General features: G+C 41.2%; 2 protein-coding genes across 3 annotated transcripts; one reads left to right on the top strand and one right to left on the bottom strand.

The window, feature by feature from the left end:
- Positions 1-28,470: 28,470 nt before the first annotated feature.
- Positions 28,471-59,458, top strand: rasa1a (RAS p21 protein activator (GTPase activating protein) 1a). Its single transcript, XM_085425300.1, has 26 exons — positions 28,471-29,731; positions 43,556-43,708; positions 46,079-46,214; positions 47,148-47,218; positions 48,776-48,893; positions 49,187-49,218; positions 49,460-49,512; positions 49,629-49,779; positions 49,938-50,016; positions 50,456-50,579; positions 50,682-50,838; positions 50,982-51,069; positions 51,832-51,912; positions 52,277-52,434; positions 53,857-53,933; positions 54,046-54,218; positions 54,311-54,470; positions 54,657-54,799; positions 54,937-55,052; positions 55,147-55,233; positions 55,332-55,399; positions 55,493-55,581; positions 55,666-55,743; positions 56,037-56,171; positions 56,265-56,344; positions 58,074-59,458. The coding sequence occupies exons 1-26, from the start codon at positions 29,196-29,198 to the stop codon at positions 58,120-58,122; spliced, it is 3,192 nt and encodes a 1,063-aa protein (XP_085281426.1). The 5' UTR covers positions 28,471-29,195; the 3' UTR covers positions 58,123-59,458.
- ccnh (cyclin H) lies at positions 57,351-62,951 on the bottom strand. 2 transcript variants are annotated; one of them, XM_085425304.1, is made up of 10 exons: positions 62,774-62,951; positions 62,551-62,702; positions 62,327-62,449; positions 62,161-62,234; positions 60,870-61,083; positions 60,598-60,761; positions 60,189-60,259; positions 59,835-59,940; positions 57,640-57,703; positions 57,351-57,539 (listed from the first exon to the last, which is right to left on the bottom strand). In XM_085425304.1, exons 2-10 carry the CDS (start codon positions 62,665-62,667, stop codon positions 57,513-57,515), a joined length of 960 nt encoding a protein of 319 aa, XP_085281430.1. In that variant the 5' UTR covers positions 62,668-62,702; positions 62,774-62,951; the 3' UTR covers positions 57,351-57,512. The 2 variants fall into 2 exon arrangements, with proteins under 2 accessions (XP_085281430.1, XP_085281429.1); XM_085425303.1 differs by having other exon boundaries at positions 62,327-62,452; positions 62,774-62,947.
- Positions 62,952-72,089: the final 9,138 nt, after the last annotated feature.

The raw sequence follows: 72,089 nt of genomic DNA, 5'->3' as shown, positions 1-72,089 counted from the left end.
CTGGGACGGGATTATCACGAGAGAAATGCAATAAACTTCGTGAAATGGCACTACACATTGCTTTCAGCCTCCAAAACCCTCGTCTCCTGGATAAGGGATTTCAAAACAAAATGTGCATTCTTGCATTGGTTTGCATGTAATTGGGGGACTGCGGAAGGGAATGACCCATCGAGGACGAAGGGAAGGAGGGGTCGGTCAGGGAGTTTGGGAGGGTTGGAATGGGCTGCTCTATCATCTCCACCCAGACGCCGCTGGGATTTAGAGTGAGAGACAGCGCTGAGCTGTGGAGAGACAAATCACTTCTCTTGACCTTTGAGAGAACAGCTACATACAGTAATAATCAACTGAACTGGGGGGCAGGGGGGGAGGGGTGCACTGGCTATAATATTGAGCTTGCCACAGAGAAGTGCTCCTCCAACATACTGCTGGAGGAGATAAGACCGGAAGGGATGGAGGCCTAAGCGCTCCTCGATTCCTTACATGGGCTTATGATCTCCTCATCTTAAAACTCTGGTGATGATGTGAGAACTTGTTTATCTCTCAGTTTTAAAACAAACCACGATGCAACAGTGCACCGCCAGCGTTCAAGTCAGTTTAAAGATTTCTCGCAGCCGGATCAAAGTCTTTCCATCAGCGCTCCAGACTGCATTCTTCCTCCAGGGTAGCACTTCACTGAGGTCTTGAACACTGAGATTTCCACTTTATGTGCCTTCATTAAATACTAACTAGTGCCATTTTTCGCCTCCCTGTGATTCACAAGCTCTTCTCTGCACTTTGTGCCATACAAGACTTGTGCCTTCGGTGATATGCAAGCAATGTTGCAGCTTTATGGCCCCCTAACTTGCTCACCTGCCACGGTATAGAGGTTAGTATGATGGACTAGTTACTTGTGGTGCCTGTCACTGTAGTGTGCATTGCACTCTGATCTACATCGTTCTTGGCTTTAAGTACTACTTCATGCCCTGAGCAATTATGGGCTGCTTCACTATAGTCAGCCAGAGAGAAAGCTGAAGATGTATTGGTGGGAATAGCACCGTTTCTCCTAGTGAATTATTCATCTGTTACATTACTGTAGAAGTGATTTAGATCTTTCTTTGGATTGCCTGATTCACTTTCTCCTGTAATTTCTAACAGCCTACTCTCTGTGCTTTTAACATGAGAGAGAGCTAGGCCAAACTTTAAGCACAACATCCATCCACCAATCCAGCAATCTGCCAAACCATCCACCGTCATCCATCTTTTTAATTCAATTCAGTTCAGTTCAATTGTATTTATATAGCACCAAACCACAACAGCAGTCATCTTGTAAGGTAGAGATCCTACAATAATACAGAGAAACCCCCAACGATCAAACAACCTCCTTTGAGCAAGCACTTGGAGATAGTGGGAAGGAAAAACTCCTTTTTAACAGGAAGAAAGCTCCAGCAGAACCAGGTTTGGGGAGGGGTGGTCATCTGCCATGACCAGCTGAGTCAATGGGACAAAGACAGGACATCCATCCATCCACCCATCTATAATGCTTATTCACATCCCCTTTCATGTTTCCCCACCCCTCTGAGTTACCTACTGACTCTAGTGCTATTAGGATCCTTATAGTTCAGCCATGTCTAACTGCAGTCCAGTGTACACAACAGGAGCAGGCCCAGGGGATTCTCCCACACCTCATCACTTAGACAAATTAATAACTGCCATAAAGACTCAAGTGACTTATGAGGCTGTGAAAAAGCATCATCTTCCACGAACAGTGCGCTGTATCCCGTAATAAATTTTAGGGGGAAGCACGCATACGTGCCACTTTATTATTACAAATAATAAATGAACATTAGGCAACTGGTAATACAACCAATTTGTCTTTCTGAGGCTTGCTAATGACGCAAAGCACTGTGAGTGAACTTACGAGAGAGAACTCTGGATATTCTGGCACTTTCCATTAAAAATTGAAATGCAATCAGTGTTGTAATCTTCAGCTGCAACTCTCGCTGAAGTCAATGGCGCTGAAACAACAGCGAGCCAGTTCAATCTAATATCAATCAATCATAAAAGATTGTATTCGCCGGATGAAACTGCTGAGACCGAGAGCTGTACACACAGCCACTGCACTCTGCAAGCCAGACGAACGTGACTAACTGTCCACCTTTGCGTTATATTTTCACAGCAAATGTGAGCAGACAGGTCTGAACTCTGCTTGACTTTCCATAAATACGTTTACTTGATTTTTAAACAGGGGACACCCTTGTCTGTATGCTCCATCCTCTGCCTCCCCTCGTTAAATACCCGGTCATCAGGTCACAGGATCATGGCACTGGGCTGATCTCAGCTGTCTGTGGTGTAGAATAACAGAGAATCCCATCCTGAGTGCCAGTCAGACAGCACAGCATATACCAAGCTCTAATTAAGTTAATGAATAAGATGAATCATTGTTCCAGTTTCCCAGAAAGCCACTTCAGCGAGAGCCACAGTAAAGTTGTGCTTCATGTTGACACGCAGAACAGAAGGGGGAGGATTTTAGGTTGGGTGTACCCCGTAGTGTTTGTGTGCATGTCTAAAAAACAAAGGGAAAGCACATGTGGGTAGGATGGTGTGAGTGAAAAATAAGCGTACACACAAACTGCATCTTCCTCCCTTCCTATGATTCAGTGGCTCAGTAAAGCCCAGATGTCGTAAACAGGATTTATGTGGTTTAATTAAGTTTTTGTACAATTACCTTTATTTACAGCTGCAAGACGCAGGCACCGGGGAATTCATGGGATTGTGAGCCAAACAAAGAGGTCGTAACTTCTGTCCTTTACTTCTTATTGTTGCCAAGATAGACGAATGACACGTCTGGGCACGCCGGCGACAAGTTTTCTTTGGTGGAGCTTAATATTTAAATGTATTCCAGATCAGAGATTCCTGTGTTGAAATAATGACTATTGTTGATTCGCCTGTCTGCTTTATAGCTTCAGATGATTGACAGCCAGGGTGGTATGTTTGATATGTGAACAATATCCTACTATTCTCAAACATTTCTTGTCTAAATGTATGTAAATATAGCCTGCCAGAAATGTATTCTAAAAAATGTACATTCCCTCTGGTTATCATCTGCTCCCAATGCGCATATTTCATTCCCACCAAAGTGTTCCCCAATTTCAGAGGCAAGATGATGCTGATGTGTCTCATAATGGTGATGTATTTTCTAGCTTCTATCTATATATATGGCAATTTAAGGACACCTGTTTCATACTTGATGTTACATTGCCATCTATTGGCCAGAAGATAAAAGAAAGAATAGAAAAATAAGTGTCTCGGCTTGTTGCAGATATGGGAAATAAATCAAAACACGTGTTTGTTTTGACAACAACAGAAGCCCTCTCGGAAAAACTGTTCCCATCTCTGTGTCAAACCGTCAGAGCACGTGGCAGTGTCTGTGTGCTGGCTCGCTGCCATGTGGCACACAGAAATGTCTGTGACTGCTGGCATTGTTGTCCTTTCAGGAGTCTCGTCAACACAGGCATTGTGCAGTGACAGTCACGCAACTTTATCACTTGCAGATGTTTCGCTTAAAAATGCATCACGTCAAGAAGAATGCAGCAAGAAAAGAAGAGCTTTTAGTGCATTGTCTGTGATACCAATTACCTTTTCAATGTTGTTTTCACCAGATGAATGGTACAATGTGTGCTCTTTTTCTCAGCCCTGTCAAAACAAGGAGCCTGCAATCTCACCACAAGAGGGGGCTTCATCCACACCTTTTATCTCACTGGGATTAGCCTGGCAGCATGAAGAGCCACTGCCTTTCTGCCCACTTTCTTGAAATCGTTAAATGTCAAATTTGCTTAATATGTGGCTTAAAAAACTGATTATTGATGGTTTTGAAAAGTGTCTCTTTGTGCTCAAAATTGTTTATCTTCTTATATCTCTGTAGAACACCTCAACATTGATCTTTTAACATGTACTGATGGTGAACAGCAAAATCAATACCACAGGCTGAACCCAAGTTTTCTAAGAACTGCTGTTTGCTTTTCTTTCTTTCTTTTTTTTGGTGCGCGTCTGTGTGTGTGTGTGTGGGTGTGTGTGTGGGTGTGGGTGGGGGGGTGTTTTGTTTGGTTTGTACACGATGGCCTTTCGTCAACCCTGTTGAATGGGATGGGACATGAAACTAAGCTCAGACATGCAACATGCCTCAGAGGCATCCAGCCTGAATTCAAAGCTTTACTTCTCATTATGATCTTCATAAAGAGGCTTTTCGATGTCATTGGCTGGAGCATGTCTATAGAGAAGAAGCAAGAGAAAGAAAAATAAGAAAGCAAGAGAGAACATCTATCTATCTATCTATCTATCTATCTATCTATCTATCTATCTATCTATCTGTCTATCTGTCTATCTGTCTATCTATCTATCTGTCTATCTATCTATCTATCTATCTGTCTATCTGTCTATCTGTCTATCTATCTATCTATCTATCTATCTATCTATCTATCTGTCTGTCTGTCTGTCTGTCTGTCTGTCTGTCTGTCTGTCTGTCTATCTATCTATCTATCTATCTATCTATCTATCTATCTATCTATCTATCTGTCTGTCTGTCTGTCTGTCTGTCTATCTATCTATCTATCTATCTATCTATCTATCTATCTATCTATCTATCTATCTATCTATCTATCTATCTATCTATCTATCTATCTCAAACTGGCCTGGATTATGAATTCAAATGCTTCATTGTTATTGAAAGAGTGAATCAATGAATAGCAAAAGCACCTTCATTCATCTCAGGCACATTTGTACCATGCTTTGGAAGACAGTAAAGGAAGGGAGCAGTAAAAATAGTTCCTGTCTAGCCAGTAATGATAAAACCATACCTCATCATGCAAACACTAGCCTTCATGTATTCTGAATAAAGCCAAGAGCAACATCAGGAACTATTGACCTGTTCAGTCACGCACAGCACACACAACAAAAGTCCTCAGGAAGTGTTTCTTTGAATTGTCTCGAACACTTTCTTTATCTTCCAAATCCCAAGGCATGTCAGAAAGACAGGTATACTTTCAGTACTCAGCCTTGAATCAAAGGTGCTAGGACAAATTCTATTTTGTGATTACAGTTGCTAAGAAAGTAGCACTTGTGCAGCTGGAGGGCAGAGAGTGTCAGTGTGGGTTTCTGTGTGCCTTTGTGAGGAGTGGTATAAAACATTAGCTAATAAAAGCAGGGGATAGAGTAACCTTTACAGTTTTTCTCAGTCGCTTTGGTGCATTTCTCACAACAGAATTGAACTCTCCACCACTACTAAGGCACTTCTCAAAACAATTAGTGCAAACTGCAAAACATGGTGGATAACTTGCAAAAGTGAGTCACTCCATCAAAAAGAAAAGTCAGGTGTCCAAAATAAGTTGTCAATGCATCAACAACAAATCCCTTGAGCAAAACAGATAATACATTCATCAAAAGCAAGTACTTATATCAATCAAAGTGTCAGGGCTGTCACAATTACAAGTCATTACACCAGCACCTTTGGTCACAAAATCAAATGGTTTGAACATGTTCTCATTGTGACGGATTTCTTTGTAGGTGCTTCCCAATGACATGTCAAGTCTGGACAGCATGCATGGCATGTTGAAAACCATAAATTGTAAAGGAAAATCAAGACACTCCATATGCACTCTTGATAATATTTAATTGAAACTGTTCACAGCATTGTGCAAACTGGGGAAATACAGTAAATCAAACATTTTACAGCAAACATAAACTCACTTAGACAGTAAACCTCACTCCAGTGGTTATGAAACAAAAAAACAAAACTGAAAAACAGACACTGCTGCATATCAATCATTGATATCTAGACGCTCCCGTCTGTCTGCCCACATATTTGCATCAACATCACAGCGAATGTCAGCTCTATCGATGCATCGGGGAAAGTATCTTCTGGAGTGTCAACTCCACTCTCTGCAGGACTCTGCTGTGATGTCATCACAAGCTGCATCCATAGCTGCTAGCAGGGTCATTTGGGTATGTGGATGCCTGTCATATACCTTCCACCTCCAGAAAGAGAAAAACTCCTCAATTGGATTTAGGAATGGAGTGTAAGGAGGAAGAAACTCCATAAGTATCCTGTCGTGTGCTGCAAACCACTGCCCGACTACAGCAGAGTGATGGAAGCTAACATTATCCCAAACCACTACATACATTGTCCGATTGTCACCAGGATCATCCCTTTCATTTTGTGGGATTAGGTCCCTATAAAGAGCGTCCAGAAAAGCCAACCGGTGTTGTGTATTGTATGCACCAATACGAGGAATATGGGTGTGAACGCCATTTTCTGAGATTGCTGCACACATTGAAATATTTCCTCCTCGTTGGCCTGGGACATCAATGGTGGCTATTTCTCCAATGTGATTTCGTTCACGCCTTTTGCAAGATTGAATCCCGCTTCGTCAAGATATACAAACGTGTGCAGGGGTTTCATGGAAACTCCTTAAAAATAGGGTTTTCAAAATGGGTGTACAAAGTGTTTGACAAGATGTTCAACAATTTTGAGTGCACTGACACAAGCAATGAAATGAAGACTATTAGTTGTGAGGACAATGACTATTCAGCCGGTACAAGTATGAATAATTGTGACATTCATGATAAAAGAAAGGAGATAGTGATGAATAGGAAGTCAAACGTGACCATTCTTTAGATATTTGTACTCACTCAACTGCTTCATGTCCAAAGGCATTTGCCTTTGGACGCAGTGAACGTGAAACCGCCACAGGGTTGTGCCAAAACGACTACATGTTGTGGTGGTTGAACTAACTGTTGTGCAATGTTTAATTCTGTTGTGAGAAATGCACCAAAGCGACTGAGAAAAACTGTAATTAACTGCAGAACAAGTTTTGCCCCTAAGCAAAAAGAGGAAGCAGAAAAAAGATAGAGAAGATTTTAGAAGATTGCCTCTGGTGAAAATACAAGCTCTTTGGTGCAGGCTTGTTCAAGCTGACATCAGTTTATACATTAGTATCAACATCATTACAGTGAGGAGCAGAAGGGCCATAGGCTCTGGGCTCAGTTAATAACAATAACAGCTACATATATATTTGCAAGTGGTAAAAGCAAGGAAAACGCTTCCTTTGAATAAACAAATAAAAATTAAGAAAAAATCCTTCCATTCATATATTTTTATAACCGCCTAACCTGTTCAGGGTTGCAGTGAGGGCTTGAGCCTATCTTAGCTGTCATAGGGCATGAGGTGGGCTATACCATGGACTGTGCATTCCAGCGCTACAGAAAGCCAGTCACCCTCACATTTACACCGAAATGAACACACATGTGTTTCTGCTGGAATGAATGGGTTAAGCACAAAAGATAAACGTGCTTTCTCTTTTAATGGCTTGTTCTAGATTTCCACACTTGCAGTGCCCTTATTTTTTTTTAGCGTGGTGTCTAATCCCCCCATTTCTGCGCCACTTAATCCAAAACAAAGCCTCAGAAGCCCATGGGAGCTGCTATGTTGGGACCCAAGTTCATCACATTGTAAGCAACACACTTTTTATGACATCCATTCAGGGAGAGGATTATGCACACAAAGATAGCAGACACTCACCTCTTGCCTCCAGGCACTCGGCTGATTTATAACACAATCTATTCCATAATCTAAATTTGTTTTGCATTCAGGCTGGAAAATATTTTTCTTTTCAGAGAGATTATTTGCTTTTTTCCAAGCAACTGAATCATATAAAGAGCTTTCCAATGGGAATAATCCCACATGTAGCCATGTTTCTATATAGATATATAGAAACATGGCTACATCTGGCCTATGTATGTATATATATATAACACCCAGCACGCCCCTGCGGGCGGTTTATCCTTCAAGCTCGGGTCCTCTACCAGAGGCCTGGGAGCTTGAGGGTCCTGCGCAGTATCTTAGCTGTTCCCAGGACTGCGCTCTTCTGGACAGAGATCTCCGATGTTGTTCCTGGGATCTGCTGGAGCCACTCGCCTAGCTTGGGAGTCACCGCACCTAGTGCTCCGATTACCACGGGGACCACCGTTACCTTCACCCTCCACATCCTCTCGAGCTCTTCTCTGAGCCCTTGGTATTTCTCCAGCTTCTCGTGTTCCTTCTTCCTGATATTGCTGTCATTCGGAACCGCTACATCGATCACTACGGCCGTCTTCTTCCGTTTGTCTACCACCACTATGTCCGGTTGGTTAGCCACCACCATTTTGTCCGTCTGTATCTGGAAGTCCCACAGGATCTTAGCTCGGTCATTCTCCACCACCCTTGGGGGCATCTCCCATTTTGACCTCGGGACTTCCAGGTTATACTCGGCACAGATGTTCCTGTACACTATGCCGGCCACTTGGTTATGGCGTTCCATGTATGCCTTGCCTGCTAGCATCTTGCACCCTGCTGTTATGTGCTGGATTGTCTCTGGGGCATCTTTACACAGCCTGCACCTGGGGTCTTGCCTGGTGTGATAGACCCCAGCCTCTATGGATCTTGTGCTCAGAGCTTGTTCTTGTGCTGCCATGATTAGTGCCTCTGTGCTGTCTTTCAGTCCAGCTTTGTCCAGCCACTGGTAGGATTTCTGGATATCAGCCACCTCCTCTATCTGCCGGTGGTACATACCGTGCAGGGGCCTGTCCTTCCATGATGGTTCCTCGTCTCCCTCCTCTTTCTTGGGTTTCTGCTGCCTGAGGTATTCACTGAGCACTCGGTCAGTTGGGGCCATCTTCCTAATGTATTCTTGGATGTTCGTTGTCTCATCCTGGACTGTGGTGCTGACACTCACCAGTCCCCGGCCCCCTTCCTTCCGCTTAGCGTACAGCCTCAGGGTGCTGGATTTGGGGTGAAACCCTCCATGCATGGTAAGGAGCTTTCTTGTCTTTATGTCAGTGGCTTCTATCTCCTCCTTTGGCCAGCCTATTACCCCAGCAGGGTACCTGATCACGGGCAGGGCGTACGTGTTGATGGCCCGGATCTTGTTCTTACCATTCAGCTGACTCCTCAGGACTTGCCTGACCCTCTGCAGGTACTTGGTGGTTGCAGCTTTTCTAGCGGCCTCTTCATGGTTCCCATTCGCCTGTGGGATCCCCAAGTACTTGTAACTGTCCTCTATGTCTGCAATGTTGCCTTCTGGTAGTTCAATCCCCTCAGTTCTGACTACCTTCCCTCTCTTTGATACCATCCGACTACACTTCTCCAGTCCGAACGACATTCCAATGTCATTGCTGTATAGCCTGGTAGTGTGGATCAGTGAATCGATGTCTCGTTCACTCTTGGCATACAGCTTGATGTCATCCATGTACAGGAGGTGGCTGACAACTGCTCCGTTCTGTAGTCGGTATCCGTAGCCAGTCTTGTTAATGATCTCACTGAGGGGGTTCAGGCCTATGCAGAACAGCAGTGGGGACAGAGCATCTCCTTGGTAGATCCCGCACTTGATGGTGACTTGTGCTATGGGCTTGGAGTTGGCCTCTAGTGTTGTACGCCACATCCCCATTGAGTTCCTGATGAAGGCTCTTAGGGTCCCATTGATCTTGTACAATTCTAGGCATTCCAGTATCCAGCTGTGGGGCATTGAGTCATAGGCCTTCTTGTAATCAATCCAGGCAGTGCACAGGTTGGTCAGTCTGGTCTTGCAGTCTCGGCTGATTGTTCTGTCTACCAGTAGCTGGTGTTTTGCGCCTCTGGTATTCTTGCCAATTCCTTTCTGTGTCCCGCTCATGTATTGACCCATGTGCCTGTTCATCTTAGCCGATATGATGCCCGACAGGAGCTTCCATGTAGTACTGAGGCAGGTTATTGGTCGGTAGTTGGAGGGGACCGGTCCCTTCTTGGGGTCCTTGGGGATCAGGACCGTCCGGCCTTCAGTTAGCCATTCCGGGTGTCTCTCGTTAACTAGCAGCTGGTTCATTTGTGCTGCCAGACGCTCGTGGAGTGCAGTCAGCTTCTTCAGCCAGTAGGCGTGAACCATGTCGGGCCCTGGTGCTGTCCAACTCTTCATACTGGAGACCCTTTCTTGGATATCTGCCACTGTGATGGTTACTGGACCCTGTTCAGGGAGGTCGCTGTGGTCAGCCCTCAGATCCTCTAGCCACTGAGCATTGCCGTTATGGGTTGCATCCTTCTCCCATATGCTCTTCCAGTATTGCTCCGTCTCCAGCCTTGGTGGTGCTGTTCTCTTATTGTTCCCTTGCCACTGAGAGTACACCTTTGCTGGTTCTGTGGAGAACAGCTGGTTTATTCTCCTGCCTTCTATCTCTCTGGTGTACCTCCTCAAGCGGCTGGCCAAGGCTGTGAGTCTTTGCTTGGCAGTTTCCAAGGCCTCAGGTATGGACAGCTTGCTGTATTTCTTAGGCACCTTATTTGTCGCACCTTTCTGCAACTCCGTTAGTTGGCTAACCTCCCTCCGTGCTACTTTGATCTTGCCCTCTAGCCTCCTTCTCCATGGAGGGTACTGCCCCTTGTCGCTGTTCAACTTGTAGCCAAGCATCTCACTGATCACTGTTGCCGTATTGTAGATCAGCTTGTTAGTGTCGGTAATCGTGGTTGTAGGTATTGTCCGTAGTGCTGCATTAACATCATCTAGCAGACCTTCTGAGGGAACTTCACGTAATCTTGGTAACCGGCTACGGGGGATCCAGGTTTCAAGCTTGGCCATGATCCTATTTTTCAGGTCAGTTCCTCTCGCACTCAACTCTCCTATCGCACTTGGGGCTATGTACCCAATCTCGGGTGGGGGTGATGATATCTCCCCCCTGACCTGGCGTCCTGACTCCTCCTTGCCGTAGCATTTGTGTTGTACCTCGTCAATCTCTAGCTGTGAGAGCAGTCCCTTTTTTCGAATGTTGGAACACTGAGCTACTAGTTGTTTCGCCGTCATTGTGGATGTTGGGTATCGAAGAATCCATAGGTCCCTCATCCTATTCATGTAGCCCCTTCCGCCGGGGTTACTTGCATAGTAGCATTCCAACAACGCCCTGTTTTCGTCTCTTGCCCACCGATGCCTTCTTGTTCCAGTAGCCCACTTTTCGTCAGGGTACCCTGGTTCCTCAACACCTGACGCGGACCTTGTTGATCCGGGCGACGTCCGAGCCGGCATGCCTTCATATTTATCTGTCTCGCTCATGTCTGCGGTAGGCTTGCTTAGCATAGGGGGTCTAGCCTTAGGACCCTTACTGGATACAGACGCCCCAGGCAGGAATCGAACTTGCGATCCTCTGTTCCAAAGGCATGTAGTCTAACCACTACGCTATCCAGCTGCTGATATATATATATATATATATATATATATATATATATATATATATATATATATATATATATATATATATATATATATATATATATATATATATATATATATATATATATATATATATATATATATATATATATATATATATATATATATATATATATATATATATATATATATATATATATATATATATATATATATATATATATATGGCCACCACAGCTGAAGTGATCAAACAAAATGCTGATGCCAGTGTGGAGGGTTTTTTAAACAACCACTAACAGCTGTGCAAACTATCCCTTTGGCACATCCTTTGATCTGACAGTGCTAACTTCTATTGTGTTGGTGCTGCTGATATTAGTACATATAAGGCACCAATGTAAGATATTACCTATATTTCAAGTGTGAAATTATTTTTGGGCATACCAACCATTATCCTCGTTGCTATGCATTTTTAAAGGGAAATCAATGATATACTAGCCTATTTTTAGTCACTTACTTTTGACTTGTCTACTGTTATCCTGATAATTTGAACAGAAGGCACGGCACTGTTATGTTGATTGGAAAAATAAGTCATGCAAAGTAAATAATGAAATTCTCACCCAGTGGAGTTCGAACAGGGAAGGCAAGGTTCGTGATATCTAAAAATGAAAAGGTATAGTAAAGTGATTTCTCTTGTTTCATCTCAGAAAGCACTTCTTCATTAAGCTTTACGTGCATATTTGTATCAGTTCTTTACATCACTGCCATCCTGTGGCAACAGTTGCCTATTGTCTCTGGAAGCAAAATTAACACAGCACTTCAGCCACTGTTGGCTGGAGCTTGTCGAGCTGAGAGGCCATCAGCTTGCAGCTGTTTGTTTGTGCATGTGCATTGTGGAGAAGTATGGGCTTTGATGGAAGAATGATGGGAGATTAGCGTCCTGCACGAGCTATCACTGGATTTGCTTTCACTGCTCTGAGATCAGTTACCATCTGTGCTTTGTGTAGAAACAGATGTTGCATTAGCAAGTATACCAGTATACCAGATGAATTTTCTCTTAGTAACCACCTCATCAAACATGATGTAAGAGGTTTTTGATGACTCATTTACTTGTTATTAATGAAAGCTATGATGATGGAGAGCGGAACTTCTGCCATGTCCAGTTTAATAAAACACGCAAGTTGAACAGGTGCAGGTTCCACTGAAACTTTCAGATCTCTAGGAACTTACTTACTCGACCAAATGTAGAATTTAACCAGCTTTTTTTGCTAAAACTCCTACTTAATATTTCATTAATATTTAATCCTTCTCTAGGTACATGCAGTTCTTTTATAGAAGATCATTTCTGCTGCAGAAATGTTTCTGCCATTCAGAATTTGGCAGAAACAACATGAAAGCATGGATCCATCCTGCATTGTACCAACAGTTCCAGCTGCTGCTGGTATAATGGTGTGAGGGAGATGTTTTGGTAGACTTTGGAACCCTTAATACCAAATAAGCATCATTTAAATGCCACAACCTACCTGTTGGTCAGTATTCCCAACCCTTTATGACCAGTGTGTACCCATCTTCTGATGACTTCTGATTTCCACAGATCCCTAAGAGAGCACCTTTGGGATCTAGTAGAACAGATTCACATCATGGCTGTGCAACCCAAAAAATCTGCAGCAACTGTATGATGAACTATATGATGCTATCATGTCAACATGTACCATAATTTTGGATGAATGTTCCCAGTATGTTGTTGAATTCATGCCATGAAGAATCAAGACATTTCTGAAAGACATTTTACAGGTGAAAGTCACATGTAATTCAAGCCCATGGGCTCACAGCCCTGCATTGAATAAATAGAAGAGAATGAATAAATGGATGGATATTAGTATGGCAGGTGGAGGTTCAGTTAGTGATGCACTTTTACTTAAGTAAAAAGTGACACAGAGGAGTCTGGCTGTCCTTACTTGCACATTGTCATGATTTGGCTATTCATCTGTAAAGACCAGGAGCTCATATTGAACATATAATGTGAAAGGGTCTTGCAGGCTGATTGGTGAGCCACCAGACAGTTGATTATATACTTAACCTTGCATCCGTTCCATTCTGTATATGGCAACGGGGCTCAACTTAAAGCCAAGGGGAGACGGATCAAGCAGAATTACAAAGAATACACCACAGAGTTGAACAGTAGGGGGTTACACATATGATTGGAAAGTGGAGTCTAGTGATTTTCTGAACATGCCACAGATCAATAAGCACATGGTGTGTTTCCAGGTTCTTAGCCCCAAGAGACTGCCCATGTTGATTTGATCAAACTGCGGTTCATTTAGCTCTCTAACTGCCTCACTCTCTCTTTCTCTTCCTGACATACATGCACCAACAAAAACATGACACCTCACTTTGATATGTACTCTCTTCAGTTCGGTGGGGAGTCAGTACTCTAGAGAAGCTTCCATTATATTCCATTGCACTGAGTCTCAATGAAGTGTGTGAGTGAGATAGCAAAAATAGCTCTTAGGTGGCTAAAAGTGGTATTAGATTACATGTTTAATTGCAATGCTAACCCAACTTCTATCTATGCCCGATGTCACTCTGTCCTTAATTCATTACATTAAATCCCTGCCTTGTTTCCCCAAAATATAAAATCTTTAACAAATCAAACGTGGATCATCAAGAATGAGAAATCTATACCAAATCATTTGGGTTAGGGTGAACACTGACTGTATCCAGTGCTGTTGGCCAAAAAGTCTGAATTAAGTTGGATGAAGTGGAAGAGTGTTTCTATGGTGGGAGAATCATGACTGGAATTTCCATGAATATGAAGGTAAAGGGTACAGAGGTAATGAGGAGATGCTAGGCAGGTGTGGTGTTAAGGAGAGAAATTCCAAAGGGCTAATGGAAGTGTATTTTATGAAAAGAATAGAAACAGCTGTGGTGAGCATGTACTTCGAGAAGAAGGAGGAACATAAGGTGACAAATAAGGGTGGAGGAAGGTGCACACAGGTGGACTCTATGCAAAAAGAGCCATTTGAAATGAATAGGAGACTGCATGGTTGTGTCAGGGGACAATCTAACGGGGTAGCATCAATTAGCAGTGTGCAGCATGATTTTAGAAATCAAGACGAGGAAGTGAGTGAAAGCAGAGGCAAGGATTAAGTGGTGGAAGAATGGTGCATCGAGTTCAGGGAAGCGTTGAGACAAGCTCTAGGTGGTAGGGAACAGTTACCAGGTGACTGGGAAAGTACAGCTGAAGATAAAGAAAGTAAATAATGCAGAGGATTAGTAAGGAGGAAGTGAGGGCAGCTAGTAAGAAGCTGAAGAGTGGAAAGACCGCTGGTTCAGGCGACATGTCTGTGGAAGACAGTGGGCTTTTTAACCGATACACTGATATCCAAATGCAAAGGCTGTAGTTAGATAAAGGAAATAGTTGTTGGAGTTGGGTTAAAAAGAAAGGTGACAATCAGCAAGCAGCAGTCTGGCTTAAGGGGGAGAAAGAGCACTTTACTTTGAGAGTGTTGAAAGAGAAGCATAGAAAAGATCAGAATGAGTTGCTGTGGTTTTGTGGGTCTAGAGAAAGCATATGATAGGGTGTCAAGAGAGGAACTGTGGTATTGTATGGGGAAGTCAGGAGCGGCAGACAAGTATGTGAGGGTGGTGGAGGACATGTATGAGCACAGCAATCCAAAGCAATGGACAGTGCACAGAGAGATGAAGAGCAGAGTAGAGTGGCTTGAGACAATTATCACAGCTCATTTTTGAATTAAGAACACAAATGAAAAAGAAGATCTGCGAATTGGTAGCGAGACCTGCTATGATACATGGTCTGGAGACAGTGGCAATGACAAAAACATATAAGGCCAAACTAGAGGTGGGGGTGGAAGAGCTTAAGATGCTAAGATTTCATTGACATCAAGAGATCAGAAGGTATAGGATTAGAAAGGCATATACCAGAGGGACATCTCAGGTTGAGCAATTTGGAGACAAACTTAGAGATGGTTTTGGCATGTGCAGAGGATGGTGGGTGGATATATTGTAAAAGGGATGTTGAATTTGAAGTTGCCAAGCAGGAGAAAAAGAGGAAGACCTCAGAGGAGGTTCATGGATGCAGTGAAGGAGGACTTACAGAGGGTTGGTGTGAAACGTTAGCAATATAGTGAGATGGAGGCAAATGGTCCGCTGTGACAACCCTTAACAAGATTGATGCAAAACAAGATCCTTAAGCTTGACGTTTGAGTGGGACAAAGTGATCTTTGTTCCATTTGATGAATTTCTCTGCTACATTTAACAAGCACATCACCTGTTATCTGCCTTTAAAGACAACCCTGTGATAGTGAAGTGAGGCCTTTGCATCTTTACCGCTGCCCTGATTTCTCATTTGCATCACAACAATATTGATCAGTTCGATCTGCTATGGGGTTTAAGGAAGGATTTCACAGGAGCTCCCTAATGGGGTATTGCTCCAATACCACCTCAGCTGTGAATAATGCTAATAAAACCTTGGAGAGATGATCAATGCTGAGGATTCTAACAGCGTGAGAATGTTGGATAGTTTCTGGCACCGTGTAGTCAATTGAAATAAAACAAGAGTTTCATGAGAGAGTACAAAACAATGTTAATGGTATACATTCCAGTAATTATATTCACTCTATGCATACCATATGTCTAGAAATAATTTACATTGGTATGTGTTCAAAAGGGCACCAAAATAAAAATAAAAAAATTTAAAAGTATGCACACAGTTGTCCTGTCCCCTCCATGGAAGCGCAAGGCACACTGCTGTGGCAGTCAGCATTGAACATGTCTTTGGGGATGCTCCATTATTTACACCATGCCTTCCTGTGGCCCCGATGAGACATGACAGGAGCCACAGGAAGCTTATGAATTATACAGAAGGGCCTAAAAGCACGAGGGGAGCTTACAGGGTGATGGGAAGGCCTGAGGACACAGCAGAGTATACTGGGGCTGCAGACTGCAATGCACATGTCACTGCAGCCTGAGGGGCTGGAGGGATCTGAAGCAGGCAGAGAGGAAGGGACATACTTTGACACAGGAAGATGCGAGAGTAGAGAGGGAGAAAAATACGCTGAAGAAGAAGAAGAAGAGGAAGCGTAAAGATACAAGAGAAAAATAAAGATGACATTTGAAAACAGCAGACATGACTGATAGAAACGCTACAAAGGCTTTAACGGGACACAGAGGAGATAAATAGCTAAAAGAGCAGCAGCAGCAGTCTTAATTTAGCCAGAGAGACATTAATCCCTTTTGGGTGCATATAAAATAGAGGAATGACAATGATGTCACGCGTGCATGTGTGCATTGGACAGTGGGGCGTGTGATGTCTCAGCTGTTGCTCAAATAGGCTGCGCAGTGAGTAGCTTCTGGTGTCAGCCTGCATGTCCTAATGGAGAGGATAACCTCATTTAGTCTGTGACTCATCACCTTATGCAGCAAAACAACACACAGTGATAAAAGATTCCGGTAATACCCTTCCTGTTTTAGTAAAGTGATAAGATTTGACCTATAGTACCAATAGGCATTTTAAAGAGTCATTTCTGGCACATATTTAGTATTAGTACAGCTTCTTTCTCTACATGTCATATGTGTGTATTATTACTGAGGACAACCATCTGCAGCAGGATTAACCCCTGATGCAGATTAGTCCGTAAGCGTATGGTCTAGATTACAATGGCTATTTGCTAGATAGAACCACTCTTTTATTGCTCTCTCTCTTATACACACACACACACTAATGTGTTTTATGAGTCTGATATTTGTAAGTAACTTTTTACAGGAAGTGCCTCTAATGACAACCCCTTTCATTGGTCCTCAGGGAGCTGCTGTCCATCTCTCACAGCATCCCCAGACGGGAAAGGGAACCGCCCAGACCGCTGGTGCCAGGGTGATATCATCTGATAATCAACCTCAAACATGGGCTCTGAGCCACACAGTGCATTTTCATATAGTGAAAGGTCTTCATCCTTCACTCTTGCTTTTATATCGAGGTTTTTTTTCCTGCAAATATTGATCCCGGAGATTGAGTGAAATTGGTGTGTCATATAAAAAGGGAAGTTGTTAGCGCTATATATATCTGAATGGGTGCCAAGTAAATTAGGCTTATTAACTAGAATCCCTGTTTCTTTAACCATAAACCAGAATTTTATTTATTTATTTATTTTATTTATTTATTTTTAATTGAGACAGCCCATTAGTTGTAGCCTGTATTATGAATATCAGCTGTCATTCTACATGTGCTTGAGCGCTCTCAAGCACATGTAGAATGACATGAGGAGCACTGGCATCACAGCAAACATCAACACGAGAGACAAGCTGGACTTGTACTTAATCATTTCAATTATCACAATAATTATTTAAAGTGTTGTAATGAGCACTTTAAAATTGGCTTTTTGTGAATCATTGTTACTATCTATGTAGCTGTGAAAAGGTAAAACAGATGGAAAAAAACCCACAAAAGTAAACATCAGAACTTTTAGAAGCCATTCATGGTACATGGTACTATAAATGAAAGTGAAAAAAAAAACTGTCTCATTTGTCAAAGTTTGCTTCATAAATCAAAAAGTGGCTGAGTTGTACAGAGCCGCCTACTTTCCACAGCCATTCATGGCTAAAAGTGTGACTGAGGGGGCCATGTGCTCTGTCCCCCACCCCCAGTTCTCACTTCAACTCAGCCCATATGTGCATTCGGGTGGCAGCTGCAAACTCCTTCCTCCCTTCTCACTTGCCCTCTGATAAAAAAGAAAAAAAGAAAGTGGAAAAACAGCTCTGCGCACAAGTCGAAGAGCTTCTCTGGTCAGCATGTGTCTGACAGCTACTGTGAGCATCAGGAAGACACACAAAGCTAAAGAAAAGGCCTTTTCCTATCCAAAAACAACAAACCTATTATTTACAAGGCCTGTGCCATCACTGTAAGAAGCTCTTTGTCTTCTTTTGGGATTCTTTGCTCTTATTTTCTTATCAAGTAGGGGCATTAATTACATGCATGTGTGCACACACCACGCATCACAGTGGCCTTCCCATCTGCTTTGTCCTCCTGCTCCGGGGACAGGACGCGTAATGCAGCAGGCATATATGGCCGCTTGTTTAGGCAACAGGAGAGGAAGTTTCCTCCAGCGCCACTTAAAATATTACAAGACATGTGGGCCATTCAGGGAAACAAACATATACTGCACACAGAGACATAAATATGCAGAAGGCCTCACGATCCTGCCTCTTTCACACTGTCTATTTTAGACGCGATAACACTCTGAGAAATGTCACCTCACTCTTGCTCACACACACATCGTATCTGTTCAGTGTGGCAAAGTGCTGTCACCTTCTTCAGCTAATGTGTCTGGGTCAAAAGTGGTAATAAAGTCACATTGATACCTACTATAGTTAAAAGACCACATACAGTGTAACTGAAAACACTAGAAATGTCTTAAAATCCAGGCCAATTTTAAATCTTTACAGATCCAGCAATGAAAACTTCAATCTGGTCGTACAGTGATTTTAAAAACCATGAAACTTAATGCTCGCGGATCAATTATTCAACAAATATTCTCAAACATAACTTAGAATATCTGCAGATTCTTTTGTACGTTTGCCCAAGGAATTCCAAGCACACTTATTACACACAATGATATTTTAATATGAGCTAAAATGTGCAGTGAATGTCATGGTCCCTGTGCCTCACCAGCTGATTCTGTATTAGGCAACATGTTTTCTCTCTCTCTCTCTCTCTCTCTCTCTCTCTCTCTCTCTCTTTCTCTCTCTCAAAGACAAAAACAAAGACAAAAATGGTTACACAGGAATGGATGCACACAAAAACGCACACACACACACACACACAAATCACTGCATGCAAATTCACACATGGGTGAAGTCCTGGAAATTAGATTTTGGACTATCTATCTCACCTCTACATGTGTAAAAAAAAAATAAAAAATCAGTCTTTCACACCCCATTACATACATGCACAGAGACAGGGTTGAATTCAGACATGGCCGAGAGTGGCTGAACTGCCATTCAGCAGGTATGAGGCTGGTCCTCTTGTATCACGTCTACTAAGGGAAGACAATTAGCTATATCCTGTCTGCAATCTTATTATGCTCCATGTGGGAGGATCTGCAGGACACGTCATCTGCCACTGGGACACATGAGATGATCCCAGTCCTCCAGATTACATCACCATACAAGGTCAAATGATGACTAGCAAATAAAGGACTGAGCCATGAGGATGCTTAAAATACATAATTATATTTTAATATGTATAATTCTGTGAAATTAAAAGCAGGGGCAGTGTTGATTTAATAAAAAGCAAAACAAAAAACAGGCTGTTCTGACACTTGAACAGACCACTCACACTGAAGTGCTTTGATTAATGAGCATGTTTAAATGTCTGGCTATCCTAGTGGGGAATGTTTGTTTTGCGTGCTTACAACTGAGTATACAGTGGGGCAAAAAAGTATTTAGTCAGCCACCGATTGTGCAAGTTCCCCCACTTAAAATGATGACAGAGGTCAGTAATTTGCACCAGAGGTACACTTCAACTGTGAGAGACAGAATGTGAAAAAAAAATCCATGAATCCACATGGTAGGATTTGTAAAGAATTTATACGTAAATCAGGGTGGAAAATAAGTATTTGGTCACCTCAAACAAGGAAAATCTCTGGCTCTCACAGACCTGTAACGTCTTCTGTAAGAAGCTTTTCTGTCCCCCACTCGTTACCTGTATGAATGGCACCTGTTTGAACTCATCATCTGTATAAAAGACACCTGTCCACAGCCTCAAACAGTCAGACTCCAAACTCCGCCATGGCCAAGACCAAAGAGCTTTCGAAGGACACCAGGAAAAGTATTGTAGACCTGCACCAGACTGGGAAGAGTGAATCTACAATAGGCAAGCAGCTTGGTGTGAAAAAATCAACGGTGGGAGCAATCATCAGAAAATGGAAGACATACAAGACCACTGATAATCTCCCTCAATCTGGGGCTCCACGCAAGATCTCATCCCGTGGGGTCAAAATGATCATGAGAACGGTGAGCAAAGATCCCAGAACCACACAGGGGGACCTGGTGAATGACCTGCAGAGAGCTGGGACCAAAGTAACAAAGGTCACCATCAGTAACACACTACAACGGCAGGGAATCAAATCCCGCAGTGCCAGACGTGTTCCGCTGCTGAAGCCAGTGCATGTCCAGGCCCGTCTGAAGTTTGCCAGAGAGCACATGGATGATACAGCAGAGGATTGGGAGAATGTCATGTGGTCAGATGAAACCAAAGTAGAACTTTTTGGTATAAACTCAACTCGTCGTGTTTGGAGGAAGAAGAATACTGAGTTGCATCCCAAGAACACCATACCTACTGTGAAGCATGGGGGTGGAAACATCATGCTATGGGGCTGTTTTTCTGCCAAGGGGACAGGACGACTGATCCGTGTTAAGGACAGAATGAATGGGGCCATGTATCGTGAGATTTTGAGCCAAAACCTCCTTCCATCAGTGAGAACTTTGAAGATGAAACGAGGCTGGGTCTTCCAACATGACAATGATCCAAAACACACCGCCCGGGCAACAAAGGAGTGGCTCCGTAAGAAGCATTTGAAAGTCCTGGAGTGGCCTAGCCAGTCTCCAGACCTCAACCCCATAGAAAATCTGTGGCGGGAGTTGAAAGTCCGTGTTGCTCGGCGACAGCCCCAAAAGATCACTGCTCTGGAGAAGATCTGCATGGAGGAATGGGCCAAAATACCAGCTACTGTGTGTGCAAACCTGGTAAAGACCTATAGTAAACGTTTGACCTCTGTTATTGCCAACAAAGGTTATGTTACAAAGTATTGAGTTGTATTTTTGTTATTGACCAAATACTTCTTTTCCACCCTGATTTACGAATAAATTCTTTACAAATCCTACCATGTGGATTCATGGATTTTTTTTTTTTCACATTCTGTCTCTCACAGTTGAAGTGTACCTCTGGTGCAAATTACTGACCTCTGTCATCATTTTAAGTGGGAGAACTTGCACAATCGGTGGCTGACTAAATACTTTTTTGCCCCACTGTACATGTCTTTCAACTCGAGTGCCTCTGATGATCATACGTCAAGTCAATGTCAGCTTCTGGATTTCACAGCTCGCTGACCTTCTGTATCACAGGACTTAAGGGATCTCTACGCCTTAGAGGAGAACACAGGCATCAGCTCCCTGAGTGACCAACAGGGGTGCAGGGTGTGCTTCCTCCCTTGTTACACAATCCAGATAATACTGTGAATAGTTATGTGAAATACTAAGTAGGCTACATCCCATGGAAATTGCTTTAAAAAAAATAAATAAATAAATAAATAAATAAAGCGCATTCAATATTTTTTTAAACAGTGTTTACAGATGAGAGAAAAACAAACAAAAGTTCAGTTGTTTTATCTACAAAACGTGAGTATATGTTCTCTGTGTGAGGAAAAAGTAAGCATCGCCCCTTCTGATAACAGCTTACTGTCTATCATGATTGACCACTAAAATCTACATCACTTGTAGACCGCTTTTGAAATGGTAGAATGATTGCTTTTCAGCAACTGGGAGATCTTTATGAAGATTTTACCAGACTCATAGTCATCTACATTTTTTCCACGAAGGCCTTGAAGACCTCTTTTGATACTGACTTGAAGCCACCAAGCAAACAGATGGGAAGCAAAGTTAAGATAACAGGAGATCCTGGATGTCACAGTTAGGAGAAGATAGGTTCCAGTAACTATCTAATACAGGTCTAATCACTGGTTTCCAATCTGAAACTCACGGTCCTGATTTTGGATCGGAAGGTGTGATACTTTTTTTCATATCTTTTTCATGTGACCCTTTTATTTTAAATAAATAAAATTACAAAAAATACTATTTTAATTGTCATCTAGCTTCAACTGCGTATCTGATCAACCTGAGAAATACTAGTACAAAAGCAAAGTGATCAGAGCTGTTGGCTCAAAAACTGAGAAAATAGGTTAGAAAGGCCAGGAAGCAGAGAGAGGAAAGATGAGACCTCCAGATATTCTTTTCACAGTGCCAGCTGCTCCGAAATGGATTTATGTGGAGGTAGAACAGTAATGGCAGCTGCCCTGTGGGCATGACTGTAGATGGTGGGTGGAGAACAACAGTGGCCTGCTGCTTAAGCTGCGCACGTATGCACTCTTATCTTAAAGTTAGCCAGTGGCTGATTTACTAGAACTTATGAAAAAAACCTTTAAAAAGTCAATTTAATTCATAATCAGCTTCACTACTTCTGCTGTAGGTGAGACAGGACTGTTTTATGTCTGATGAATTCAGAAAATTCACCTTCCCTTCTGCATGTTTAAAGGGTGTGTGCTGAGAGTATGTATAGAGTAAATATAAGTTTGTATCAGTAGTTTATCTGTATTCAAAATATGATGCATTCAGAAAAAACAAAACAAAAAAAGCCAAAACATATGTTTTTGTAGGTCGTGAGTAAGGCGTCACTTGGCCACCTGATTAAACTTCATGATTATCATTGTTTTCCATTGTCCTTAAGTGTATGCTTGTCTGCACCAACTTGTGCATAAGTCTAGTAAAGATCAATATACAATATATATATATATATATATGTATATATATATATATATATATATATATATATATATATATATATATATATATATATATATATATATATATATACACATATATGTATATATATAGCTACATGACTTGAAGAAATAGTTGCCTGCTGCTGTGGCGGCTACGCTTCTGACATTTACCTACTAAGTGGGAAATGGACCCTTGGTACAAGTGAGCCGGTTTAAAGGCAGGTAAATAAGTGACAAGTTTACCGCCTGCCAGATTAAAATATGAAATGTTGTGATCTAGTTATTGTGTAATTATGCAATATAAAGGCCCTGCTTGCTGAGAACAGGCTTTTTCAGAAATGAGTAGTGCTAGTGCTGAAGCATGCATAATAAACCTCGCTGCTTTCAGTGTGAAAATGTCTGTGTAAATGGTTAACAACATAGAAAAAAGAAAGTGAAATGACTTACTTTGAAAACATGACACAAAACTCATCCACAGGCTCAACAGTAAGTTTTTCTTCCAAGAGCTTTTTGTGTTAGAGTGTGGTGCTCCACCAGCCACTCTTCACTGTTAGTATTTTCCTTTATAGTTTAGCTAGTTATTTTTTTCATGCAAATATTTACAAAAAGTGGCACATAATCTTGCTTTGATATTTTTAGTGCACACATTTTGTGTGTATCTCTCTCTCTCTCTCTCTCTCTCTCTCTCTCTCTATATATATATATATATATATATATATATATATATATATATATATATATAAAAAACACCCAGCACGCCCCTGCGGGCGGTTTATCCTTCAAGCTCGGGTCCTCTACCAGAGGCCTGGGAGCTTGAGGGTCCTGCGCAGTATCTTAGCTGTTCCCAGGACTGCGCTCTTCTGGACAGAGATCTCCGATGTTATTCCCGGGATCTGCTGGAGCCACTCGCCTAGCTTGGGAGTCACCGCACCTAGTGCTCCGATTACCACGGGGACCACCGTTACCTTCACCCTCCACATCCTCTCGAGCTCTTCTCTGAGCCCTTGGTATTTCTCCAGCTTCTCGTGTTCCTTCTTCCTGATATTGCTGTCATTCGGAACCGCTACATCGATCACTACGGCCGTCTTCTTCTGTTTGTCTACCACCACTATGTCCGGTTGGTTAGCCACCACCATTTTGTCCGTCTGTATCTGGAAGTCCCACAGGATCTTAGCTCGGTCATTCTCCACCACCCTTGGGGGCATCTCCCATTTTGACCTCGGGACTTCTAGGTTATACTCGGCACAGATGTTCCTGTACACTATGCCGGCCACTTGGTTATGGCGTTCCATGTATGCCTTGCCTGCTAGCATCTTGCACCCTGCTGTTATGTGCTGGATTGTCTCTGGGGCATCTTTACACAGCCTGCACCTGGGGTCTTGCCTGGTGTGATAGACCCCAGCCTCTATGGATCTTGTACTCAGAGCTTGTTCTTGTGCTGCCATGATTAGTGCCTCTGTGCTGTCTTTCAGTCCAGCTTTGTCCAGCCACTGGTAGGATTTCTGGATATCAGCCACCTCCTCTATCTGCCGGTGGTACATACCGTGCAGGGGCCTGTCCTTCCATGATGGTTCCTCGTCTCCCTCCTCTTTCTTGGGTTTCTGCTGCCTGAGGTATTCACTGAGCACTCGGTCAGTTGGGGCCATCTTCCCAATGTATTCTTGGATGTTCCTTGTCTCATCCTGGACTGTGGTGCTGACACTCACCAGTCCCCGGCCCCCTTCCTTCCGCTTAGCGTACAGCCTCAGGGTGCTGGACTTGGGGTGCAACCCTCCATGCATGGTCAGGAGCTTTCTTGTCTTTATGTCAGTGGCTTCTATCTCCTCCTTTGGCCAGCCTATTACCCCAGCAGGGTACCTGATCACGGGCAGGGCGTATGTGTTGATGGCCCGGATCTTGTTCTTACCATTCAGCTGACTCCTCAGGACTTGCCTGACCCTCTGCAGGTACTTGGTGGTTGCAGCCTTTCTAGCGGCCTCTTCATGGTTCCCATTTGCCTGCGGGATCCCCAGGTACTTGTAACTGTCCTCTATGTCTGCAATGTTGCCTTCTGGTAGTTCAATCCCCTCAGTTCTGACTACCTTCCCTCTCTTTGTTACCATCCGACTACACTTCTCCAGTCCGAACGACATTCCAATGTTATTGCTGTATAGCCTGGTAGTGTGGATCAGTGAATCGATGTCTCGTTCACTCTTGGCATACAGCTTGATGTCATCCATGTACAGGAGGTGGCTGACAACTGCTCCGTTCCGTAGTCGGTATCCGTTGTTAATGATCTCACTGAGGGGGTTCAGGCCTATGCAGAACAGCAGTGGGGACAGAGCATCTCCTTGGTAGATCCCGCACTTGATGGTAACTTGTGCTATGGGCTTGGAGTTGGCCTCTAGTGTTGTACGCCACATCCCCATTGAGTTCCTGATGAAGGCTCTTAGGGTCCCATTGATCTTGTACAATTCTAGGCATTCCAGTATCCAGCTGTGGGGCATTGAGTCATAGGCCTTCTTGTAATCAATCCAGGCAGTGCACAGGTTGGTCAGTCTGGTCTTGCAGTCTCGGCTGATTGTTCTGTCTACCAGTAGCTGGTGTTTTGCACCTCTGGTATTCTTGCCAATTCCTTTCTGTGTCCCGCTCATGTATTGACCCATGTGCCTGTTCATCTTAGCCGATATGATGCCTGACAGGAGCTTCCATGTAGTACTGAGGCAGGTTATTGGTCGGTAGTTGGAGGGGACCGGTCCCTTCTTGGGGTCCTTGGGGATCAGGACCGTCCGGCCTTCAGTTAGCCATTCCGGGTGTCTCTCGTTAACTAGCAGCTGGTTCATTTGTGCTGCCAGACGCTCGTGGAGTGCAGTCAGCTTCTTCAGCCAGTAGGCGTGAACCATGTCGGGCCCTGGTGCTGTCCAACTCTTCATACTGGAGACCCTTTCTTGGATATCTGCCACTGTGATGGTTACTGGACCCTGTTCAGGGAGGTCGCTGTGGTCTGCCCTCAGATCCACTAGCCACTGAGCATTGCCGTTATGGGTTGCATCCTTCTCCCATATGCTCTTCCAGTATTGCTCCGTCTCCAGCCTTGGTGGTGCTGTTCTCTTATTGTTCCCTTGCCACTGAGAGTACACCTTTGCTGGTTCTGTGGAGAACAGCTGGTTTATTCTCCTGCCTTCTATCTCTCTGGTGTACCTCCTCAAGCGGCTGGCCAAGGCTGTGAGTCTTTGCTTGGCAGTTTCCAAGGCCTCAGGTATGGACAGCTTGCTGTATTTCTTAGGCACCTTATTTGTCGCACCTTTCTGCAACTCTGTTAGTTGGCTAACCTCCCTCCGTGCTACTTTGATCTTGCCCTCTAGCCTCCTTCTCCATGGAGGGTACTGCCCCTTGTGGCTGTTCAACTTGTAACCAAGCATCTCACTGATCACTGCTGCCGTATTGTAGATCAGCTTGTTAGTGTCGGTAATTGTGGTTGTAGGTATTGCCCGTAGTGCTGCATTAACATCATCTAGCAGACCTTCTGAGGGTACTTCACGTAATCTTGGTAACCGGCTACGGGGGATCCAGGTTTCAAGCTTGGCCATGATCCTATTTTTCAGGTCAGTTCCTCTCGCACTCAACGATCCTTCTCCTATCGCACTTGGGGCTATGTACCCAATCTCGGGTGGGGGTGATGATATCTCCCCCCTGACCTGGCGTCCTGACTCCTCCTTGCCGTAGCATTTGTGTTGTACCTCGTCAATCTCTAGCTGTGAGAGCAGTCCCTTCTTTCGAATGTTGGAACACTGAGCTACTAGTTGTTTTGCCGTCATTGTGGATGTTGGGTATCGAAGAATCCATAGGTCCCTCATCCTATTCATGTAGCCCCTTCCGCCGGGGTTACTTGCGTAGTAGCATTCCAACAACGCCCTGTTTTCGTCCCTTGCCCACCGATGCCTTCTTGTTCCAGTAGCCCACTTTTCGTCAGGGTGCCCTGGTTCCTCAACACCTGACGCGGACCTTGTTGATCCGGGCGACGTCCGAGCCGGCATGCCTTCATATTTATCTGTCTCGCTCATGTCTGCGGTAGGCTTGCTTAGCATAGGGGGTCTAGCCTTAGGACCCTTACTGGATACAGACGCCCCAGGCAGGAATCGAACTTGCGATCCTCTGTTCCAAAGGCGTGTAGTTTAACCACTACGCTATCCAGCTGCTAATATATATATATATATATATATATATATATATATATATATATATATATATATATATATATATATATATATATATATATATATATATATATATATATATATATATATATATATATATATATATGTAGACTACATAGACAGATAGTATTTATTGAGTTTTATTGACACTGTTAATCGTTGTCCATTCAGTTAAAGGAATAAAACAAAACATTTGTCCTCCTGGTGTTGTTCTGTAATAGTGCTGCAGTTTAGCACAACATGCAGATTATTCTCTTCATCTAGAGGAAAGAGGGTGATACAGGAAACGAATTCAGCTTTGCAACAATTAGGCTAAAATTGTATTTATGCATCTAGAAATAAAAAGAAAGAAAGACTTGGGTCCGTGCGTTGCACAAATCTGAACCTGGCTGCTATTTTAACGCGGTTAGCAATGACGTCTGCAGCACTAAAAAGGACCATGCCAGAATTAAAAATTCAAGCCTATTTCACTAGGAGCCAGCAATGTGATGGAACATCTGTGCGTGCTTTTTTTGAGCGTTTTCCCTTCACATTGGTATTTTAGTAGTATTATCATGCTATTTATGACTTTGCAATTAAAGCATTTTCCTGTTTTGTATAAACGTAACTGAAAGGTTGCAAATTAGTTTAAGCGGTTTTCTTGCTGCCCCGTAGTGCTATTGCCAATATGTTAAGGTAAACGCCTCGAACATCTTAAACAGCTGAATAGCATTGTAGCATATCTACCCAGTATGTTTCTATGTAACAGGATGCAGTGGTGAAATTAGTTAGAATTAGCAGCCACAGCCTTTAACCCCCGCCCCCTTTTTTTTTTTTTTTACTAAAAGCCTTTGCTTTAATATAAACTAGAGGACGTGGAACTATACATGCTGTCATTTACCTAGACTTTCATTACCTGTCTGAAGGAAAAACAGGAACACACACACGTACACACAAATCACAATGTGAAGTTGGGGCTTGAAAGGGAAACGCTCAGGTGTAACTGATAACATCACGGGAGATTTTGAATCTCTGTGTTCTTGTATGGAAGCAAGAATAAGAGGTACAATTAAAAAAAATATTTTTGCAGTTGTAGATTAAATGGGGAACTGTAAATAAATCCTGCCATTAAATGTTTTTTTTCTAATTACTCTTTTCTGTTTATTGTACAGAGACGCTTATCTGATAACTAGTGAAACTTGTTCGGTGCTGCTGACGTGTTAAAAACAGCAGATCAAAGGTGTAAACATTTCCTGCCACAGTATAGTAGTTCAGCAAGAGATTATTTGCAGAAAAATATCTAGAGGACTGATTTTACTCTGCTACTTGTCTTCTTTTCTGAGATCCTCTGGTAAGAAAAAAACAAACAAACCATAATGAGATTCTATATTTCATTTACGTAACAAGGACAATATCGCATTTTATTCAACTTAATAAGATTTAACGTGATTGAAGATGCCATGGATTAAATTTGGGGGGAAAAAAAGTTCCGCTCTGTGTTCACTTAGCTGTGTCTGATCTTTAACTGGAGAGGAGTGGGAGAGGGAGGGGAGACAAGAGCAGCGCAGCAGCGGGCAAGCCACTAGCCCCGAAACCCAGAAATAAAGCTTGTACGCAGATAATAAATGTTGGTAAACGACATGGCAGTACGCGGAGAACAACATGCGGCTCCGGGGATATAGGAGATAAGGCTGAAGTCGTCTGGGAACGCTACTGGAGACGGTTTAAAACTGAAGAAAACAACACTGGGAAAAAAGAAGGGGATTACACACAACAGTGACAATAAAACAACACTCATCGACAAGTGGTCTGCTTTGGTGCCGAGGGTGAAGTCCGAACATCCCCCCAGACTCAAAAATACCAACAGGAAATATAGGTGAAGTGATATTCTGTTGGAAGTATTGTAACGGTTAATCTCATGTAGTGTTTCTGCGTGAACTCTAAACTCAGGAAACAATGAAGACATAGCGAGCAAGAACTCATCAAGTGTCTCGAAGCTGCTAGCTGTCCCGCTAGCGTTAGCTCGGTGATTTTTGCAGGGAGCGAATGCGAGGCGAAGCTAACGCCCGCTAGTGCAGCCAAGTAAGCTAAGTTAGCTGTTGGCTAACATTAGCCGGCTAGCTGAACGCGTTTTTGAGAAACTTTTGGTGTTGTTTCCCAGGAGCCCAAACACCGGGGGATTATTGTAAAAACAGAGGGGAAGGGCAGGTTCCCTTCTGGACTTTTCCCCCTCTACGTATTTTTCTACTATGATGGCAGCGGAGGTCAGCAGTGAGGATACGGGCTCGGTCGCGACAGGGACAGGGGTGGCAGGCGGAGGAGGCCCGGAGACGACGGCCCCTTTCCCATACTATCCCAAGCCGAGCAGAGTCCGAACCACTGATTTGGTGCAAGGGCCGGCACCAGCCACCCGACAGCATTCAAACACATCTCCGGACTCCCTTTCAGAGATGAATATAATCTATTCCTCCATGCTTAGTGGGGATATGACCGGAGCAGGGAGTGGCGTAGCAGGAGGTGGACATTCAGTTTTTCAAGGAACAAGCTCAGGGACAGTGGGCGGCATGTGCTGCTCTCCAACTATGGAGGGTCCAGCTAGTCGGATCTCACCCACATCAACAGGCCCGGATGGGCCCACTGTCTTCCCACCACTTCCACCACCACCTCCTCCGCCTCCTAGCTGTGGGGGGCTCGGTGGCACTATGGATGAAAGCGACATGCAAGATGGGATGGAAATCGACGAAGAAGAGGTGACGTTCCCACTCTCCGCACCTCCCACTAACCAGTAAGTAAACCACAAGTTAAGTGACGTCTATAACTTCTAGAAAATAGAAGCACTAAAGCAATGTATTTATTTTATTGCGTTTTCATAGCCTTCCTGTTTTGCACTTGAGGTATATTTGGTAGATGTGGCTTTGAAATAATTTCAGTTCCCCAAGACACATTACCTAAAATACATCTGTTGTGCGTTTGCACACCTGTTATCCTAGAAAGCACTGAAATAACTGAGATCAAATTGAATTGTCAGGAGATTCAATATGAAATAGAAACCCTAGCAACACAGTAGTAATGCCTGTTCATTATTTTTTACAGAGAGCTGATTCACTTATAGTAAATGCCCTTATAAACATTCTCACAATGGACTACTACATATCAATAATTGACTTGGACAGCTGTTGTCAGCATAGCCTCATTTCACAGGATCAACCAAGCAGAACAAGTATTATGTATATACACAGTAAACACAATAATCAACACTGAGTAATACAGTGTAACAGTAACAAAAATGCCGTCAAGGATGTGGGACAACTGGTAGTGCAGGCGCTTTTGTTCACGTTTATGCTGTTGTTGGTCCTTCAGCTTTGCCCATTCTGCAGAGAAGTCATGGTATACAAAGAACTTCTTTGTGATGGAGTGAAACTGAGCGATTAAGAACATTCAAAATTGCACTCTGCAGCAGTTGTCCAGGCTTATTTGAGCTTTGTTGTTGTTTTTAGATTTCTTTCAAGTGAACTCGACTGTAGGTTTTTCGTTTCCTGTTCCACGTAATCTTTCAGCTTAACATTCAATTTTTTTTGTAGTTTTTATGTTTTTGGAAGAAGATAGGAAATCATTAAGTTCGGATAAAGTCAGTATATACATATCAGGACACTTTCTTTGAATAGTTCTTTCAGAATTGAAGATGCTTCTCGAATAAGAGGTAAAATGTCTTTAAGAAACTTAAAGAACTCCAATTTTTTTTTATTATTCCAAGCTCCTTAGCCTCCCTTTCTTTTTCTGTTGTATCAAAAACCTAAATCAGCAATTGTATGGAGACCAACTTGATTCCAGGTGTCGTTGGTGACAGTTGTGACAATTCGAACTGATGCTCAGGTGATGCACAAATACTTCCAAAGCAACTTTGTTTCTTTGATTAAACAAAGCATTTTTCTTGTTTTAGATTTAAGTTTTAGGCTGGCAAGAACCCTTGGCACTATTGGCCCAGATACATTAAAATCAATGCCTGTGCTTTTGACAGAAATCCATACACCTTTCTGTTATCTACTATTTATAGTAAAGTGCATAGTTCTCTGTAATGCTACATGGGAAGTAGAAAATCTTGTTTCTTGTTTGCTGCACAACTGTATGCTCTGAGAGAATGGCCATCGTGTCTAAATATTTTGCCTGTGATTGAAGTGAACTAAAACTTAAAACAAAGCATTTGCAAACCTTTTTTCTTTTCTTGTCTGCAGCACAGTAAATTCTGCCTAAGCACTGTACTTTAGAAAGCATCTGACTAATTGTGGGTACTGTCATGACTTTATCAGGCATGCACAGAAACCCATGTTCAAACCTGCGTGCGCACTGCTGGTGTTGTAATAACCTAAATATAGGCCTTCCATTTGTTATAGTCTCATTAGAAAACTGCTGAGCTTTGTCATTTCTGGCCCTCATACTGTGAGATATGGAAGTGACTAGGCTTGGAGTGTGGATTCAGCTCTTATTTTAGAAGCCATTCTATATCTCGCTGTCAGATTACAGAGGAAGGGGAAGGGCAGCGTTTTACACTGTTGCCTGTTTTGGTAATGAATAACCTTAAGTGGAATGAACATCACTTATATCTAGGCTCCTACCTATCCTGCTGCTTTGGAAATTGTAGTTTTGCCCTGGAAATGCAGACTTCTTCACAGGTTTACACTCACCCCAGTTTTTCAGCTTGAAAGATTTTCACTGAGGCATTGGAGCAATTACTGCGTGTTATGGGGGGGGGGGGGGGGGGGGCTGGCTTTCTTTGGTTTTACTTGCTTCATCATGCGTAACTTGAATTCAAATATTTATCTGCTACATTCGCTAAACCTCTCACCAGTACCTAACTTTGGACTAGAGTAGAATACCCAGAATCTTTTTGACTCTCACCAACACAGTCTCCTGTGTCTTTCTTAATCGAGTTGTGCAAGACATGTTCACAACACAAGCTTTTCCGCTGTATTGGCTTTGTGGTTTGGTGAATTGTTTGTAGTGGTTGTGATTGCACCGGAAAGCTGGACCACATTTTTGGGTATTATTAGTATATAAGAATTGTGTGGCAGTTTATTAGAATGAGGTTTACTATTTTTGATTTGGATGGATTTTCTTTGTTCTTTAAGGTAATTGTATTCCGTAAACATCTGAATAAAATACTACAGTCATACACTTAATATACCACTTGTGTGTTTTTTACATGAGAACACTTGCGATTGGCAGTAAAAGAAAATTCAGAGAAATGACCTCCTGAGAGCACTTATCTTATCACTTTTTCTGTCACTGGATGCAGCTCAGAAACAGGCAAGTTATGAGGTGCTGACTTTGTCTTGTAAAGTTGGCCCAGTAAAGGCTGGGATCTCTCTCTCCTTCTGATTGTGCCACTGATCCACTGTTGATAGAAGGGGCTGATGTGATGTCAGAGGTGCTGCGCAGTGCATCATGCCAAATCTATTAGGTGTGTAACTGCTCTGAAACAGATAGTATCTGAGATAGAAGCATCCAAGGTCTCAAATTACAATTAGATGGGTCGCACCCTGTTTTGTCCTTGGGTCCAGTCATGATTGAGTAATCGTGCCTGCAGTCAAAAATAACATTTTTTTAAAAAAAAATTGTTATTATTCACCCTCCACTCTCAACCCCAACAAATATTGTACCTCAAAACAAATCAAAAAAAAGGAGGCAGACTACTTAAACTGTGGCTTAAAAGTAAAGCTGAGGGACATTGACAGCTTACTGCCTTAATCACAGTGATTCTGTATGTGTTGTTCATTTGATTATGTAGCTAGTAAACTGTTGCAAACTGTAACAGTATAAAAACAGTCATTGCTCAACATGAACCTTGGTTTTTAACATCAATCAGGGTTCTGTTTATTCTTGCTAAGCAGAAGATAAAATTCTGAATAATATCAACAAGAAAAAGCAATAAGTATGAAATAACTTACTAAAACAGTTACTTAAAATCACCTAATTTTTTCAATTACTTAAATAACCCAATCAAGTCTGCAGTGTAATTTTAGATTTAAAAATATTGCTAAATTTCTCCTTTTTATTTCCCACAGTGTTGGCCCAGCTTGTCTATGACAGCTGATTATTTTCCCTGCCTGTAATAAATTAATTTCCTCTGTAACAGTAAAACACATTAGCAGAGCTTTCACATTCCCCTGCCAGTGCTGACGAGGGCTAAAGCCAGCTAACCTGGATACATTAGGGCTACAAATAAGACTTGCGGGCTATAGTCAAAAATATTATCTAAACGGGGTATTGTCTAGTTTCCTGTGTGTATTTGTGTGCATGTATGTAGGTAAAAAGTGGAAGAGGGCTGCATTTTTTTAAGATAGCCATATTATATACATTCTTATATTAATAATGAATAATTTGCAATGGCCACAACAGTCTTAAAAGGTGCACCTTCGGTTGGAATCAGGTTCAGTCAGTCCTTCAGCTTCATTAACATAGTGCTGCCTTTTTTATTTTCATTTTAGGGATTATTTTGCTTTTGATTTTTAGGATTTTTGCACACAGTTTCTGTCCAGACCCTGGGTCAGATTTAGCTATCAGGCCCTATTTTGATCATGTGTGGTTAAAAGCACTGTATGAATGTTTGAAAGGATGTTTGATAAGAAGCTGATGATTAACAAAGATGCAGGAGTGAAGATGTCAGGTGGCCTCAGTAGTGTGTGTTCCTGCTACCTTTAGAAACCACTGGCCGTGAGCCTGAGCTTAAACAAACAGCACATTGGGAAATGAGTCGTTGATTTTGCGTTTCCACGAAGATTAGAGGGGATTTTAAGTCATAAAGGGTTTCCCACAGGAGGTTGTGGTAGGCGGAAGGAAGGGGAAAAAAAATTGGAAACAAAACTTGGATTTGAAAATCTGTGGTTGTGTGAATGAGTTTACCAGATTTACCAGTTGGCTGTGGAAACATGTCTGTAGGTTTACTGCTAATTTTGCAGCAACACTGCCTAATTGGCCTTTGTGATGAAGGCTGTTACAGACAATGGAATTCTGATAAACCACAAGGACTGATTGCATAGTTTAATTAGATTATTCCCTGATGGAAGCTGTTCCTAGTGGTCAATATATTACAGCACTTTTATTACAAAGCAGCATTTGATTAATAACACTGTGACAACCATTACACTCTTGAGCATGCCATTTCCTGTCCCTTATTTTTAAAATTATTGCAGCTCTCCTAGTGTGTGTGTGTATGTGTGTGCGTGCGCGCGTGTGCATGTAAATAATATATAGAAGTATTAGGCTGTGATTGCTCGTTGCTCAACAAATATCCCCTCAGTCTCCTGAACCATTACAACCAAGGATGATCATGCTTAGGGCTGGTTTGACTGATTTGCTGATTGATCCCGCTCCAACTTTTATTAGTATAATATCTGTCTTGTGCATTCATAACACAGTCTATAGTTTCCATATATTTCCAGCTTGCTATACATTGTCGTGCTATACTCTTCCAGCGCCCACATTGCCCTGCCTTTTCTCACCCAGCATCCTGTTTTCAAGACTTCTGAACCATTCATTGTGGCCCTAACAGGATCCTCTGAAGCATTTGAGTTGTGTTTGACAATGTGCAGGATTTCTGATTTGAATGACTTTTCTTTTTAACTAGGTTTGCTGATTGATGGATTGGGGAGTGAATGGAAAGTATTACAGTGCCAGGTTAGGCTTTGGTATTATAGTACTACTGTCATGACTTCCTGTGATATGAAAAAATTCTTTTTGCGGCAGTGATGCCGTTGCAGTGAATGCTGAAGGAATAGCCACATAACTGAAAACTGCTGTTGCATGTTTCCATTTTATTGTGAGCTACAGTATCTTGTTGTTTTTTTAACAGGTGGACGTGGTTTTAGTTCTTGTCATAAATGGTGTTCCTAAATGTATGCTTGAACTTGTAGTAATCAAATGCTCAGAGGAAGATTGTTGGCATATGTGGGAGTGAAGCTTGTTATTATTACTGATGTAATCCTGTTATTTCAAGGAAGCTGATTCACAGAAGGACAGCTGAGGTATTGGCTTGAGTGACCGGGGATTAAAGTGTTGGCTGGTTATCATTTAGACTGAGCAAAGCTGAGAATCCGAAGATTGACTTTCCCATATCTTCATCTGTACAATTTCAGGTGTGCTGTCACCCTCATTATTGAGTGAGGTTGCTAGCAGATGTTGTTTGTCATGTGACAAGCATGGTATTTTACTATAGTGTCATTATATTTTTTCCCCCCTTGCTAACTCCTGGAAGTTAATCATGTTTAATAGAAGCTTATACATAATGAAATTAGAACTTGCTCCAAGTCACAACTGGTGTCTGTCATCAGCTCTACAACTTCCTTTCTATTTGTTGTGGAAACATGAAAAAACAAATGTAAGTAAATGATTAAAGGATCACATTTTGCATGGGAGTTGTTTGAATGGCTACGCACTTGTGATGCACTTGTTTATTCTGTAGGGTAATAAGACCGTTGACCGTGAACTCCTGAAAAGAAAATTCTATAATTTAAGATACTCCTTGAATTTCATGGCTGTACAAACATTGTTGTCCATCAGCAACACCATGCTAGCATGTTAGGTTTTAATTTGCTTAATTTTTTTTTTAATGCAGGTCACAAAGCTTTGTTTATGCTCGCTGTTGTTAAATTTGTGGTTAAGCTTTGGTGCAATGTTTTATGGTTGCCATGTGCATATGGAAAATGGATGAGCTGGAGGTATGGGTCTGTGTGCACGTTCAGCTCTGCAGGTATAATGGCGCTTATTTTCAGTTAGCGCAGGATGCACTGGTTCTGCTTCCCATTTGGCACAGAACTCAAAAGTATTACTGCAGCAGTTTGGAAAAAAAAGAGACCCTTTGCAGATAATTTTGGCAAAATTTGGTTTATGCTTGAACACCTATATTTCAAAGATGCAAGTCAAGCGTGCCTCAAGCTTGAGTGTGAAATTTTATGGTGGTGTGGATTTTTTAATTTTTTTTATTATTTTTTTTGGGGGGGGGTTCATTTGTTTGTTTTTTTTGCACAATGAACAAAGTAACAAGCACAATCACGGCTTCAGCCCATAAAATGTGTTAGCCCTAATAAAAGTGAGATAGTCATGCATTAGGGGATTCAACAGTGTTGCCTTTTAGTAAATGGCCTCAATGTTGCTAGACTGGCAGCTGTTTTAAAGCTGTTTTTTCACAATTAATCATCACTAAAGGTATTTGATCAGTCCAGTTTAACCTGAAGAGGATTTTTAAAGGCTTAAGACTTTCATGGAAATAATTAATTTACCATGTTAAGTGAAAAGTTGGAAAATTGCCTGCCACATAAAATAAGCCGTGGTAGTGGTGGGGAAATTAAGCCAAGGCAGTGTTACTTTATGCCATTTCTAAAGCTAGCTGCCCTCATTGCACTGTGGTGCAATGTTTAATTTAAGCCTTTAACAATTTAAGAAATTATTCAAGATAGAGCTGAAGGATTTAGGCAAAACTTTTTTTTTTTTATTAAACGGATACTACAATTTCAAAATTTCACTTTCTAAAGTCAGCCTTGGTTTCAGTACTTGCAAACTAATAGATTTTAAATGTGAAACTTGATAAGAAGTTATGTTATCATAACATATCTTCATATCTATTACTTTAATTTCTAAAGCAAGGACACAGTCAGTTAATTAAGAAAGCACTAATAGTAAAACAAAAATATGCTGATTTGGTAGTTGCTTTACTTGGTTTCACAATGCTGTGTACCTTGTTAAGCCAGAGTTATTTAGGTGACAAGATTGCCCTATTTTTTTTTTTTTCTTTTATGGATGTGTGTTTTTTTAGTGTTTGTGGGTAGCATGCAAATGTGTGGTCATACAGTTGGCGGTATATGTGCAGATATGCCACTCCCTACCCCTGCTGTTCCCCTGCTTGGAACACCAATCGCCAGCATGCTCGTGATACGTGTTTTTAAGGGAGAGGGAGAGAGAGACTAAGGGAGAGTAAGAGAATGAGATTGAGAAGCGGATGAAGTGGGAGCAAAGACCAGCGCTTGACAGCAGCTGAAAGATCAAGTTGTGTTATTCTTCAGAATAGCTTCTAGAGAACCAAAGAAGCAGACAAAACCATCCAGCTGTCACCAAAATAGGTTGTCGGTTGCATGTATCCAAGTCCATCTGCATCTTTGTGTACTCCTGTTTATCTTTCTTCCATGGATATTGCTCATTAACCCTTGCTACGGGAGATGGACGTAGTAAGGCACCAAAAGGGTCACATCACCATGCTTGGTACGGATTTAAAGCTGCCGTTGGTCTGCTCTACACGTCAGAGCTTACAGTTTTTGCCTGGCCAGCAGCGCTGTCGGTGGAGTGGGTGCACCTTGTGAGAACACGGGACACAGGAGGGAGATGCAGCAGAGGGTAAACTCGGTGTAAGTGGGAGATCAAATCAGCCTATAAATCTCATTTTGCATTCACAGCTTCTTTTTCCTTTTTACTTCTTTACAGTTGCAGGAACCCCTTTTGAGCTTTTTTTATTTATACAGGTTTAAAAAAGGTTGTGAACTGGATTGCAACAAGATATATTAAGTATTAATTGTTGCAGTTTTTCAGACATGGCTTAACGTATGTCTCCAAAACATCTTAAAAATAAATTTAGAAAATTGCATGATGCTTAACCTTGGTTAGGTCAGCTTAGGGCTGGCGTGCCACTGGTCTGGCAACACTGGCAGAGACCCTGGAGTTATGCATTTTTTACATCAGAAACACTCTGGCTGGGTACAGACAGTAGTGTTCCTGCAGCCTGTTTTCACACCAATCTGCTGTCTAAAAGTGGGAAGCTGCTGCCAGAAAGTCTTGTGCACTTAGCTTTGCTAACAACAGTGCAAGAACTCGAAGTGTAAGAATCACTTACAATGTTACACCTCCATAATTTGTCAGTTTTACAAGCAGTATGCTCACACTATAGAGCCTGCAGAGATAACATTTTTTCCCCAATCACCATTTCGGACTCCACGAACCTGTTTATTTCCAAAAAGTGTCAATAACCGAATAATCATGTCTCTGTATGGTGTATTGAATGAATAGATTACACATGGAAGAAAAGAGTTGTTTAACTTTTGTGCACATGTGGTATGTTTTTGTATCTTTAACTAAATTGCAGCCTGTTGTTATCTAGCAATTGCACTTAATTCATGATAACAGTTGTAATTCAATTCGCCACACTAATATACTGCAGAAACAGTAATTTATTAACGGTTTTGCTTGGAGAAGGTTTACTGGTTTATTAAATACTCTATATGTAAGCATATGGTCAATAATGTTGTCATTGTCCAATTCTCAGACCTAAGGCACGGAAAGGTGCTAAAGGTTATTATGTGCAATTGTATGGATATATGTGATATGCAAAGAAAGCTAATAGAGTGCATTAGCTCTATTTAAGAATACTGGAATCTTGAATATGTGTGTAAAAGGTATGCCAACTACACAAAGTCTGTAGCTACGAGGTGCATTGCTAATGTACAGCCATGCACTATTTCTTTTCTTGATCCTGATGATGGCTGACAGTATGTCTGTGGAGATATTTGAGTCCAACTGTCAAGACGAAGGAAGATGAAGAATTGAGGCATAAGCTAGAGAGAAAGAGCTCCCAAAACTGCTTAATGAGAGACAGACAGGCACACAGAGAGACGATGTCTAACCCACTCAAGTCACAGTAATCTGTGCCTGTCCTGTTAGTCTTATTGCCCCTAGAGACTAGGCTCCAGCAGACAGGAATAAATATATATATCAACAAAAAAGCGTTTTGTCTGATTTTCTCACGTGTGGTAACGTAACAACAAAACTGAACATTGAGTGGATGACCACAAATACTAGAATTGTTGCTTGCAATCATCATTGAAACTCAGATTTAAATTCTCTGTATAGCATTTTTGACAAAAAAAGGTTACTGTGTAAATTCATCCATAGTCTGGTGAAGCTTGTTAAATCCTTAAATCTTATCCTGTCCGCTAATTTTAGAGACTGTATTTTCAAATAGTAGCATGTCATGACTGCACTGTTTTTGGGTTTTTTGAGGTGGGGGTTTAAGAAACAATTCACTCTCTGGATGATGCACTTTGCCTTCATGATATAGACTGATTAAATTTGCTCAGATCAGTCCGTTGATGTGATTGTCTGTCATTTTCTATATCCATTTTAATGTCTGTGAATGAGTCCCTCTGTGGGTAGGATACAATATGGTTATGCTGTTATGGTGATCCTGTTGTCTAATACCCTGATCATGAGTTGGGTGCACACGAATGACCCAAACAATTTTGTTATTTATTATTTATCCTCAGCTTTATTTATATTGTTATTTAAAATGCCTGTATGGAACGACTGTTCTCCTGTTAGTTAGACATATAGGTTTTATATCCATGCATGCATGCTCATAATTTTTGTTCTGCAAGCTTGAATATTAAAGTATGATTAAGTGCTAATTTTGTTCTATTAATAAACAAGTATTTTATCCATTCAAGTACTTCTTTAAATTTGGATGAGTGCTTCTCTCTCGCTCTCTCTCTCTCTCTTTCTCTTTCTCTTTCTCTCTAAGAGTCTGTTGGCTGTCTTTGTGTAATGAACCTCTCATTGTAGTTAGATTTAAAAAAAAAAAAATGTTTTGTGCTCTTTGTGGCTTTGTGGTGCAGGCTGTCCTTTCTAGAACAAAAGCTATAAACAGCACGTAACCCTTGTGTCTAGTGATAGAATATTTTTAAGGCTTTCGGTCATCAGCCCTGTATTGAGTCATCTTGCTCAACTCACTAGACTTAGGCATGCTAATGTGCAGCAGTGCACAGTGATATTGTTCTTAAATGCATTACACGGTTAGCTAAACTGTCCATGTAACCTACCCAAGTAAATCACTTGTTTACAAGCTTAGCTGGAAGGTTTATCTTGGCCTCTTGTATCGTGATGGAGTGATAAAACAGGTCTCTGGTGTGAAGATACCATTCAAAATGCAGGCATTGGCTTGGTGACACTGTGGGAACATGGGTATCTGTCACCTAGTGTGGACGGCACACTGTTGTCATTACATTCAGGGTGGCTGTAGCTCAGGTGGCAGAACAGGTCAGCCACTAATGGTGGTTCGATCCCAGGCTGCCCCCTGGCTGCATGCCAAATATCCTTGGGCAAGATACTAACCCCATGTTTGCCTACTGGTGGTGGTCAGAGGGCGCCAGTGTCCGGCAGCCTCGCCTCTGTCAGTGCGCCCCAGGGCAGCTGTGGCTACAATGTAGCTTGCCATCGCCAGTGTGTGAATGGGTGAATGACTGAATGTAGTGTAAAGCGCTTTGGGGTCCTTAGAGAGTAGAAAAGCGCTATACAAATGCAGGCCATTTACCATACTGTAACGTATGGGAGTTGCCGGGCTACTGTGCAATATAATGAAAATAGTAATGTTTTTAACATTAGTCTTTAGAAACACACACACACACACGGCCATGGAGCTGTAGTTGAAAAAGTAAATTCCTTATCTTGTGCCGAGCTAAACCAAAACGTCATGGTGTTGCTTGATGTTCGTGTTTTGACATGAAAGAGCATTCCTGAAGCTGATAGTAGCACTGTCTCATATCACCATTGCTGTGGCTTATTTATCTCAACACTTCTCCTTTTGTTTAACTATTTGCATCCCGTGTCATCATAGAGGATATATAGCTTACACACAGAGCTGAAGGAAACTTCATCCAATAAAATAGTTTTACTAAATGTAGATGCAAAAGAGCCTAAAGTTTCACAAAAAATCACTTTGATTATACTTTATCATGATGTGACATATGATGTTACAGCTCTCTTTTACCACCATTTAGTGGTCCACTATCCACAATTGTCTCTCTGTTATATGGAGTGCAGCTAGCGAGTTTTCAATGGAGTCATTCGATTACATTTAGATCACACATTTTCTTTTTTGTATTTTGTTGTTGTTCATAGTGGGATGTAGAGCAGGGCAATATGGCCAAAAATATTTATCACAATATATATTTGAAAATTTGCAATAACGATAGAACTAACGATATAATAGATGCAAGCCAAAATACTTTACAACTCCGCAACTTTATTAGTGCAAAAAGCCCCCATCAATTTAGTTTCATTTAAAGAAGAAGCTGTTTTTTATGTGCATTAATGCTATATAAAAATTTAACAGTGCAAATGCAAGTTCCTTGCTGACAATTTAACCAAAAGGCATTTTCAGTGGAAACTGGCCAACATATCCTGAGCATAACCATGTATAATATCCACAAAAGTTAAAAAGAGGTGTTTTGCAACATGAAACTGCAGTGTGCCAAATAAATAAGTCAAATACGTATTTTTCGGACCATAAGGTGTGCAGAATTATAAGGCGCATTAAGCGACACAATAAGGTAATGTTATGTTGAAGCACAGTACGTATTACTCCGCGAGGCTCCTGACTACGGTAGCCGTAATGATCCGACAATCCATCAAGCATTGCAGCTTCATAGCTTACCAAAGTCACACTAAAAAAATTTTTAACCGATTTTTGGGCGCCATGTACCACACAAAATCAGTTCAAGGTCAGTAAGCACAACCAGAGTTCATAAGGTGCACCGGATTATAAGGCGCACTGTCGATTTTTGAGAAAATTAAGGTGCTCTTAAAAGCCTTTTAAAGTCCAAAAAATACAGTAATAACGACGGCCCGCTTGCATGTTCTACCCCAAAAAAGTGTTTTGGTGTGTATCTGACGGACAAAAACCAAACCAGTTCCACATCACTGAAGTTGCACCATTTTTAGAAACCAATTCTGGTTCATCTGTTTCATTCAACGATCCGCTTTTGCCCTTCTCATTCTCCGTCGCTGCCATGCTTTTTTCGCCATGTACGTATGAAAACAAAGGCTCTGCGCATGCGCGTTTTACCCATTTCAATCGTCATATTTCATTTTCTTATCATTGACTAACATTCTACTGTTATACCGTGAACAGTATAGTTTGGCCCAGCCCTAATGGGGTGGACTTTTGAAATCGCTGCATCATTAACCATTAAGAAAGAATTAAAAAGTACAGCTGCTTGAAATGTCTCAATAAGTGCAATTTCAACAATTTATGGGTTGCTATTTTTAGATTGCAGAGGGTCGTTAAAGGCACAATGGCTTCACATGGAGTATTTTGAACAAAGGAAAAAAAACAAAAAAATGACAATTGGAGCAACTTGTTAAGACAAGAAAATACTTCTTGCTTTCCATGTTCACTCATGTTTACAAGTGCTGGCATCAAAGAGGCAGAAATGGCAGTTCATGTTAATGAAACATCAGAATCATTAATTTGTTCTCTGAGATGTCATACTTTGCCACTTCATCTAGTTGGCCACCCTTTGGTGGGCTGGTTCTGGCTCACCGTGTCTTTGTTTGCCACACCCGATTAAAAGTGTGTGTGTGTGTGTGTGTGTGTGTGTGTGTGTGTGTGTGTGTGTTGGAGGAGTCGTAAACAACTTAAATAACCTCATTCCATAATAAGTGGAGCTTAACTAGCCAGTAGGATGTGGTGGAAAGTTCTTTTTGTCTGGATGTTATTGTTTTCACAGTCATCTGTCTTTGCCTCTCAATGTTATTTTCCCATATTTCCTCAACCGCTTAAGGGCTCCTTGGCCCTTCTCTCTCCAGCTGCTCTCGATTGCCATCTTCAATTCTCGTTATCACCAAAAATCCCCCCCAAACCTCCCTCATGGACACACTCCATCTCCTCTTCAGCAACCTTTCTCCAGCTTCCTGCATGATAGCAGAGTTGATGGCATTTTTCTTTACAAATGGAGACCTGTACTTCCCTAAACCAGATGGGAGCCATTAAGGCCTCCTGTGAAAAGAGCTACTGCAGCACCTCATTCATCCTCTCACCTCTGCATGTTTTCCAGTCACTGCCCTCTGTTCTGAGATGCAACACTGGCCTAAATTTGGAAAAACATGTTAATTTTTTACCCCAGCTGGCAGGGCCCTTTCAAATTCAGCCCCACCTGCTGAAATTTTAACCAATGTCGTTCTTAGGTCTTCTGTTTAATTCAGAAAGCAAGACTTAAATAGAGTTACTAAAAACTGAAAAAGCCAAACATTTGCTTTTATGAACCTAAACCTTGTCTTTTGAACTAATGGACATACAGTGCTAAAGTTTTAGTTTAATCTCTAGATTCAGTAGAGATTGTAAAGCCTTGATTAAACTTTGTTCATCTGTGAGTCTGTTAGGTTCTGCTCAGGTTGGAATAACATAAATTTCATCATCAGATAAGTTCGCAGGATGGTCAATGCGGACTGGTTTTTGTGACTGTGAAAACTTATCTGCAGAGAAATATCACCACAGTATGTCACTATGCATGAAGCCAAATGGACTTCAAAGAAGTATAGCAGGAATAAATACTCGGCCGTTGAGTTTGTGGCCGTCTGTGTCCAAAACTAGGTATAATCAAGCATTTAGGTTGTGTGCTGCGTGTGTAATGGGTTTATTGTTTTTATATGGCTTTTTTTTTTGAGTTGTAGTTAAATATAGCTTGACTTGTCAACATATTGTTTCATGGTTATAACTTGAGAAATTCTGCGTATAAACACTTTATGCTGCATGTTTCTCCTTGTGGCAATTTCCTTACTGTTTGTTTTCTCTCAGGTGGTACCATGGCAAGCTAGACCGAACCATTGCAGAGGAGCGCCTGCGCCAGGCCCGAAATCCTGGCAGCTACCTCATCAGGGAGAGCGACCGCCGGCCCGGTTCCTTTGTCCTGTCTTTCCTCAGTATGACCAATGTGGTCAACCACTTCAGGTATGATTTTTCTACACCATTCAAACAGAATATAACTCTCTGACTGCTCACAGAACTCTGGAAAGAGAAGTTAATTTGAACCTACTTAGCCTACAGGTGTTTCTATAATTTACAGATAAATCAGAGTGGTTCAGGCCTGAGGTTTAAATAAAATAGGACTGTTATTGATGTCTTATTTGTGTTTACCCTAATAGCCATGTAGACTTTGAATGGCTGTCTAGCATGGTGTTGCTAACATCTGAGACCAGAGAGAAATGTGTGGTTGGAATAGTTAGAGTAGCATGGTGCAACATGAAGTGTTTCATTTTTTTTTTTCTATGGCATCTCACAACAAGCAGGATCCAAGTTGTAGGAAGTCGCCCTCGGGTAAGATAAAATCTCTGAAGTACTGAAGTTATTTATTACCTGTTAACCAAAAGGGCAGAAAGCTAGAGACTACAACAGAAGGGCAAGTTCAGAGATTAGCCCTTATTTCAACACTGTTAAGGTTTAAGAAAGTAGATTCTGGGGTAGGTCAGCCTTTTTGTCCCACAGATTCAAAGACTATACAGAGCTTAAAAACAGTGTTTTGTCATGGCAGCTTGTACATTTAAATGTTTGCTGCGACAGATGACGCTGTGTGTGTTTGCGTGTAAGGTGGACAAGGTGTTTTTTTTTTGTTTTGTTTTTTTTTATGCAATGTGTGTGGGCGGACTTGATGCAGAAGAAAAATGACACCACACTTGTTTAACAACAGTACCCTGGAGCATTTTACAACCTTACAGTCAATAAAAAAGACGAGAAGAAGATAAGACATTACAGTCTGTCCTTTCCTTCAGTGGTTATGCTATGTTAATATTAACTCTGCAGCTCACCAAGATTCAGGGCAAACATCATCTAATTAAGTGAAAACGACATGATCTCCTGTGGACATATTGCCATGATGTCATCAGTTACGGGAGAAAGGAGCTGCTCTGTATATGATTTATTCATGTTATTTTAGTGAGTTAGTGTTTGTTAGAGATTTGTGGTTCCGTAACTGGTTGCAGTTCAGAATCCGCTTGTTAAGTGATGACGGGCCAACCCTGCTTCCAGGTCCAAGCTCCTGCTGTGTTCATTAAGGCTGTTGTCTTAACTTGTAATCTTAACTAAATTCTTTATATATATTTTTATTTAATATAAACAATCCCCTCAAAATAATCTGTGATCATCGTAGGCCTCTCTGCCTTTTTATTAGCACTAATCATGTGCATCATGCCTTTAAGCTCAGCTTTAAAACCTTACATACAGCCTATGGACTTACGGTTTGTCAGACACCACATATTTGAATGCTTCAGATAAGAATCTCTCTGAAGCTAACTAAGATTTCAAAAGGACATGAAGCTTAGGATCGAGAATTTTTCATGGTGAGTAATCCAAACCATGCAGGAGAATATGCGTGACTAACCTTGAGCTGTGAATGGATCATCTCCAGTATTCTCTGGTTGTTTGGTCAATTTTCAGCATCGTTTCCTGCCTTTTGATTGCATTTGTCATGTCTTCCACCCTCACATGAACTTTTTTAGAAGGGAAAGTTGATATCAGGGTGTTTATTGTTACCCTAACCATAAATCTGTAGCTAGCCATCAAGTAGCACACCATTATATGCCAGTTAACCAAATTCCAATAATCCTACAAACACTGCCGCTGTTTGGTTTCTGTTTTAATTTATGTCTGAAGTGAGAGCAGAGCTGCACATTTTAGCTAGTTGACTTCTAAAGCTAGTTGACTTCCCGCTAACTTCTAACTCTGTTAAACTTTGTAATTCTTGTTTTGTTTTGTTTTTTCCATTGGTGCCTGGATGCTAAACTTTAGTGTAACACCTGGAAGGGCACCCACACAGATCAATTTAATTGAGATGAAACAATTTGGGCTGTTTTTAACTCTCAGCGATGCCACAGTATTTGAGTTCAGGAACCGAAGAAAAGTTTGACCTGCTAATAATGTCAGCAGATAGCAGTAAACGTACCCGTACACTGCAGTGATTTTCAGGTTTTTAACCTGTGTCACAATTTCCCATTCATATCTAGTAAATGGGTTTGGGACTGCTGTCGAAACAGACTTAATGGATTGTCTTCAAACGCACAGACTGTCAGCACTGATGTTTCATTGTGTCGGTATGAGCTTACCTTTGCACATATGCATGTGATGAAGCAGTTTATCGTCAGCTGTGTTTACACCAGAGCTGGATGGTGTATCATAGGAACAATGATGGAAGTAATCGATACAGATAATTCAACTGTCAAATAAATGAGAGTTGAACTCTTTTTGATTGTCTTTACTGCCCAGGGGTTTACCTGTACTTAAAGCTAACCGCGGCACCTTCTTTATTGTTATGTTTTCTATTAACAGGATAATCGCCATGTGTGGGGACTATTACATTGGTGGGCGGCGGTTCTCGTCCTTATCAGACCTGATTGGTTACTACAGCTATGTGTCTTGCCTTCTAAAAGGAGAGAAACTGCTATCACCAGTGGCCCCTCCAGAGGTGAGTGACTCCATGGCTGAAGGTATACAGTGTAATTCAAAGTACTGCGTTTAAGATAAATGTAAAGTCTTGTAGTGTTCCTCTGTAATTTTATTTGACCCCCGATTTGTTTTGTCACACCGTCCCCAATGTTTCTCAACTCAAAGTAGGCCAAGGTTGTGCTATATTAAAAATGAACTCCTCGTCAGTTTTAAAAAACTTAACATAACGTGAGAAGTTTCTCGTGTTTTTTTTTTTTTTTTTTTTTTTTTTTTTTTGTGCTGATATAAATGAACTATGACTTTCAGATGGCATATCATTAATGATTTCCTTTTAAAAACTGAAATTGTGATGGTTGGATAGCTGTGTTTAATGTAGCGAATAAAATGTGTGACTGGCAGCTTGTTGAATTAACGGTCTCCTATGCTGTTTTGGAAATAAGTAGAAACGAACTTTCCCCAGGGCTCTATCAAAACTTCAGACCCTTTTTAAATATACTTAACAGTGTGCAAAATGGGACAAGAGTAAAGTGTGCATAATGAAACCTAATCTCCTGAAATGTCCCTTAAGAGTTCTGATCTGATAAAACGTGTGAGGGTTGAAAGATGAGTGGAAATATGCACCTTTTGAGATAACTCGAAGTCAGCCTTCACTTCTTTATTATTTCTTTCTTCCTTTTTTTTTTTTTACGCCACTTGTTCATTGCAAGAGGAAGTATTTTACGGTCTTCCTTTTCCTTTTTTTCTTTTGCCTTCTGGCAGATTTCAGAACTGTTTAAGGCAAAGCCTGGGCTAATGTTAATTATGCTTTTTAAGGTAGTGGGATTTACCCCAGGGAGCTGTAGTAGAATACTTGATTTTCAAAAATAATTGGAGGATTTTACATGAATATAATTCTGAAAGGTCAGGGCTAAGAATGAGGCTTTTATTCTTTTTTTTATTCCTGTTTCCACAGCCTGTAGAAGACAGGAGGCGAGTCAGGGCCATACTTCCATACACCAAAGTGCCAGATACTGATGAGATCAGGTAAGTGTCATGTGTGCACAAAATCTGCTTTTCTTGTCTTGTAGGGCAAAATCCTCGTGTCCCAACATCACTTTCCTAAAAGTATTTTTTTGAATGTGAACCATAATCTTTTAGTTGCACACGAGCCACAGTGACATCCTAGACCTAAAAAATACCTATTCTTAGCACAAAGAACAGCCTAGTCTTCCTTTCATTTTTGTGGCATGACACAGCAGGCTGGAAAGCACATTATCTGACTTGTGACTGAAAAATGGTCTTGTCCCTGTCATTAAGCTGCAGTAGGCACACTTACTGATGATCCCAGCTATTCCCAATTTCCTAAATCTGATAAACAACTGTCTGAAGTCAACCTCAACGCTGAGCCTGCCAGTGAGCCACAGGCTTAACTGAGCACACATGCAACATTTACTTCAGCTTAGGGGTAGGCGACATGGTTCAAAATTTTATCATGACAATTCAAGAATAATTCCAGTGTCGAATTTATAAAATAGTTAACAAAATATTATTGATGCATGCGGGCAGCAGTTTAAAAAGTAGGTATATGGAGGGCATTTTTTTGCAACAAGTTACTGTTGCTGATCACACACTTCCTAATTTTAAGTGTGACATGAGGCGCCACCAGCCGCAGCATTCTAGTCTAACAGTAGTGACACAGCAAAAGTCAGATTTAAGCACAAAAGTAGCCTACTAAACATTTTAGTTTAACATTACCTAAAGTACCTTAACCTGGTAAGACCTGAACTCTTTCATGGCATGCTTTTTTTATTTCTCTTTGCTATTTGGGCTGACTGGGACCTGATGAATGTAAAAACAAAGAATTACCTGATTTTTTTTTTGATTTTTTTTTTTTGTTTCTGAGGAAAAAGAGGTCCACATAAGAGGACGTTTGTTTTAAATTTCGATGGAACAATGGCAGTGTTCTTATAAGTGGATATCAGGCCCTTGCAGAACAAAATTTAGTGTTTTGGTCTAGACAACCCAAAATGTGATGTCCACATATGTGGATGCCAGTTCCTAGGAGGTTAACTTTAACTCTTCAGGAGCCTGTGCAATATTGTCACATAATAAAACTGAAAGTAATTTTCCACCTGGTATGTTGTATCAAAATCTTAGCTTTTCCACCTTCCACTATTCTTTCTCTCATATGAAGCGGAACTAGCAAATGCTCCGATGATGCTCGGTGGAGTCTAAATCGTCATTGGAGCCTGATACAAGGCTCTTGCTTCAGACATGCCCGGGCTTGTCTCGTTGGGTGTACAGTGAATACATGACGTTGCTATAGCAATATTGAGATATGACATTTTTATATTGTGTAAAAAAAATTATGCTGGTATTATCACGAATGAAATGATATGGCACAGCGCTACTTCAGATTTTAGTAACGCTTTATTTCCACACTAAATTATTATTGTCTGTATATGTGTTCACTTTACTGATCCCAAGTTCACATTAAATCACAGTTGAGATGATAGTCCCCTTACAGAGCGACAATGCGATGCAGATAGTGTTGGATAAAGTCTTTCTTAGTTACCTTATTTTGACTTGATCTATTTGCAGCTTCCTTAAAGGGGACATGTTTATTGTTCACAATGAACTGGAAGATGGCTGGATGTGGGTGAGCAATGTTCGTACAGAGGAGCAGGGACTCATTGTGGAGGATTTGGTGGAGGAGGTGGTAAGTACGGCCTGACATTGAGAAGCTCATATCACCTTATTTTTCAAAAGATCTTTATCAAACAATAAAAGTCAATTCGGTGGGAAAAAGAACAAACAAAATTAATAGTGGCATCTGCACAGTAGTGTGCATTAAAAACAAGCACTGCACTAGCACTGTGAGGTGACTGCAATATAGGACACTAAAGTAGGCAAAAGCATAGCACCCACAGTTGGGATGGGATATATGAATACACAAAATAATTGCATGACATTGTAAAAACTACAGACATTTCTGTTTGTGATCATTTTCAGGGCCGTGAGGAGGATCCACATGAGGGAAAAGTGTAAGCTCCATGGCACTGAACTGACTTACTTAGTGTCTGACATCTGTTCTCTTCCATAAAAATCTGTCCTCTCTGTTACAATAATTTATCACACATAATTGTATTACTGTAGTTTATTATTGCAGAAAATGGATGCATACGCGGAGCCTAGTTTGCTTTGTCTTTTAGACATGTGATCACTACTGAGCATTCGGTTAATTGCGTTAATTCAGTCTGTTTTCCTTCTGTTGCTCTCCTACAGCTGGTATCACGGAAAGATCACCAAGCAAGAGGCCTACAACCTTCTGATGACAGGTACACTTTCACTCAGCACTGCAGACTTTACAGTTTCTTTTTGTCCCAAATATGTTGTGAACATTATCTAAACGTCTCTTTTTCCTTCACTTCTTTTGCTCCTTTTAATTTCATAGTTGGTCAAGTGTGCGGTTTTCTAGTCCGGCCTTCAGACAACACACCTGGCGACTATTCCCTCTTTTTTCGCACCAATGAAAACATCCAAAGGTTTAAAATCTCCCCCACACCTAACAATCAATACGTGATGGGGGGGAGGTACTATAACAGGTATGTCTGCCAGTGTGGCTGCCTTCAGTGTGGCGATGCAACACAGTTATATAAAGAAAGTTGAAGTATAACTGTAGCATTTCTGCAATGCAACATCAGCACATATTGAGGATGCCGATGTAGTTGCTGATGAGCTGAGTGTCTTTTCTCTCTGGCAGTGTTGATGACATCATCGACCATTACAAGAAAGAACAGATTGTTGAGGGTTACAACTTAAAAGAAGCTGTTTCAGTTCAGGTAAGCAGTTATATGCTAACGTCATATAGTGAACCTCACTGTATTTTTGACTTAGCAAAATGACATTCGACAGTGTGTTTTGTTTTGTTTTTTTTGTGTGTGTGAGTCTCTGAAGATATTAGGGCTTAGCATTTGTGCCACCTTGGAAAGGCAGTGTACAAATTTTTTTCTGAGATGTCATTTTGTTGATATTTGAGGTGAAGTTTTAGAGCTTAAATGAATGCAAGGTGGAGGACTTAACCTTAAATATGTTAAAGTACTACATTTTAATATGATTGGACTCTCAGTGAACAGTAAATGTCAATTTTTAATAAAAATCATCCACACTTCTCTTAATCAATAGACATAACAGACGGAGAAAAGCGATGTAAGCTGGTCGTTTGAATGATGTCATTTTACCTCTGTCCTTACACGGTGTTTGTTTTTGTATTTACTGTAGCACCAGGAACAGGTTCTGACTGACGTAGTGGATGGGAGAGAAATTTATAACACTATCAGACGGAAAACAAAAGATGCTTTTTACAAAAACATTGTCAAAAAAGGCTACCTCCTGATCAATAAAGGTTTGTGTAACGTTGGCTCGTTTTGTCTGGGCTTTTATCTTCTTGTAACATCGTGAGTAACTATTATCTCATTGAGAGTCTAAACTTTGATTTCTCCCACAGGCAAAGGCAAACGGTGGAAGAACCTTTACTTTATCCTGGAGGGTAATGACGCACAGCTCATCTATTTTGAAAACGAGAAAAGAGCCACGAAACCCAAAGGGCTGATCGACTTAAGCGTGTGCTCCGTCTACGGCGTGCACGACAGTCTGTTTGGCAGGTCGGGCTTTGAAATCTAATCAGTGGTTTCATTTTTTACACTTTAAAATCTGAATGCTTAATGATAGCAGTTGTGTTGACATTGTATAGATGGAAATTATTTTTAATCTTTAAAGCATTTTGTCTTCTGCTTTACTTTTTCAGGCCAAACTGTTTCCAGATTGTTGTCCAGCACTTTAGCGAGGAACAGTACATATTCTACTTTGCAGGAGAGGCTACAGAGCAGGCACAGGTAAACAGAGAGTCAGCACTTTACTGTCACAGAAAATGGTTAAACAAGGCAGAAACGCATACACATTCTTAGAAATATTTTTATACACATACATTTACTTTTCTGAGAGCTGAGGGTGCTTCTCTAAAAGAACAAGGATTTCAACATCATTATCTACTTTCGTAGAACTCAACCGACTGGTATTCTTTCCATTTGTCTTCTGCTAGATCAGAGTGCATTATTTATTTTATCTTTCATGTATCATTGTCTAAAGTGGAAGTTAGAATGCTGGGAAGAGAAAAGTAGGAAGGAAGGAAAGAGCTCACGAACATACTGCATCATTTATCAAACCCCTTGAATTAGAGGTGAAACACCACTTTAATCACGCCTCAGTTCTTTGATTTAAAATCTTTCTGCAATGTCATAAAAATGCTCGAAAATGAAAGACTTATTGCTGTAGCTTCAGTTTGACCTGATGGTGGCAGTGTTGTTTCACTGTAGAATTACACATTTACACTGTAGCACCGGTGGAACAGGTTTACTTTAGGACAGCAGTTTTCTCTTGTTTTATATTGTAATATATTCATTATAGTATATTTTGTCTTAGATAAGTTTGGGGCCACAAAACATTTTCAGTTTCCAGATGCAAGTGGCCACCAGTTAGAAATTTCACAATAAGACTTTCATTTTATTCCTTTTTGTGGAATAAATGAGTACACACAGTGTAAATACAGTATTTTTTTTTAATGTTTTGGCCATTTTCTTCTTTCCTTTTTTCTGCAGGATTGGATGAAATGCCTTCAAACCTTCTGTAATAACCTAAGGAAAACCACTCAGCCCACCTCCAACAAGAGGCTTAGACAGGTTTGTATAGCAGCACCCAGTGTGTGGTCATGATGGCAAAGCAACACAGCAGAAGATTAAATCCAGTGAATAAAGAGGCAGCTCTCATTCAGGTGTATGTGCAAGAGAGGGCTGCAATTGTGACATCAACATTTTAAAGTTTAAAATGTATCAAAACGTAATAATATTGTGAAAGATTAAACACTGATTATTAAAATGGCTTGTATATTAATTCTTCTGTGATGAGGCAGTTGTTCTAATTTTTCTGATTAAAGATTAATTCAGTAGTTTGACGAGGTTCTCCTCAAATGTCATGGCATATCAGGAAATCTAATTATTGCAACCCATCAGTGCATATGTTTTAATCTTTATTGCTGTCTTTCAGGTGAGCAGCCTGGTGCTGTACGTGGAGGAGGCGCACAAGTTGCCAGCGAAGTATTTCACCAACCCCTACTGTAACATCTACCTGAACAGTGTCCAGGTTGCTAAGACGCACCCGCGGGAGGGGCAGAACCCCGTCTTCACTGAGGAATTCATCTTTGAGTAAGTTTGTTGTACTTGTTTATTTCTCTCCTTTGGCTTTTGCTGTTATGTTTCTCCCTTCATGTTTTATCCTTCTAATGTTTCCAGCTATTTTTATTGCTTAAAATCACTTCATAGCATACTAGCATCATGCTATATAGCCAGTGTAGTGCCAATGTTTACCACTGTTTGAGAGAGCACAGATAAGACTGAGGTGTCGAAAGTCTGCAAAGTGAATCTGCCCCAGGACCATGTAGGAGTGGCATAGTTAACAGGAAAGTACGGTGATTCACATATTCTGCCTAAGGAAACCCATACCTTTATGGCCGTACACATTAACATTGTCACTGAATAAACAAGCTGCACCGATGGCATTGAACATCGTTTTTTTGTTGTTGTTTTTTTTTTTTTTTTTTTACACTTTTGTAATTTGGATATTAGCTCATGCGACTGACATCCCTCTCACTCGCAGAGTACATGTCATGCTTCAGTTCATCTCATTGTTGCTTAAGCAGCTTCCAGCCTGATTTAGCCACTTTTCATGTCACTATAGCGACAAAGAGTCTTGCACTGTGGCCAGTGCTGCTGTTTGAGCAGGGTTCTTGCTCTCCTGCCAAAGATGCACATCTTTTTGTGTCTGCTCTGTTCAGTGAGTGGCAGAGAGGAGCTGAACCCTTGAGTCAGCAGTGTACATACATGCAATGTTTTTCATCTGGTTTGTTAATGCAGGCAGAGGCCTTACACTCTGGAAAACACACACACACACTTTTTTGTTTGAATTATTTGACATGTAAATGTAGCTGAAATTACAACTCAGCTTTTGTCCTTAAGTTGATGTTTGGTGGACCCTTTAATAAAATGCTTTTTCTTGTTTCTCACTGGCTGCACATGCAATGAACTAGAAAAGTGTAACATGCAAAAAATACACATCTAACATCTGTGATGTTTATCTGAATAGATACTTGAAGACATATATCTCTCATCTGTATGGCACTGTAGCTGCTATTATTGCTCTTTTGATTCTTCTGAGCTCTCAGTCTGCAGTAATATAAATGACCTGGCATTTATATAAATACAAGAGCACGCAAAGGAGGAACACAGCCTGAAACCAAGTGAACGATTTGTTTACAGACTACAATTTCTTTCTCATTTTTTTAGTATTATATTCCATGTAAATGTAGTCATTGTTTTACAATTGGATCTGAAATGCTGTGCATGTGATGCTAGTGAAGTTGAAGTGTTTGCTACATAGCAATCCAAAACATTAATGTGGCAACATAACAAGATACACAAACAGATTAAAGCATATTCCCATTTATATGTACATATGTTAACCGATGACTTTGAAAACAATGCACTTGAATACCGGTACTGTACATTTGAAATGAGCAGTGTGTGTGGTTCCTGGTTTAGAGAATGATGTGTTTATCTCTGTTGTTTCAGTGACTTGTCCAGTGAAATTAACAGATTTGAAATCAGCTTGAGCAACAAAACGAAAAAGAGTAAAGAAAATGACATCTGTAAGTAACAGATTCAAGTTTTAAAACAGATTCAAATCTGCATTTACTTTATTTCCGTTATCTACCCTTTTCTCTCAGTGTTCATCGATGCCTCAATGTCTTCCCTTCTCAGTGTTCATGCGCTGCCAGCTAAACCGGCTGCAAAAAGGCCAGATGATTGACGAGTGGTTCCCTCTCAGCTCCTACGTTCCTCTGAAGGGCATTGAGCCGGGCTCCTTACGTGTACGTGCCCGCTACTCCGTGGAGAAGATCATGCCCGAAGAGGAGTACAACGAATTCAAGGAGGTCTGAACCACTGAAAAGTGGCTTTGATTGCAACGTCTATTAACGGTCTACTCGGTTGTTGACTTTATGTCCTTGTTGTGCATCCTTTGCAGATAATCTTGCAGAAGGAGTTTTATGTCGTCTATGCTTTGGCACATGTGTGTGGTCAGGACCGCTCCTTACTGGCAAGTCTCCTCCTGCGGATCTTCAGGCACGAGAAGACTGAAGCCCCGCTACTCAGGACACTCAATGACAGAGAGATTAGCATGGAGGGTAGGAGTCACTGCTATTGTAATCCAAAGATAGGAAGGCTTAGGCATCTAAATAGATTGGTTTTAAAGAATTATGAAAGAATCATTTCATTGAAAGCTATAAGTGACAATCATGTTGCTTAGTAACCGGGAAGTTGTCGTGTCCACGCATTTTAAAAACCCTTCTCTGCTTATGCATTGCTACCAGATGAGGCCACAACATTGTTCAGAGCGACTACACTGGCCAGCACACTGATGGAGCAGTACATGAAGGCCACAGCAACACCCTTCGTCCACCACGCGCTCAAAGACACAATCCTCAAAATCATGGAGAGCAAACAGTCCTGCGAGGTAAACGCCTGCTAAAAATGTTGCATTAAGTGTTGATACCGTACAATAAGGTGAAATATTTATCTTGTTGAATTTATTTGTCTATTTCCCCGCCAAATCTCGGCCTAAATCTACCTTTTTTAAAAATTGTTTTTAAGTTGAACCCTTCAAAACTGGAAAAGAATGAAGATGTGAATATGAATCTGGGGCATCTCCTCAACATACTGTCTGAGCTGGTGGAGAAGATCTTCATGGCTGCTGAGATCCTTCCACCGTAAGCTCATTTACCCTCACACAGCAGAAAATCAAACCACAAGTCCAAGGAACCCAAAAAATCAATTCAGGTGTCTCTATAATTACTTTTTCAGTACTTTGAGGTACATCTACGGCTGTCTGCAGAAGTCTGTGCAACAGAAGTGGCCCACCAACACCACCATGCGAACGAGAGTTGTAAGGTAGACAAACTGCCAAAAAACACCGATTTTCTTTGAGAGTATGAATGTTTGTTTATTATGTTTCAATATCTTATTATGCTTATCGATTCCTTTTCTAGTGGCTTTGTCTTTCTAAGACTGATCTGCCCCGCCATCCTCAATCCCAGAATGTTCAACATCATTTCTGGTGAGCATCTGCTGAAAAGCGCACACGCCATATCATCTTTGCTCACTCTGTGACTTGCCACTGTGCATTTGACACTACTGTTCCCTTTTGCAGATCCTCCATCTTCAACAGCAGGCAGGACCCTCACACTGGTGGCGAAGTCTGTCCAGAATCTGGCTAACCTGGTTGAATTTGGTGCTAAGGTATGAATTCTTTCATTCAGCTTTTATAGGAAGGCACGTGTCGAGATTTGTCTGGATTTGACAGTTGTCTCTGCTCACGAACAGGAACCCTACATGGAGGGTGTAAACCCTTTCATCAAAAACAACAAACACAGGATGATCATGTTTCTGGACGAGTTGGGGGTGAGTCACATTTGTTGCCGAAAGCTCAAAAGATTAGTGCATTTAAATGCTTTGTAGTTTTATAAAGTAAAAGTAAAGTACTATTAAGATATCTTAGCAATTCAGTGTGTAGTTACATCTCTTTACATTGACAAAAGCGCTAAATTGAGTGGGCGGTATGTCATCGCTGCTTTTTTACTATTGGTCAAATTAAGAAAGTAGCTTAAATACTACATTGACCTTAGGGAAATTATAAAAGGATACCTTTTCATAAGCTTTGAAAAACTTTAAGAAACTCTTAACTGTGTTTCTAGAATGTGCCTGACCTCCCTGAAGCCACGGAGCACTTTAGGACGGACCTGTCCCGGGACCTGGCCGCGCTGCACGAGATCTGTGCCACACACTCAGACGAGCTCCGGACGCTGAGCAACGAGAGGGGCTCAGGACAGGTTAGAGACCGCTGCCACATTCTCGCACAGAGACATCAATTAATGTCGTCGCATTTCACGAGGCTCATTTATCTCCCCGTTTGATCTCCGCAGCATGTATTGAAAAAGATGCTGGCCATCACAGAGCTCCTCCAGCAGAAGCAGGCTCAGTATGCCATGTCCAACAGCAACAGGTAGTACTGCACTCTTCCTCTCCTCCCATCCTCCCCATCCTTGCGTCAAGTCTCCGAGTGCAGCCCGGTGGAGACATGGCATGCTCTACCCTCATCACCATGGCAACCCATCCACCATTCTCCATCATATCTTCCTCTGATAGTCCCGCCCATCCCACCCACCTGCCATCTTGTCTCGTTCACCACAAGAGAGCTATGCAACAACAGCAGCTGAGTACAACAGGCGACGGCGTACTTTAAAAAATAAATAAAAAAACAAACAAAGAACTTGCACCAGTAACTGACAGCTGTATGCACAATGCAAATATTTGTTCACCTCCTCCATTAACTGTGATTTGGGTACATTTATTCCTTTCATCACTGAGGCCAAATGCTGAGAGGGGCTTTTTGTACCCAGTATGTGTTTTCAATAGCACAGGTTGCCAAAGTGCCCCCCCCCCACCCCTCCTACTCAATATGAGGAAACTGACAAGGAGATGCTAGTTTTCCTCAGACCCCTTTACTGGAAACTGGATTACAAGAGATGATGCTTTTTTGTAATTAGTGACTTATTTGAAGGTGGTGACAATATCTGCAAAGTACTGAAACAAGCATCTCTGTATGTCTGTGGTTTGTTTTTGTTTTTCTTTTCTAGATTGGAACAAAGTCTTTCGAAAAAAGAAAAGTATGGTTATTTTATATTAATAAATTCTCTTGCTGGAATCATGAGTATATACATGAGAAGAGCTGCATTTTTCCCAATAATTGTATCAGCTATTTTTTTGATTATCTGGTTGAGGCTTTTTTTCTTTTTTTTGAAACTTCAAGACACATAATCAGAGAAACCAAGTAAAACAAAAGTGTTTACAGCAGTAAAAAGAAAAAAAATTGGGATAGTACAGACTGTATCAGACATGCATGCACTCATTAAACTGTTTTTGTAAAGTAGATTACGGAGTGGGTTTTTCTTTTGGTCTCCTGATTTGAAGGAGGAGAAATGTGTGCACATGGTGTCATGTGACAGAAATATGTAGAAAACTCTTTATTAAAAAAGCAGAAGAGAGAGCAAACAAACAGCTGACTGCAATTATGACACGAACACCTGCATTTATGTCACATCCCTTTACAGTAAAACACTGGAATTAATGTGTATATATAATAACTTTAAACTCTGCTCAGTTGCACAAGTCTAGATGAGGTCTTCATCAGTCCATTCCTGAAATAAAACAAAAGTCTAGATTTAGAAAGAATTGTTTAAAAAACAAACAGCAGCAACAAACAAACGTTAAACTGAGAATAATGTTGGCCTGCCTCACCTCTTCTACCAACCGTGGTTCTTTTGCTACATGGCCATCTTCTTCATATCCTCTCTTTCGTTTGCTGCGATGGGGGGAAAAAAAAAAGAATTTAGCATGTAGGTGTAAAACTAGTTTTGCAAACACTTCTGCAAATCGCAAGTGTTGTTTTGCGAGAAATAACCGTCCCACATCTTTGCTGTTAACTGTAACTTGTCAACTCTGTCGTCAACTCATTTCGGTAGTGTGAGACCTCTAGTGTGTAGTGCCCCTCCATAATCACTCTTAGTTGCATTTTGTGTTTCTCTTCATTATTTTAGTTTCTATGACTTCATTTAGACTCTCTTCACGCCATGTTTGCAAGCCACACACGACTGGCGAGGCCATCTGTCTGGAACATTTTGATGCACAGCAAACAAAGTCCCTTTCACAAACGTGTTCGCTTTATCTTACAGGACAGAGTGCACCATCATGTCACTCGCTGCTGCCATCCAGGTAATGTGAGTTTTCATACGATTTTTCACCTGAGAATCAAAAGTGTGGCGGTCGGGCCGCACAGCCAGCCAAAGCGAGGCCTCATCATCCCGTGAGGTGTAGAACCGAAGACTGGAGCAAGTTTGTACTTTCCAAGCATGTGGCCTAGATTCCTGGCGGTATAAATGCAATACGGCTGTTCTCCATGGGAAACCCACTTGCTGCGTTTCTGAATGCTGTCCTTCCAAAGCCCTTCTCGAAATGCTTCAAACGATGACGCCGTGTTTAAAGATGGGCAAAAAGCCTCAAAGATTTCTGTGAAGATCTGAGAGACTTTACTGCAGACTTTTTTTTTTTTTTTTTTTTTTTAAATCCTTGCTATTCCTGCCACTCCCTAAATATAAAATAAAAAAAAATAAAAAACCTGAGCAGTTACAGTTGGTAACTGACATAGAACCAGACAAATAGGGGGTTTGGTAGGGAGGCTACCTGATGGGCCAACTTCTGTCTCGTGATGACACAGGAGAAAGGAAATCCAAAGCATTGAAGTAGCGTTTTTTTTCTGCCATCATCAGGGAATTCAAACATAGCACCTCTTGCCAAGACAACACGAGCCTTAACGCCCTTTCTACTCACTGTCCTCTCACCCACGTCGCCTGATTTTTACAATAAGCTCTTCCTTTAAACCATTGACGACTTCCAGTCTGTGTGTGAACTTTGACGCAGCAACGGGAGTCGCTTGTTACTTCTTTTTTTGGCTGTTTTTTTAAAATATGCTGCTTTGTTTATTGATGTTATATACTTAGGCTTGTATAGAGAAACTGTGTTTGTGTACGATTACAGCTGAAAGGTAGTCATAGGAGTTTGTAGGAGATACCTGTAACCCATTCTGTGCATGTGTAATCCTGACGGATCCTGTTATTGTGTGTGGGCCTACATATATGCTGCTCTAACGACTTTCACCGGAACTCCCCTTTATGCCTTTTTGGACGTTTTAAAAAAAAAAAAAGAAAGAAAAAAAAAAAGAATCTTTCACACGTTGCAGTCTCTCTCTCTCTCTCTCGCTTTTCCCTCCACCAACAGGTGGCGTTTCAGTACATAGATCCACCCGGAGAAGTCATGCCACGCACAGATTTACCAACTTCAACGTCATAACGGTTGGCCCCGTGTGCCTCGTCGTGATTCGAGCAGCTGCAAAAGTCTGAATCTGTGCCTGTCATAGCGCAAAAGTTTACCACAGTTTACTGTAGTTGCACTTAAGATACCACGGACCTCACCGAGTGTTAGCAGACATCTGGCGACAGATAAGTGACATAATGTCTCCTAACATCGCCCAGAACAACAAAAAAAACAAAAAAAAACAAAACTCCTCATCAGCTATACCAATATCAGCTGTGCTACATGGTATAGATGATGTACTTTCTGTATTTCATACAGCTGATGATAATGATGTGTAATCCTTTTTATTTTTCTACCTGATTACTGAACCTTGAACCTTTTGCATCTTAGATACGACAACCTGGCTAAAATAAAACAATATATACCTGGACTTAGTCGCTTGTTTGTGTGTGCCAGAGTACTACGTGACAGTTTTACAGTGACATTAAGTGTTATTTTTCTTTCTACATACATATGTACACACTGATCAGCTTTATATATTCTGATTTTAATATCACAATGTTTAACTGTCGGAAAGTATCACAAAACAAAAACAACCAAGGGAGTTAATGTCGTCTCCTTACTTGCTTGAACTGGCAAATTCGGCATGAATCCTCTCCAGCCTCTGTTTGGAAATATTCACCTCCTCTAGTTTAGGAGGCTCATATTTCTTCAGGAGGGTTTTCATTCCTGAAAAAACAAAGCAGCAAGTTTGAAAGCGCATTCTTTGCCAAGGCCCTGTTTTGTAGCTCTAAGGCACATGAGTTGGATTGGCATTTAAAATGTATTCAGTTCTTCCTTTACTTGTGCAATTCAGCATAATAGTTTCTGTATCGTGCAGTCAATCGGACAGAACCGCAAGAAAAAGCCTCTGGAGAAGCTAAAACAGCTCAATATCACCATCTTGTGGTGTCAACTTGAAGGTGCGGTTTACTCACGTCTCATGGAGTCGTACATCTTTGAGAGCGTCTCCTTCTCCTCTTTCAGTCCTAAGCACTGGGTCAGGTAACTGGGCATGAGAAATAATACATAGAAGGGATCGGTCTTGATTAACATACGACGGACAAACTTCTTCAGAGAAATTACATTTTACGGTTTTTTTTGTTCCTGATTCAAATTTTGCTTTTGTAATGTATTTGCTGTACATATAAATTAACTAAGCCAGCCAATAATCACTCTGGACTTTATGATGAAATCTTAAATTCTAAACATTATCTAACATTTAAATTTTTTTTTCAACCATGAGGAAGATTCGATTCATAATTAGACATAATATTTTAAATCCGTGTTTGAAATTCAAACTGACCACTGTCACCTGGTTACTGATTTAAGAACTTTGTGTACTACCTCTCCATGTTAAGACCGGCTCTCGAGGCGCTGTTCAGAATAGCTGTCAGAGCGATCTGGGAGGGAGAAAAAAGTAGTCCTGCATCTGTCATAGCTGCCTGTGTCAGAAAGTCATCGGCAGTCTTCCTCAGTGACTCTGGGCTTTCCAGTGTAGGGTACCGGGTCTGGAAAAAGCGATATTTTCAAATGAAAACTTAAGTAAGCGAGATTAGGGCAGTAGTAGTTTCCGTCTTCGTGTTTATAGTGTGAAGCAGTCATAAGAGCACACCCACCTTGAGGTCGATGAGCAGACCTTCCATGGGTCTGTAGGGGTTGTGGACCACCAAATGAAAGTTGAGCTGCTGGATTAGCAGTAGCTCATACTCCAGGATCTGCTCCAGAACCCTTTCTTGTCCTGCTGGGGTCTCCTGTACAAGATTGCCCACAAACTGGGTGCAGGACACATTGAATTCATCTACTTTGCAGGCCAGGTATGTACACGTCAGCCTAAAACAAGTAACAGGTTGCTTAGAACAAGGCTGAAAAAACATTCTATAATTAACTCATTATTCAACACGACATGAAGGTTAAGTGGTTTAAGTGTTAGTTAAATAAATCATTTTTATACACAGCAAATCATTCAGTGACCCTCCCCCTATGCCCTATGGATGCTGCACTTTTATCTTGGAAGGAAACATTCCCATTAGGAGGAAAGTGTATAGCAGGAAGTAGGAGATCACTGAGAACAACTTTGGTTAAGATCGAAGAGAAAACCCCCCCCCACAAAAAAACAAAAACAATTTATTATGAGGTCAGGTAAAATTATGATGTCAAAGAAAAAGAAACGCTGTGTTTAGAGAATCTGTCTGCACTTAGTCTAGACGACTTGATAATGTGACTGTGGGTGACGATCACATGGGTCACCCCTGTTAACACTGAGCACAGATTACGAAACACCTGAGATGCTTTGCTGCCACATACTCTTACGCGTTTCTCATCCTGACATCTGCCCACATCATCTCTCTCCACTGAAGATCAACTTTGACTCTTGAATTGAGGCTTTCAACACACCTGACATCACATTAATTTACGATAAGAGACCACCAAACTGAGTTACACTACAACCGTCGCATCGCTTTGATCGTTTTAATAAAACAGTTCAAAGTTTGCCTGCGAGTTTAACAAACTGGGAATTTCTGAAACACACCAAGAGATGTATGCTTCTGTGTACAATCTACACTGTAAGGATGTCACCTCGTAGCCACAAACCCCTCTGAAACCCTACAGCATAACCTATGCAGTAACCTGATGTCCACCTCTCTGCAAAGCTACGCATCGTATTGAGTCAGCATGCAACTTTTGTAATTGGCCTGCTCAGCACCGTCGAGTCTTTTTTACTACTGTCGACTACTTTTTTTCACCTCAGTGTTTGAATTTATTAAAGTCAATATAAGGACTCACATATGTCAACAAATTCTTAGAGGGAAACTGCCAAACCTATCAGAAACTTTCCTCAACAGACACTTCCTTTAATGTGTCACCTCAGTGCTGTTCGTTTTCCTTTCACCGACCAGCAGTACTTACATGATAATCCTGGGGTGGTACTCCATGACGGAGTTGCTCAGGTAGAATCTCCTGAAGTACATGAGGGCTGTACCCTGCAAAACGAGAGAAAGGCACGTGGTTCACAGATGTCCTCGAGGTCACATGGCTCTGTTCAAAGAAACCGCATACATACATACATACATACCACCACAGACTTTGGCATTGTGGGCTTAAAAGCATTGCAGAATTCCAGCAGCCTCCTCTCATAGTGCCGAAATAGGACGTCTTCCTCATGACGCTGCAAGAACATGGACTCACTCACCCCGGGCTTCTTCAAAGAGGAGGGAGTGAAGGTAACTGTCAAACAGACGTTCATGGACTACATCTTTGGTTCAAATATGCCTAATGACATTTTTAATCGCAGCTTACCTTCCCACTTTCTAGGGCCTTGTTGCGGAATTTCTGATTAGCCTTGCACCTCATATGCTCGAGTTCATCTTCACTTTTAAAAATCCAGTATTTCTTCTGGGAGCTGTTGTGAAACATGTCGCCTGTTGTGGAGAACACCGCAGCAAAACTGCCTGATAAAAAAAAAAGAGTCAACGTTAGCCTGCCGTCCAAACTTTGATAAATCTGAAATAAAATAACTTACAGTTGTTGAGCGTATTTGAAGGTCAGTCCATCCACGACACCGATGCTGCGTGAAAATAATTTTCTACAAATGAGCGCGTTTAATGCCTCAAGACAGTTCAAAACTAACGTCTTAACAAGCGGACTGCGGCAATAACAAATCCCACGCGCGTCGCCATTGGATTACGTCGACCTCGTCGGTTATTGATGACGCACACATACACATATACGCACACAATCTAAGTCATATTTAGGGTAGTTTTTGGCAGTTTTAGACGGGAATGCCACTTGAAACGCGCCGAATGGCTTCAATTTATGTCTAATTGGGGTAGTTTCGGTCCCCAGAGGCAACAGCGTCCCCAATGAACGGGTGTGTCAGCTGATATAGGTCCCCAATTTTGACAGAAGTAAACACACACACGAACTCACACACACACAAGCAAACATACTCCAGAAAAAAAAGAAAAAACAGGAGGTTGGAAAGAAAACGAATGAAGCGCCATGAAGACGTTTCACCTCCCACCCAAGAGATTTCTTCAGATGATATCCCACCTTTGCAGGGTCACGTGTGCTAGGCCGGTTAGAAATAGCTGCCACTTTTGACAGTCTGTAGCGTTGAAAGAGGTGTCTGACCTTATGTGTCCTCTTCACTTGGGTTAGCACACGCTAAATAACCCAGAATAAATAAGCATGTAAACCTTGAATAAAGGCCCGCATTAACAGCAGCTCCCTCCTCCTTCTTCTTTAAATGAGCCAGGACAACATAAAGTTCACACTGCTAAAGCTGGTTTGTGACTATATGTTAGTTAAAATCAAGGATTTTGATTATTTGTTAGTGGGGGGTGGGGAAAAAATGCGCAACAGAAACGAAATCACACGGTATGTTTAGACAGAGCCACTCAACCCCCCACCCGTGTTTCCGCACGCCCTCATTTGCATAAACATGAGTAATTTATGAATAATAAATGCCCTTGCATTCAGCGGGAGCCGTTAATTTGCATATCACCACAGCTACAGTTTTATTTCCTTAGTGCGGCGTTATCATGAAGCCCTTCGAGCCTGCATAAAACCAGGCTCAAAGAAATGACGCTTTAACAGGTATGTGCGCACTTGGGACTATTTTATATAATCTTAACCTTTTTCTCTACAGGCGCTTTCCGTGTGAACGCTCGCGTCTGAGCTCTGTCTGTGATAGGCTTGTGCACAAGGCTACGGCGGGCTTCTACACTAGCCATCGCTCGGTCTTGCCCTGTAAATTGCATAAACATGAAGTGCCGATGCATTATTGATGAGACCATTGCAACGTTTACTGTATGTGCGCATATGTGTGCGTGCGCGGGACTGACTGTGCATGCACGCTTGTGTTGTCAGCCTAACACCTCTCCCTCTGCTATTTCGCATAATTCTGCAGTGTGATGACTTATTTTTGTCTTTCTGTGTTGTGTTGGACTATCTTGAAGGTTTTTGTTTGTTTGTTGTTGTTTTGTTTTGTTTTGTTTTTACATTTCTGCTGTTTAATTTGTCATTTATATATGTATGTGTAGGGTTTTTTTTTTCTGTTTTGAGACTTCATCACTTCATCCTGTGCCTTCACTATTTACAAAAGAAATGCTGGCTTGATGGTGAGGCAGCAAGTGAAATATGCCTCCCCGTGAGTGTGTATGTTCATGTGATGGGTGATTTGAAGGGAGACACACCACAGTTTTAGGTCAGGTGTGTGTGTGTGTGTGTGTGTGTGTGTGTGTGTGTGTCCCTGTGAGTAACGGTTGCTCCTATGCAATCTGACAGGCAGTGTTTTATGGGAAATCAAACTTGGGTGATTTTGTTGCATTGCCAGATCAACTGAATGATCTTTGAGCCTCCCTGATCGAGTTAGACTCATCCTCCCAGAGTCGAGCCCACACTCCTGCCTGTTATATTTCAGCCGCATATGAAAACCTTTTCAGGCGTGCTGAAATGATTGCTATTCACGGACACAAAGTCAGCTAAAATTCAGCCGCCGATGCCATGTGAACCATCACCTCGCCTGTACGCAGCTTTGTAAACTATTCATGGCGGTGATAATGCTGAGGAGGGAGGCGAGGAGAAGCTGGAGGAAGATAATCCCCACCCCGTGGCCCACCTTCCTCATCTCATCTATGAAGTTACTTTCTAGCATGAGAGGAAATAATCTGGATATAACCTTGACAATGATGCAGATGATTTACCAGAATGAGCCTGCCTAATCCATTTTTTTGCCCGCCCTTGCCCTGATATTCCTCGTGTTTGCTGCAGCTTTCATTCCATTTCAGCTTCACACGCCAACAATTAAATCCCGATTCTGACTCGTCGCATGTGCATATTAATTTTCTACTCTCCATCCTGCAGCATCCAACGACACCCCCACCCCACCCCATCCAAATTGGTACCCAGGTTGCTATGGCAACCATAAGTGGCAGTGCTGATGTCAGAAACTCCTCCAAGGACAGTCATGCAGGCATTGGGTCAGGTGATATGCAACGCTGCTGGGCATCCAGGAACAAAATGGCGGCCACTCCCCCCCCAACCTCAGTTTTCTTTTCTTTTTCTTCTTTTTTTATTAACCACATGTGAGACTCTCTCTTTGAGCTTAAATAAAAGCGTGGAGTGCACCTGTGCTCCTCCCCCCCCCACCTCTCTTTTTTTGTTTTGAAATGTGTGATATGGATGATGTGGGATATTCTCTGTGTGATTGGTGTGAGGGAAAGGCATCACAGAGCTGAGCTGTCTGAGCCCCTCAGAGATCGGCTGCCTGTCTGAAGAATTTAGAAATCTGTCTGGCTATTTAAGCGCATTCACATCTGTGTGTCCCTTTGTGTTTGAATGTGTCCGTACACTGGTTTTCTCAGGTTGGCATTAAGCAGTCAAAGGTTCCCCCCCCCCCCCCCTCCCCTTCAGACACTCAGCGCTCCCCCACTGCCTCTTTCTCTTCTCTGTCTCTAATTGAGCTTTGTGTCTACCTCCATCTCCATTCAAATCCAGCCTCATTTGCATACTGCCGCTGCGTGCTGGACAGCTCCCCAGCTGTACTGTACAGAACTAAATGAGGAACACAGACCCACTTTGCGTGACGTGAATACTAAGCAGGCGCGATAGTCATTTTCCTGTTTCCTGAAAATACAGCTACCTGAGAGATCAGGGGTAAATAGGAAGGAGTGCGGTCGTATCAAATCAGTTGCATTCACAGTCAGACGGGCATTACCAGACTGGGAAGGGGATGCTGATATAAAGGCAGAATTAATTTTTTTTTCTTAAACGAAACAAGGCAAAACATCATATACTCTAATTTGACTTAAAAGTTGCCAGAGGTGTTGTGATGTAGGCTACGAAGGTTTCAAGCTGACATCATTTATATTTGTATTTAAATTTAAATCCTGGAAATTCTGCAGGAAAACAGGATTCACCCACTTTCTTTTCCTTTTTTTTTTTCCTTTTGCCAGTTACGTGACAATTTTGCCCCATTTTGGCAGGTTTAATTTGAACCCTACTGCCCTTTAGCTTTACTCTCACATCATTCCCTTTGAGGCCCGATTTTAAGGTCCCTTGCATTTTAGCAGAGGAAGTTGCTCAGCATTGAGGAATTTTTAGGGACGTTTTGCTTGAGTGCACAGAGACACGTAATTATGCTGTATTTTTGATGCACTCCAGTCACATTTAACAGAATGTTAAGCACGCTCTTAATGGGAAGCTTAAAACCCCCCAAGGCCAATTTTCATTTTGAGCATACTGGTAGAGATTTGTGACATTTCAACTCATTTCAGTATTCAATCAAAGACATAGCTCTAGGGAGAGCACAACTAGCATGCTCTTTACGGTAAATCCAACTGTCCTTGGCTTTCCTATGCAGCCGCTTCCTCCATAGTCACACCTTTGAGAATTGGAGCAAATTAAATGACCCATTTTAGCTTTACCTTGAAGACAAATGCAAACAGTGTGAAAATGTTTCAGTTTTTTCTTTTCTTTGTTTCTTCAGTGAGTTTGAATATAAGGGCTTTATTTAGAAAACAAAATCACGTGTGCTCATTTTTAAGTGTCTGGCAGTGTTTAAATCAGCAGGGAATGAAAAACACATTGTGCTCCATCATTCTGAGCACCTTAGGCATTGAGGGGAATGTAGAGGAGGACAGACAGAGTGATGTTAAGGTACAGTCATTCTGGTGAAAATCCAATCCATACTGTACAATGCTCCAACAAGTCCACCAAATGACCCTTTATATCAATGTACAATGTCCTCACCTCTCCAAATAGCCGGGCTATTCGAGTGAAATGCTGTACAGGTAGAATGTTGTGTGACCAATCTCTGGGCACTGTTGCTGCTCTATTTGAACATAAAATAAAACAAATATCATATATATATATATATATATATATATATATATATATATATATAATATTAGGGTATAGTTTGGATTGTTATTATTACTTAATGTTTGTTTGTTTTCTTTTATTTTAAAAAAATATCTATTATCTCTCTTCCATAACTTCTTCAGTTTTTAGGGTAAAATAATTGCAAAGAAACTAAATGAATCCCCAGTGTCTCAAGTAATAGATCAGTATGTTTTGGTTATTACTTGTTGTTAAATTTAAGAAAAAAAAAGTATTTTTCGTTCATTCTAAATTTTCAACTTTAAAAAAATCAACACTTTTCCTCGATAGCCACATTTTTAATGGGTTTGTACCATCACAAAAGCGTTGTGCCCGTGTGTGTGTGCGCGCGTACATGAGGGCTGTACATCAGTGTGAATTAGCTTTCAGAGGGGGGTTATGCATCTTAATCTAATTAAGAACGAAGTGCCTGAATATAGATGAAGAATTATGAGCTTCAAATTGGGGGAGGGGGAGCTGCGTTTGATCAAGTCAAGTTGCCCAGCAACCAAAACCATTTATTTCAGACAAAAAAAAAGAAAGAAGAAGAAGCCCTCTAAGCTTTTATAATCGGGTTGTCTGCATTAAAATGCAAAGGACGTTGGCAGACTGCACCTGAAGGATGGCAAAAATTAGTCAGGGTAAATTCTCAACTTACAGGTGAATTGCTGACCTTCTGCAGTAAGGGCCTGTCAAAATAAACCCTTAAACCCTGCAAATCAGCCCAAATAAGCTTTCAGATGCAGCTTGTAAAAAGGAAGTGAATAAAACCGAAGTGCATTTGCATACACTGTGTTTTTCTTCCCTCTGTTTGAGCATGCTCAAGCGTGTTTAAACACAGTTGTTATTAATTAAACTCAGTGTTGAATTTTACACTCAGATTTACTTGTTTAAATGAATCACTTTAAAATTAAACTCCGTTTAATTACAGACTGATAAAAAAAAAACAAAAAAGCATGTTGTGTAAAAACTACATCTATTTTGCCACAATCATCATGAAAAAATATTTAAAATAGTTTTTTGATGTATTATTTTGTGAAATAATCATAATCTTTTTTATTTCTTAAAAATCCATATATTTGACAAACATTAACTTATAGAAGTACTCTCTTTGGCTCCTCTAATCGAGACACGAAAGCTGGGCATTGAAGTGCTCCTGCTGTAATCTCTGGCACCCTCCCCTCTTTTGTTTTCCTAATTGCCACCACCCTTTTTTGTTAGAGGGCATTCTTATAAGTCCATCAATCTGAGCTGGAGAGGACTGAAGGCTTCCTGTGGACTTCCTGTGGACTTCGACAAAAAGCCCTGTCAGGTAGATCAGCCATTAGTCACCAGTCTACATTGTCTCTGACAAATCTGACGTTTAAAGTAGACGCGTAATTCCAAAGCACTCTCTGTGCAGAACAAATTGCAAACATTTTATTCCGGAAACATCATAAATGTTGGCTGGAACAGAAAACATATTGATGGAAAAATAATTATTTAGATCTTTACCCAGTTAAATTTGATTACAACAAACAAATAGTAATTGACATTATAGCATTTTTTTTAAGTTAAATGTAATTACTGCCATTTTTTAAAATTTAGTTCTGCTATGATTTAAAGAAGATTTTTTGGTATTTCATCTTGTGACATAAAGTCACCTTCATTTTTGATCCGGTCATGCAACAAGAGCAACAACAACAACAATAATAATGCTAATAATAATAATAATATTAATAATATTAATAATAAAAAATAAATAAATTGGAAAAAATATTTATAGATCCTCATTCTTGTCTTTTTAACTGTGTATCTGAACAGTACAGTAACTGTACTTATTCCTACGACTTCAGTGTAATGTGTAGTAAACAGTGCCACACAGCCCTGATTAAATAATGCCCTCTTGTGGTCTTTGTATGAGGACTACTGAGGGGAAGTAAAATTAGAAATTAATATAATCAGCACTAGAAATAATACACTTTTATGCGTTTGTTCATTTGCTTTAATTTCCACACACACCCAGTACTTGCATCACATTTCCACTCATGTTGTTATATCCACGTCCCATTTTAATTGTGTTTCTTGCGAGTGTCATTTAAAAGAAACCCCCAAACACACAAACGCTCACACACATAAACTCGCTCACTCTTTTTTTTTTCCTAATGATTTGAGTTACTCTTTCTTTTCACTAGATGGGGTAAGAGCATCATTTAATAGACCATTAAGCCTAGCAAACGTTGCCCCACTGCACCTTTGCAAACAACGATATCATGATAAAACTCTTCTTTAATGATTTTTTATAGAAATCCAAAGTCTAAAATGGTGTCAGCTTTGCAGGTTTTGCTTAAAGTACTGAACTTTCTTCCCTTTGGGCCATAAGCAGCACTTACCAAAGTGCCTCAGATGCAAAGAAAAATCGGAATATCACAAAATGTACAAAATATTGGAATACTGGTTCATACTGAAATATCAGTTCTGCTTTGCTTCTCCAAAGCATTTTGCAAACTGGATATAGAGATGATTTGCAAAGCTTCTGCTGCAGTCTGGGCCGAGCTACTCTGAATATTTGCAGTGTTTGTTTTTAACAGAATAACTCTCAGAAAAACACATCTTCCTGCTGTACAATATTTTTGAATCTATTTTAGATTTCATTTCATTCTTTTTCTCATATATTCAGTCTCTCAAAATTGTGTTTCTCTGCAACTCATAAAGTTTTCTCTCTGTCCTCCTTCTTTATCAGCACCCTCCCACCCTCGCTTCATACATTCATTTCAGAGTACCATTAGCTCATGCTTGTGTTAGGGCCGCTGTTGTTCATCCCAGCCCAGCTCCTCAGTGTGTTTGAATTGGCATACGAAAGAGAAGGGGCGAGCTTAACCGCCAGAACTGTGAGACTCTGTGGAGATGACAAGTAGCTCCTTGATTAACCCATAGGCTGGTTCAGCAGACCCACACTTTGCCTGTGTTCTTTATTCATTTCCCTTGTCCCTTTCTTTCAGAAAGAGACCCAATAGGGCCCAGCAGGTGAATGTAAAGAAACGTGAGAGGACTCCCCTCTGATCAGCCTTTCAGACCCAGACAATGGGCCAGCCCACCTCTTGTACTGCTGCATTAAAACCCTGATTAAAGCTCTTCCTGTTAGCGATTGATTGAGGATGCAAAACTAAAACCAACAAAAACCCGCACTGCTGAGGCCTGATAATGACTGGGCCCCACCTACAAAGCACAGGCTTCAAATGATTAGTGGGGTTTTGTTTTCTTAGTAGGTGTGAGAGTGTGTGTGCGTGTGTGTGAGTGTGTGTGTTAGAGAAAAAGAGAGAAGGGTTAGGGAGGAGAGGTTGTCTAACCATACCAGGAGGTCTTCGGGCTGATAGTTGTAATTAATCAACGGGCTTTCTAAGAAAAGACAACAAAACTTTCTTTCTTTCTGTAGTGTCTGTAGACGTGCACATTGGGATTGTGTATGCATATCCGTAAATGTGTATGTCAACACAGTAAAAGGAGATGATTAAGAAAAAATGTTTCTTTGGCTTAAAATCTATTAAATAGAGATATAGGATTGCATACACCTTTAATGTGTTTGAAATATATATATTATAAAGTGCAGTGGAGTTTTTTTTTTTAAATGCTTAACATTACTTCAAGTGATTAATTTGTGTTAAATTGGGGTTGTTTTCCTTTAATAAAAGAATAAAACTGTATCCCAAATATGCCTTCAGCCTGTGCAAACTTTCACACACTTATCATAATCAGGCTTTCGACTGAAGATTTTTAAACGCTCACGCTCGTCATTGTTATGTAAACAGCCTTTTTTGCATGTTAATCCTTTTACGAGAGAACATTAGCGAGGTGCATGACGACATGGGAAATGATTTGTGGAGAAGACGCTGAGAAGGCTTTAACAATATGCGTGTGTGTGCATCTAGAGGGGGAAAAAAAGGGGGGGGGGGGTCTTCTTGAACCCATAAATATTGCATTTCTTTGTTTGATGGATGTTTGACACATTTTCATGCTTCCTTAACAAATTCCACTGTCATATTTTTCCTTTTGTCAGTCATCTTCCAAACAGCAGATCCTGACAATTATCCCAGAGAAACTCCTGATCAAAACCACCTTATTCTCTCTGCTGCTCAGCTCCGTCACACACTGATTCCGCATCACTCTTTTCCTTCCCGCACACAGTCTTTATTTGATTCCAGATATGTGTACTCCACCACTCATCTGCTCAAATGCAAAAAAAATTGCATTTATAAAGCGTCCGTGTCATGTATATTTCACAGATTTTGTAATGTCTATTTGTCGATGCATCTGAGTTATTACAGTGTTGCAGCGCAGTGATTGTCATAAAGGTTTCGTTCTTAGTACTGTAGCAAAGCAGCTCATTCACAGATCCGACACTGAAGGGAATTTCATGAAATTAAGGCTTTTGTTAACGATGGACGTGGCGGCAAAATAATGGTAGCGATGGCTGGAAGAGGTGAATCTTTTCTTTTCTTTTCTTTTTTTTGCTGGTTATTTTTGCTTTTGAGCTTTGTCCCAACAACAGTTATAGATGTGTGAATTAAGTGAACGATACTGCTGAAGATGTCAAATTGATCAAATAGGAGCGATGCATAATTAATCAAATTGCAAGCTAATATTTATTCATTAATATTTTCAGTCTGTGCAGTTTTGTTTTGTTTTGTTTTTTTCAAATAACTGCATGTTAATTTTGCAATATTTCATTTAAAAATGTGTTCAAAGACTGGAAACTACCAGAAAAAACATCACACAGACATTCCTGGAGTCTCTGAGTAGCAGGAAGGCAAAAAAATAGAGACAGACAGGTAGAGGAAGGCACTGAGGAGGCCCTCAGGCTGCTGTGAGGGTCCTGGACAGATTGGCTTTGGGGCTCCACAACGATCCTCACATCCCACACATTTATCAGTGCAGGGTTACTGTACCACATAGTGCCTGCACTTACACTGTATGCT

This window comes from Rhamphochromis longiceps, linkage group LG12 (assembly GCF_057381845.1).
Source record: "Rhamphochromis longiceps isolate RC_006_pf linkage group LG12, R_longiceps_female_GT1.1, whole genome shotgun sequence".
NCBI classification, from domain to species: domain Eukaryota; kingdom Metazoa; phylum Chordata; class Actinopteri; order Cichliformes; family Cichlidae; genus Rhamphochromis; species Rhamphochromis longiceps.
Note: the sequence above shows the minus strand (reverse complement) of the source record. Positions and strands in the feature narration are given on the sequence as shown.

What these genes read in the sequence shown, in the direction of transcription:
- rasa1a (XM_085425300.1), top strand. Translation starts at nt 29,196, where the DNA reads ATGATGGCAGCGGAGGTCAGCAGTGAGGATACGGGCTCGGTCGCGACA. An exon ending in CAGAGAGATTAGCATGGAGG is followed by an intron (nt 54,471 to 54,656) that starts GTAGGAGTCACT and finishes CATTGCTACCAG; the next exon opens with ATGAGGCCACAACATTGTTC. An exon ending in ATGCGAACGAGAGTTGTAAG is followed by an intron (nt 55,234 to 55,331) that starts GTAGACAAACTG and finishes TTCCTTTTCTAG; the next exon opens with TGGCTTTGTCTTTCTAAGAC.
- ccnh (XM_085425303.1), bottom strand. Translation starts at nt 62,667, where the DNA reads ATGTTTCACAACAGCTCCCAGAAGAAATACTGGATTTTTAAAAGTGAA. An exon ending in CAATGCCAAAGTCTGTGGTG is followed by an intron (nt 62,235 to 62,326) that starts GTATGTATGTAT and finishes CTCGTTTTGCAG; the next exon opens with GGTACAGCCCTCATGTACTT. An exon ending in GAATTTGCCAGTTCAAGCAA is followed by an intron (nt 57,704 to 59,834) that starts GTAAGGAGACGA and finishes CCCCCATCGCAG; the next exon opens with CAAACGAAAGAGAGGATATG.